This window comes from Vitis vinifera, chromosome 14, assembly GCF_030704535.1.
Source record: "Vitis vinifera cultivar Pinot Noir 40024 chromosome 14, ASM3070453v1".
Taxonomy (NCBI): Eukaryota; Viridiplantae; Streptophyta; class Magnoliopsida; order Vitales; family Vitaceae; genus Vitis; species Vitis vinifera.
Genome location: NC_081818.1, coordinates 8252619 through 8324707, shown reverse-complemented (window position 1 = coordinate 8324707; position 72089 = coordinate 8252619). Strand labels below are relative to the sequence as shown.

Genomic DNA, 72089 nt, shown 5'->3' with positions numbered 1-72089 from the left:
ATTGGAACATCAAAGGCTTAATGATCTTGTATACGTTCATTACAATTTGTAGCTAAAAAATCGGTCTATATAAATGTTTTCTTAGTTGTTTTGAATTTAAATTATTTCATTCACAATTATGAATAATTATTTGCTTTTCTTTTTTAGGTTTTATAATAAGAAAAGAACATATGATCCCACTGACTATGCATACATTGATGAGACCGATTTTTGGATAGTTGATGAGGATTAGCCAGTAGAGCTAGATGTTGAAAAATTGGAAAATCTTCTACATAAAGAATGGTCAATTCCCACAAATGAAATGGAAGGTTCAAGTTCTCACATTGGTTAGTAGCAATATTTAAACTTATAAAAGTTCAATAATTATAATTTTTTTCTTCAAAAATGATTTCTTATTGATATATATCACTACAAGAAATAGGATTTTTGGTGACGGTCCCCAACCGTCACCAAATCTTATATATCCGTGACCAAAACCTATTGTCGTGGTCTTTTGAAACAATGACCAAGCGTTACAGTATGAGGAATAGCTAAAGGTATTAGTCACAGTTTCCTAAGTGATCGTGACCATATGATTTCTTTTTTTGTGATGGCCATACAAAAACTATGATAAAAAAGTTAAGAATACTTTACTATTTATTAAGTTGATTAGTCACTGTTAGGTAATAAACCGTGACTATATGTTTAACCTGTAGTCATGGTCAAATAATAAACTGTGATTAAATGTACACTTATAGTCACGTGTAAAGTTATCAACCGTGACTATATGTAAGCTTATGGTCAAGTAAGTTATCGTGAGTAAATGTAAACTTATGGTCACGATCAATGCCCTAACTGTGACTAAATGTATGTCTATAGTTACAGTTAATAAAATGATTGTGACTAAATGTAATCTTATGGTCACGGTCAATGCCCTAACCGTGACTAAATGTATGTCTATAGTCACGATTAAAAAATGACTGTGACTAAATGTAATCTTATGGTCACGGTCCATGCCCTAACCGTGACTAAATGTATGTATATAGTCAAGGTTAAGAAAATGACTGTGACTAAATGTAATCTTATGGTCATGGTCAATGCTCTAACCGTGACTAAATGGATCGTATGGTCACGGTAATTAAGTGATCGTGACTAATCATTAGGTCTATTATGACAAAATGTACACTTATGGTCACGACTATTAACGATCATGATTGAAATTAATCATATGATAGCCGCCCTATCCCCAAATTTTGGTGACGGTTCATTATTGATCGTGACAAAAAGTACACTTATGGTCACAACTTTTTAATGGTCATGACTAAAATTTGTTATATTTAGACATTGGTTTTTTATAAATTCAAATTTCTCAAACCTGTTATAAACCCAAACAAACCCATTTTAGACCTGTATATGCAATTAAGCAATTAAAACAATTTCAATATATTACAATCAATTATTCCAAGCTAGTTAAAAACTTATATATCAATATAAGTCATTAAATAAAAAAATATAATATAACGAAAAAAAACCAAACAAACAAATAACAAAGAGATTCAAATTTTGTTTCACATTCTAACATAATATAACAAATCAACCAACCAAACATCACATAATAGTCATAGAAAGCAAAAAAAAAAAAGTTAGGAGAATCTATCATATAAATAAGTAGCATAATCTTCAAAAAAGTTAAGAGAATCTATTATATAAAGATGTAGCAAAATCTTCAAATTTCTACTGCTTTTGTTGAAATTGTTGCATCATTTACATCATTTGTTCTTGAATTTATGCTTGCATTTGTGCTTGCATTTTTCTTTGCATTTCCATCATTTTTTCTTCAAACTCTTCTTTCACTTCTTCTCGTGTCTTCCTTTGAACTTCTATCAACCTCTCTTCAAATGTTTCTTTCACATGTGAGAGTTCATCTTTCACAATTGAGAGTTCTTCAGTTGCAGTTGTAAACTTTTGTTCTGCAGCTATTAGCCTCTCTTGGTCATTTTCAAGTTGTGTTGAAAGAATAGCTCCTGATCGCCTTCTACTAGTAGAACCAAAGACTGAGGTAGGAGTAGGACCAAATCCATACCCTTGAACACGACCATGCCTCTCTAGACCCATGACTTGAGTATATATCTCATCTACATATGTAGATACTACAGATGTAGATGCTCCAAATGATGCAGAAGTAGAAGAAGATGTCCCCTCAGGTTGGAATAGTAATTGCTTAAATTGATCCTGGAATTATAAAAACCAAAAAAAAAAAAAAAATTGTTAGACTTTTAAAATAATTTAGTATGAGGCTATGATTGAAATACAAGTATATAAATTTATTTACTTCATTACCATAATCTTCTTAGAATGATCATCAATAGGCGTCCCATCTTTTCTTGTGTGTGTCAGGGCAAACATCTCAAATCTATTGGGCTCACTTCGATCCTTCTTCTTTTGTGCCTATTCTTACAAGTAAAACAATTGAGTTATTTATGATGAATTATTTATGTACAAACAAATTATATTAATAATAAATTTCCAACTTGTTCATATTGAATTTGAGCATAACTTTTTGATCCCGGCGTATGCTTTATCACTTGCTTTGCCCTATTTGCCTTGTTTTTTTCTAAGATATCCTACATTAATTAAAAAATAGCAAGTCACCTATATAGGTAATAGAAACATAATAAAAGTTATATACATGAAGTATTAGGTTAGATATAACTAATAAATATCATTTTATGTGAATATGAGTATCATAAGATACATTATCAAGAAAACATCATTATCTTTACCTTGGCCTCAAGTGTACCCCAAAAGTGGATGAGCCACCTCCAATCATCATCCGATAAGTGTGGAGGTCGATGACACAATCTCTCCTCATCTATATTATAAGGGTTATAATACTTGGCCTTCATTTTATTTCTATAGTTTCTAAACAAATTTCCACAACATTGAAGAATGTAGCTCTTATATGTTTCTTCTAGTTCATATTTTTCCTATATTGCATTAAAATGTCATGTATAAATAAGAAGTATCATTTTTAAACAATAACATTACAATTTAGATTGAATAGTAACTAGCATATACCAATACTAAGGCCTAAATCTTTTCTTTCACATATTCACTAACATGATTCCAATCTTGAACTTGGATGGGTACATTGTGTTGAGATCGCACCAATGTTCCCATATAGCTTGACAATCTTTCCTATTTTCCATTATAAACAACTTGCCCTCTGGTATTGAATCGTGTAGTTTTTTTTTCCCTCGGGTTTCATATTAAGTAAATCTAAGTTACGTGTTGGGCCACGTGTCCTCTTTTTGCTAGAGGATGAACCTATTAAGAGTAATAATGAAATTAAAAGAAACGTAATTTATTTATCTTATATAAAATTAAACATTAAAAACCTATCATTCAAGAAATTAAACATATGTAAACACATTTATCATATGTAAAGTTAAACATAATCTTCTTAATCATACCAACAATAGAAGGATCTGAAGAATCAGAAGGATCAGTACTACTAGGAGTAGTAATTGCAACAGGTTGTATGTCTAAGAGTTGTTGTAGATTGTCCAACTCATCTTCTTAAGACACTATTTGTACTCTTCCTCTTCGATGTGACATTTCCTACATAATAAAGTAAATTAGAAAAAGTAATACAAAATAAGTTACATAAATAATATGAAATAAATTACAATTTATATATCTGATAAGTATATATTTATGTATTTATCAGTATTATTAGCTACACATCATCTATATCATCATCATGAATGAATTCATTATCTCTTTCAACAATGTTTTCTTGTCGTGATAGTAGAACATCCATTTGGATAGTTTCTCATGCAATTTCATTTCTATCCCAATTGATTAAATCATTCTCGACCAACTCATGCACATCACGTTGACTATGAAGTGTTATAAGTTGTTGATATGGCTCTGGATCATTAGTAGATACTTTCTGATTCATATCATAAACCCCTCGAGTTTGTGTCTCTACAACGGTGTGCCAATTTTCCTATTGTACGTCCCATGCATTTGAAAATGGTTAACCCTCCACCATTTGTTATGTTATTTTCAATGACATAATTTCTTTTTTCAATGACATAATTTCTTTCTTCACTGTCATGCTTTGTTTCAACATCATGCAAATATCTTGAACAAAAGGTTGTACATTCTTCTGCTATGTACCCCTCTACAATAGAACCTTCTGAACGACTCTTATTACGGACATAATACTATACTGTACGTAAATACATGTCATTCCACAACATGATAGATTTGTTTCATGAACTATACGAAACCTAATATACATAAGATTAATTGAATGAGAACATACCGCTCAATAGGATACATCCATCAATATTGCACTGGTCTAGTGACCTTTGCCTCACTTGCAAGATGAATAGGTAAATGTACCATAACATCAAAGAATGATGGAGGAAATATTCTTTCTAATTTGCAAAGTGTGACTATTATGTCATTCTCAAGGTGCTCTAATTGATCAGACTTTAACACTTTAGAACACAACTGTTTGAAGAAACTACATAGCTCAACTATAACAGCACAAACATTCTTATGTAGAACTCCTCGAATTGCAAGTGGAAGGAGTTGTTGCATGAGAACATGACAATCATGAGACTTTAACCCAAATATCTTTTTTTCATTCACTTGTACACACCGGGAGATGTTAAAAGCATAACCATCTAAAACCTTTACTTCTTTAAAAAATTATAGAATTCCTTTTTTTCATTTGAAGTTAGTGAATAGCATGCAGCAGGCAATATAACCCTATTCCCTCTTTGTATGGGGTGAAGTTGATCTCTGATACCCATAGCTTGCAAGGCAAGACGACTATTGAAGTTATCTTTCAATTTACCATCAATACTCAATAAGGTGCCAACTATACTATCATGTATATTCTTTTCAATATGCATTACATCCAAATTGTGATGCAAAATGAGGGTTTTCCAATATGGCAATTGGAAAAAAATGCTTCTTTTTTTTCTAATTGTGCTCAAGTTCAACATGTTCTCTTTTTCTTTTGGCTGACATCTTATTTTTTTATGTCTTCCCTAAAGTAATATGTTCCATTCCATCTAATTGATGTAGAACATCTTCCCCAGACAATTGTTTAGGTGCTGCTCTATGCTCTTCATTTCCATCAAAGGACTTTTTATCACGTCGAAATCTATGATCAATCGGCAAAAATCGACGATGACCCATGTAACATCATTTCCGTCCGTTTTGTAATCAAAATGAAGAACAATCCTTATTACAAATAGGACAAACAAATTTCCCTTTAGTACTCCAACCTAAAAGATTTGCATATGCAGGAAAATCATTAATGGTCCATAATATAGCTGCACGTATACAATAATTACCAAACAGTTAAATATATTTTATTTTTAAAATATAGAAACTTCTATATGGAATGTATGAACTCTTATTAAGCAATATAAATTAATTTACCTTATGCGGTTAAAATTTTTAAATCGGAAAAAATAAATTTTTACCTATATTTTCCACTTTCTAGAAAATAATGCATTTAAATTTATATGGTAAAATTTTAAAAATTAAAAAAATTAGATGATGCTAGATTAATATTTTGATCAAAAATGATTTTTTTTGTGTGAATAAAAACACTATCCAAAATTATTTATAGTTAAATATTAATTTAGTTTTGGTAATATATGTTTCTAGTAGAAATATTATCTCAAAAACTCTAGATGCCAAAAAAATTCTTACCAAAATTATTTTTAAGAAAATCTCAAGAAAAAAAGCTGGATTTCACCAAATAATCTCATATTTGGAAAAAAAAAATAATAAAAAAATCTCCACTCTTTTGGAGCAAGAAATGTGTTTTATTTTATTTAATAATTTCTTAAAAAAATTTACACAAATATTTTTTTCTAAACTTAAAAAAAAAAAAAAAAAAGAGGATAAGTTAGAAAGAAAAGCAAAAATAAGGTTAGGTTATGTTTGGTACCTAGAAAATTTGAGAAAGAATGTGAAGGAAAGAAAATGGAGAGGAAAAATAAAATTAAAAAAAATTAAAAAAATAAAATAAAAATAAAATTTAAATTTAATAAATTATTTTTATATGTTTCTTCAAATATATAAATTTGAAATGAATTTTAATTATATTTGATTTTTTTTTTCTATAATGAAATTAAAAACGAGAAAATCATTTTTCTTAACAATTTTTATTTATAGTAATGATCCATGATATAATATAGCTAAAAATTCTCAAACCAGCTGCAATACATGGATTTAGAAAATGATTTATCTTTCCAATTCAGAAAATCAATATCATAGTATATTATTATTCAACCATTCAACCATGTTGATCACTCAAATGTATCAAATATTTCAATGGATGTAGCTAACTAATAACAATGCATCAAAACAAGTAAAAAGGACATCAAAACCTTAATCCATTAGAAAGTATAAAAAATTACCAGATACTTCACTGCACTATTAATCAAGTTATAATAGCAAAAGACCATATTTTTCCAATCCTCAATGCCAAATGAAAAGAACCTCCACCTTGAAACAATAGGAGAAAAATATTTCAAAAACAAAACAACAAAAATCAAAACCCCAAATGGAAATTGTAATTGAACAACATGACTGAAACTGGGAAAAAAAAACCCTAAAACACATGAAGTTTCTAAAATTTCACCTTGAAACAATCAAAATCAATCTAAAGTTGCTATGCTTTCATAAAAGATAATGACAATATGAAACAATGGTCCAAATTTCCTTTGAACCTAATTCAACCCTCAACTCATTAATTACCTAAATCTACCATTTTTTTTCCTATTTGATGAGCCAACAACATATTAGCAAAACACCGCACTCTAAAATCAATCACCTGAATTTCAAAACATCAAATACTGAAACAACCATTTGAATTATCTCTAAATTAGCTACCACCTCTACTCGAACTCAATTTGAGTACAACTTAATAATCACCTAAATTCACAATCGTTTCCATATTTGATTGCCCAAAAAACAACATGACAGCAAAACAATTCAGTAAGATCAGCACTACTTCAACACAACCTTCACCGAACCAGAAATCACAAAAGAGAAACAACATGGACCAATAAATAATAAGCAGATAAAAAAACCAGATCGATTAGGGTTCAGATCCGGATCGTACTTAGGTCGGTGAGAGTCATTACCTTAGGGTCGAGTCTCAAGCGTTGTAAACACAGTGCTGACTGTAGCGGCAGCTGTAGTCGACGGCGGCAACAACGACGACGGTGGCAGTGAGGTTCTCAAAGAGGTGGTCTGACAGTGGAAGCTTCAAATAGCGGGCAAAAGACGAGGGAGATTTTTGTTTCTTTTTTTCCTTTTTTTTTTCTCTCTTTTGTTGGCTTGTTTGTTAAGGAAAAGAGGACAAAAGATTAGGATTTTAAAAAATTAGGGTATCTTCTCCTCTTACCATTTCTCATATATATATATAAATTTAATTTGTATTTTAAAAAATAAATTATAAAAATTTATAATATATATATATGTATGTATGTATGTATGTATGTATAAAAACTAGGATTTAATATGAGAGAAACTTACCAATTCTTTATTTGTGGAAGATGCAGCGTAAGAAATATAGAGGCCCCTTGATTTTATGGTTGGATTTAGGGTTTTAGAAAACTAGGGTTTTTTTAAGAGGAAGAGAGGGCGATTTCAGGTTACTGAAAAGTTCGTAATTGGGAAATTTGAGGAAAAAATCATGATGGAAATAAAGAAAAAATAAAAATTTGTAAAAATTATTATGAATTTTCTATTTATTTATTTAAAATAATTATTTGTAAAAATAATTTATTTAATTTTAATTATATTTATTAACTATCATTTTGGGTTATATTAATTAAATAATTTATTTTATTTTAATTATATTTATTAAATATAAAAATAATTATATTTAATTTTAAAATAAAAATATACGTTGATATCTAGTGCACCATTCAAGGCAAATTTGTCATCTATATAACCCATCAATTAGTGGGAGAATAAATACATAAAATTTAAGCTCATGATTATACCATATAAAATTAAATTAATTATTTTTAAATTACAAAGATAATTGATGGCATAAAAGTCTAACAAAAAAATCTAATTGTTAAAAATATAAAAATTATTTAAGCTCATTTAATTATTTAAAAATTATTTAACTCATTTATTTAAAATCTAAAATTAATTTTGAAAGTTCAATGTTTTACTCAAAGCGTTATTTTAAAAAATTTATTAAGTTTTATCAAGTTTTTGAAGTTTTAAAATTTAAATTTTATTAAGTTTTTGAAGTTTTAAAATTATTAAGTTTAAAATTTAAAAATTTTATATTAGAAATTTATCAAGTTTTATATTTTAAAATTTTTATTTTAAATTTTTTTATCAAGTTTTAAATTTTTAAATTTTATAATTATATATGAGAAATTTATCAAGTTTTATCAAGCTTATCAAGTTTTAAAAGTTTAAAATTTTATATTATATTGGTTTCCTAATATAATAATCAACATTCAATCGTGATTGTCATGGGTTGACTTTTCAAATTCCCTTTAACTCTTTATTTACTTATATATTTACATTATATTGATTAACTGATTACATTTTCTTTCACTTATCTATTGATCTTAATTGTTAATAGTAAAATTTAGTTATCACTTTTATTAATACTTTAAATACAATAAAAATTATTTATCATATATAAAATCAAAATTATTTTTGAATTTGCTAACTCACTTGCATTTAAACTTTTTATCAAATAATATCAAATTAAACCATCATATTTTTAAACTAATATATTAAATTTTATTTTACTTCTTATCAAAACATTAATCATAACAAGAAAATTAAATAATTTTAACTAAAGAAAAATAGGTAACACACTAATTTGTTTATTAACTTAAAATAATAATAATACTAATAATAATATAACTTTAAACTTTTTATAATTAATAAGAACTATTATTAACTATTAATGATAATTTCTATGATATATAATATTTTCTAAAAAATTATAATAGGTACCCAAAAAAGTTTAAAATAAATAATAGACTTTGGTCACGATTGTGTGAACCCCGTGACCATAGGTTCAAAATATTTAAAATAAACCTCTATGCACTTGCTCACAATCAATGTGAAATTTGTGACTATAAGTTTCCATACGGTCACGGTCAATCAATGGCGTGACTAAAAGTTACAATATATATATATATATAGTGATGGTTTCACAAAAAACTGTGACTAAAACATCATTTGTTACACTTTTGTCACGAATGATAAAATTACCATGACTAAAATTATTAGCGCCAAAATTTCCCTTCCTAAATTTACTAAAATACCCTCTCATTAATGCTTTTGGTGACGGTTGGTAAAATCACCGTGACTAAACATGTTTTTTTCCACCCTAAATTTATTAACACATGTAGTCACAATTTTACCGCGGTCGTGACAAAATAATACCTTTGGTCATGATATTTGTGGCCGTGACTAAAGGTTCGTCATTAAAAACCTATTTTTTTTGTAGTGTATTCAATATTTTTGTAGATGATGAGGATGGTGGTGGCGTGGTTGTAGAAGGGCTTGATGTGGAGAACTTTGATTTTCCAAATGCTCATTTTCAATCTCCATATTCCAATTTCCAAAATGAATGAAGACATGAATTTTATATTTATTAGTATGAAAAAATCTTCATGGATCCTTAAACATTAACATGTTATATTTGGAGTAACTATTTAAGTGTTGTGGTTGGCATTTGTATTATCTATTATGGATAATGTGTTAAGTTAACAACTCTTTGATAATTTGGTCATTGTTGGTTTATTGCTTATATTTGGATTCAAGATAATAATGGTTTGATTATTTGATAAATATTGGGTTTATAGACATTATGAATGTATAACATCTTATATTGTGTTATAGATATGATATATGATGATTGATGATTTCTACAGGTAAAAATTTTTGTGAAAAAACTCAACAAACAAATAGATATTGTCAAAATTTAGATATAATTTATTATTTTTAATTTTTTAATTCTAATAATATATAAAATATATATTTATGATGTCAATGGTTTGACTACCGGTCTAACCAGTGAACCAGTAACTTTTTCTGGTTCAATGATCGATCTAGTTCTAAAAATATTGGAAAAAACATATTTTTCTTATGTCTCGATCCATAGCCAAAGCCCATGAGCATAGGGTGATAGGATATCAATAACGTTTATACATCAATTTGGAAAGGATTTGGGAAATCCAAATCTAGGTATGTATATTATGAACAACCTAGAACAATATAATTTTTTTAAAGAGACATATTCGAGTGTGCCTAGGGATCTTAAATGCATGTTCCCTATTGAATCATGATACTAACAATTGGTACCAAAGCTAGGTTAAAAAAATTATATTAGACCATTTTCTAGGGTATGCTAACTTTATTTTGCAAAGCTTTAAATTATCTCATGACTAAAGGGATGGATGTATGATTTTTATTTCCATGAATGAATATTTATTTTCCTCTTAGATTAGGTTGTGAGCTCTACTTAAAGAGCATAGGATTTTTTGGTTTTCCATGTAATTTTGTTTATTTTTTTTGTTTCATAGATGGTTGTAAGCTCCCTTAAAGGAGCACAATTTTTCACTTGTAAAAAAATCTTCTTGTTGTCATTCATCTATGATAACCTAATGTAAGAAAAATAAAGTTTTGAGGAAGCTCTTCAAGATCCATCAGTTGTTGATCATTCAAACATGTTCATGGTGGAGAAAGGAGGAACAATTTTTCATCAAAACTCGAAGCAAAAAACCATGGTAGTATGCAAGGAAATTGCATGCAATGCTCAAGTGCCCCTTGTGCAGCATTGGAGTGGCTCATTGAAACGCTTTGGATTAATCCATTGTTCAAACTTTAGATTAATTTTAGTTATCTTATTTGTCTAAAAAAGAAGAAAAAAAGAGGTTTGAAGGTTAAAAAAAGTTGAAAAACAATCTACCTAATATAATATACTTTTCTCTTTTAAAAAAAATAATATATATGACAAAAAAGGAATTATTTTGATTGCATTAGAACTCCTCAATGAAGTTAACTTGGGATTTATTTTTTATTATTATTATCTTGAAAGGTACAGATAGCTTGTTACAATAGAATGATAAAGATCAAAATAAAGTATAAGTGAAAAGTGTTTGTAAATGCTTTTATCAAAATGTTGAAGTACCTACCTATCAAACTCCTAATCTTTACAGTTGAAAGTACCTGCGAAATTTAGGTCATTGGATAAAGAATGAAACTAAAATATAAATAAATGATACTAAACTATAAAATAACTAGCACCAATCAATGATACCTTAATGCACATGAGACATGATACAATACGATTGATCACACTTTTGTATAGTATCGTTTTATTTTCAATAATTTATATAAACTATATTAATGTAGGTGTCCAAATTGCTTTTTAATGGTAAACATGCTCAAATAACTTACTATAACCAACTAAATAACCACCTTCAAAAGGTTATATAAGTGTCAAAACATTTTAAATAACTATCTTCAATTTTAGGTATCGTAATCCTTTGTCCCTCTCAATAAAACCACTTCTCATTACATCCATACAGATATTTGAAATAACTACCTTTAAGCACTCAAGAAGCTTCATAGGTTAGAAAATATATGAATGATAGATGTTATGTTTGGAACCATTTTCAAAAATGGTTTTTTGTTTATAAGAACAAAAAAAGTAGAAAAATATGTTTCGTTATTAATTGTTCACAAAATAGGTTTTTAAGAATTGTTATGAAAATAAGGTATTTTCTAGGTGTTTTTTGGGGTATGTTAAAAAATAATTGTATAAAAATAAAGATTGATTAAAATAAGTTATTATAAATAAAATTATTTTAAAAAATATTTAAAAATATAGGTTGAGAACATTCCAAAATTTTAAATAGACTTTTGCGGTAAAAAAACATTAAATTATCGTAAAAAAAACTATCTTTTAAGAACTATTAAAGAAAGTATTCCTAAATAGACCCTAAAACACTTTTAATTATAAGAGCGTTCTAATAATAAAAAATATGACGTTTGTTCTATAAAGATATTAAACAAAGAAATATCTAAATAAAAATAATTCTCTCTCATTTGATTTATTATAAAAATGTAATAGAAAATCTACAAACAAAATTAAATGTTATTAAAATTAATAAAAAATTCATATACTTTAATTTTTTTAATCTTTAGAAAAATAAAATTTTAAAAATATAAAAAGAATTTATTAACTTTAAATTTGTTTTTAAATTATTTATTTATTTATTTTTATATTCTCTCCATTTTCTTTTCCTTATATTTTCAATCAAATTATCTAATAATCAAACGTAACATTAGGTTTTTTTTTTTTAAAATTTTTATATTTCAATAGAACAACTTTCTACTCAATTGAACCAAAAGTTTGATTGGAAGATGATAGCTAAAGAAATACTGTTTGGTAGTTTGTAGTACGATCTTTCACTCAAAAGGGTATTTTCGTCATAAAAAAGCAATCAGACTAATCTACAATTCCAAGACTTTATAGGGACCTCACAGCAAATATAAGGAAAAATCAGCAAAATTGAAAACGATAGAGATATATATAACCACAAACACAAGCAAAATCGTTGGTCTGCCTTAGAGCTGTGTCCTGAAAACCTAGCTCACTCCCCTTCTCTGATTCTCCCATTTGCAGCCTTGCTCTTCTGGTATTGCTTCTTCTCATCAATACTTGAGTAAGTACGTTTCTTCTTACTGTGTGGGTGCTGTTAATTTGTTTAGGGTTTTGTTGATTTTGGTGCTTCAATCACTCTCTGCATTTCCCCCCGTTCTTTTTGATTCTCTTTCGATCTCTCTTGGTGACCTAGAACTGGGTTTTACCTGCTTTGGCTGTTGTGTGGATTTTTGTCCCCAAGAGGGGGGGGGGGGGGGGGGGGGGGTTTGTATCATGATCGAATGGGTTCGGTGAAATTGGTAACTAGGGTTTTGGGGTTTTTTTTTTGTTTTTTTTTAATTGAAGATTTAGTGTTGAATGCTTTATCATTTTTTTTTCTGCTTTTATATATATGTATTTTCTAGATGTATGGTTTTTTTTTTTTTTTTTGGTTTGCATGCATGTTCATTATCTTACTTACGTTTTTTCAATTTAGTTTAGTATCCTTTTTTGGTACTTAGTTTCTGACAAACGGTTTATGCTATGGTTTGGTGGTTTTGTCAAGATTTAGTTGAGATAATACTTTTTCCAAAAACAATAATTTTTGGCATTTCGTGGCTTATTTTTGTTAATACCCATGTTTTTAACTTTTACATATACCTGCAGCAAAAGAGTTATATTGAGATGGGAAATGTGAAGAACATTAGCTTTTTGATGTTGTATACGTGTAATTCTGATTAAGTACATTTTTTTACGTGTGTTATACATGTATAGGCCTTTATAAATAGATTATTCTTTAACTCATATTTCATCATTGTTGTTTGAACTTCATCTCTGGTTGTAATTCTAAGTTATGGTTGATCCTGGTCGATCATATTGAGATTATGACTCAGAGATGGAATTTTTGGGATATTGGGTTATGAAGAGTGCAAGGATATGGAATTAGGAATCGAAAGGCTGTTTTACATTGAAGTTATTCTCTAGTATATCTTTAAGTTCAGTTCAGTTTATATATCCGATGTTTTAAAAGGTTATTGAGGCTTACACCTCGAGGCATGTCTCAGGGTGAGGCTATGCAAATTACTTGTGAGGTTATAGCCTCAATATAGGGTAATTGAGGCTCATAACCTTGAAGCTATAGCCTCAAGGTTATTGGGGATTAAGCCTCAAATATTCAAAAGGTTTTTATGGGTTGAAGGCCTTAATGGGCTTTTTTTTATATATATATATTTATTTTATAGGAGGTTTAAGCCTCAATATTCAACGGTATTGATTTGTAAGTTTTCTCTTGGGATCAATATTAGGGTTAAACCTTTTCCAAGGCAAGGACTTAGTTGATTACTAATTAACCCTTTAAATGAAGAAGGAAACAAAGGAGATAGAGACTAAGAAATAATGAGTTGCTACCCACTATATTGGCTAAACTAATATCTAATTAATTTCATATGATTGATGGATAAGGAAGAATACCACTATAATTGGTGGATGAAGAAGATAAATGAGTTGACATTAATCCCTATTGGGGGGATAATGAATCAATTGGATATGATTATCATTCTTCAAAGGATCCTATCGGTGATACTGATGATAGTCATGAAGATTATTTGATGAAATCATAAGGGAGTTAGAGGTTAACATGAGAAAGAGGAACTGACTTAGAAAGTGTTAACAATGCCAAATAATTATTTTGGTTATTATGAATTGTATGGTTTTTTTATTAGTAAATTTTCATGTAATTTTATTGGCACTTTTATGTTTTTTTGAGATTTTTTATTGTTTTTAAGTTGATGCTTATGCCTTGTCCTGCCTTGAGGCTTATGTGTGCTTCCTTGAGCAAAATGCCTCAAAATTGCCTTTAGGCTTTTAAAAAATGGTCTATAACCGATAAATGTAAAATATGAAGATGGCATTTTCCTTCTATAGTGTCTTCCTATTTGTTTGTTTGTTTGTTTGTTTGCTTGTTTGTTTAATAGGCAAGTATTCATTATATTAACAGCGCCTAACAAAAGGGCGCACTAAAGCAACATGGTGTAATGTCTTCTTCCCTTCTAGCTAGCATATGGTCATACAAGGTTCTTATTGTTAATGTTTGTACCAAAAACCATCTAAAGTTTGGAGGTTAGCTCTGCTTTGCTTGTTAAGGTGCATTTAGAAGGGTGCAATAGAAGAATTTTGAAGACCTTGAAAGCTTTAATCAGTCATTGGAAAAGCCTTTTTTGAATTTGTTGTTTGGTTGGTCCAAATGTTGTGTGGGTTTGAGGTTTATTTATTTATTTTTGATAAGAAACAACAAAGTATATATTAATTAAGGAGTAGGTTTGAGGATATTTCCTTGTTTGGGTTTGTTGATTGCATGGGGAGGGCCTAGGTTGGATATGTGTTTTCATCTACATCTTCCTTTTTTCTTGTTATTATTGTTGCACCCTTTGTATATCTCCTATGTGCATGGAGTGTGCCCCCCTTTTTGATATCCTCTATTTCCAAATTATTCATTTAAGTATAAAAATAAAAGTTGTCTTTATTAGGTGAGCAGGAGTTTCTTAGTGACCTATGTATCCATTGTTCCTTTGTTAGAATTGCTGACTATATGTCAGGATTAATTTTCTCTAGCTTGTGTTAGTGGAGAATTTGATTAAAAATTGGATTTGTGTGTCTTTTGCTACTTAGGTTTGATATTTCTAAATGAATTTAGTGACTATATAAGTGACCTTTAGGTTCTGGTTTTGGGGTTGTTGATGGTTGTCTTAGAGGGTAGATGTTCATTTCCTGGTAAGGAAGAGTGTTTCAGGCAGTAGTGGGGTGTTTTCAGGTAGGACTCGTGCAAGCGTTTCTTAAGTCTGGTTTCTTAGTAGTTCTAGGGCTTTGGGGTGATGTCTTTTGTTTTGGATGTTGGTTTGTTGTCTCTCTTTCCCTTTGCTTGTATTTGGTTGCTACTTGCATACTCTGTGTGTACTTTGTGTGCCTTTTTCAAGCGCTTTTAATATATTTGCCTTGTTTACCTATAAGAAAAGAAAAAAGAAAAAAAAGAGAATATATAAGGATGGCTATATATGCTGCTTTACATTTTCCTTTGATCTTTTATTTTATCTAGGCTTGACAATTCTTGACATGATTGAATGGCACGAGTTGAAAATGACACAAATTTAGCTTGTTTTTGTTAAAATATATTTGTTTATGTCATAATCATGTCAATTATAATACCCATTTATTAAATGGGTCATGTTTAGGTTTGGGGGTTCAATTGTTTTGACCTGTTTAATTAATCATGTTGTATTGGAATGATAAAGTAAACCTTTATATGACCCATTTATTGTCTTGTCTTGTTTACATGATTATGGCTGTACTTAGATGCAATTTGTTTAACTAATATGATCTTTTATATTTTTAGAATTTGAAAAATCAACCATTGTTATTACTAAATTACATTGATTTTTTTATGGTTTGAATAAATTCATTGACAAAAAGTTTAAATTGCACTCTATATGTGTAGGCTATTAAAAATGTTATTCGTAGTTGAGTGAAATGCCATTTTCAAATTCATGTGAAAGGATTCTGACCTGACTATTAAGTGTGTTGTGTTCAGATTGAGCATATTTTAAAATACTCATAGTATGAGGTGAATTCAACGTGAGCAAAACCTTTTGCCACCCCTAATTTTATCATAAAAGACTTTTTTAGTTTTTCCTATTTCTCACAAAATAAAATTTTAAACTTGGTTGGAGCTTTGGTTACTCTGCCAATGGGTTAAGTCCTTGGGAATCTGAAATCAAATATTGTCTTTGGATTACTTTAATACTTTGAAACTGGATTTATTTTTGGAACATCTTTGTTAGGTGCTGTTTATAATATCTTTTGTGGGCCTATCCAAAGACTCTTGATAAGTCTAGGGGCATGTGAAACCATTAAGACATTTATAGGTAACAAGACTAAGGTTGATACTAGCTGCTTAATGAATCAAACCTATTGTGCTTTAGTGTTGTTGTATGTGTACACTTAGCAGACAGTTATGTGTAGTATGTTAGCTTTCAGTTAGATATGTTCTTTTAAATAGATGCATAATTCAGCTCTAACAACAGTGCCATGCCAAACCATTACCTTGAGCCCTCTGTACAAGGTTCATTTTGAGAATTGCCCCATTTGGTGTTGATAGCTTATTGTTTTTGTTGTTGTTATCATTATTATTTGCTAAAATGGTATGAAAGAGAGCCAATCAAGATTTGGATTATATGATGTGGTGGAAATGACATTTTTTTCCTTAATTTTTTTACTTTGTGATATTTGGTTTCTTTGGGGATGCAAAATCGCAAAACCTTTGGCGTTTGATGTGTATACTCTAATCTGGTGGAATAGATTATAAGAAATATAGCCCATCCAATGGGAAAAAAAATTGTAGAAAGGATAAAGAAGTGTTTTCCTTTGGTATGAGCTGTTGCATATTTGGTCTTTTGTAACATAAGGTCTCTCTTTATTGGTAGAGAACTGTCTATAATATTCTGTGCACTGACATATGGTTTCAAACTGCTCAATGTAGTTCTTTAGCTTGAATCCTGTTAGAAGAGAAAAACTTACATAGTGTCCCATGCAGATCAGATACTTTGGATAGGACTGAAAATGTGCTTGTTGATTTAAAATTTGTATGTTATCAGGTTGCATTCTGTTTCTGCAGAATCTGACAGTTGGTTCAAAGTGTTTTAGTTTTGTGGAGTTTTGTTCAGTGTTTTGTCCTTGCTATCCAGTTGTTGGTCATATTATAATTCTGTCACTTTTGAGAATGATACTTTTTTTGTAAGTCTCTATATGCTGCCTTAGAGTCGGGGAGTTCAATTCCTTTTCCGATAGGTGTTATTTTATTTTATTTTTTTTATTTTTATATATTGATAAATAAATCAAGAGAATGATGAGGGATCCTCCCCACAAAATACTAGATCTGATCAGAATATGACTTAAAACTCCTCTACTATACAAGGAAACCTATTAAAAAAATTAGTTTAATTATGGGTATATATCAAGACTGAACAAAGCTCTTCTCATTGTTATTCACCCTTTTTGAATTGCAAACCAAAGACCAATTAAGTTGAATAAAATTGAGAGGAATGCCTTTAAATATAGTAGTAGAAGAACCCATAAGGAGGAATATAAGTGATGTAAATCTCACAATGTCTCTAACGTCTTCTACTTTTCCTAAAAAATCCTAGTGTTTCTCCCTCACCACACGATCCAAGGCAAAGTGAGGCAAGCGATTTGCCAAAGGGTCTTGCTTCTAATGGAGCTCCCTAATCCTCTAAAAGAGGTGGACAACATGTCACAAATGCTCTTGGGTGGAACCTAGTCCATCTTGGCTAGACTTAATAACTTGTGCCATATCCCCAGATTTACTAGGCAACGTAGAAAAAGATGATCAATCGACTCTCCACACCCTATGCATAAGATGCACAAATCAAGGCTAAAGGATTTGTAAGGTCTTCTCAACTATAGCATGTCATTGGTGTTTGCCTTCTTGTGAGCCACTAACCATGCAAAAGCCTTGACCTTTAATGAGACTTCCGATTTCCATACAAATCCGGTTAAAAGACAAAGGACTTGGAATTGATAAATTGGACAACACTAAAAAGATTATTGAGAATAAAACTAAAGAGGAAAGAGACCAAGCCCTTGTATCTAGGATAGAAGGAGACAAGTGCACTAGGGTGAGTGAAGACATAAGTCTTTCAAGGCTCTCAATTTCCAAATATGTGAGGTTGCGGTGAAAGTTCATGTTCCAAGATAAAGAAGAAGAGTTGCCTAGGATTGTTGAGATGGTGAGGTTCTTGAAGTGATAACTCTATAAAGATCTGCAAATTGTGAACATAAAGGTTGGTTTCCCCACCACAAATTCCCAAAAGCGAATTCTTTCCTCATCGCCCACCACAAAACATATATGTGGAGAAAAATCTTGGAAAACTTATGCAATGGCCTGCCAAGGACACTGATGTGACCATTTGACTAAAATGTTGACATACCATTCATCTAAAGCAAGTTTCTTTGTGTGAGAAGCTTGCTAGGGAAAAAAGCATTGACTTTAGATCAACTTTTGACTAGTAGAAGCTTTTTATGTAAAGTCAAGAAAAATCCATTGATCACATTCTTTTTCACTATGCCAGGACAAGGGTTGGCAGTTGCTCTTTTTGTTGTTTGCAGTTCCTTAGTATCTACGATTTGTAGGAAGTAGACATAACAAGGTTTAGAGAGCTGCTCCTTTGTACACTTTTTGGACAATTTGGAAATGAAGGAATTGAAGGTCTTTGAAAATGAGGGGCAATCTGACCATGTTTTGAAAAGTTTTTTGTACATGGTGTAAGTCTTAATGCTTTTAATTGATTTTGTTGATTGGTTGGGTTCTTGTTAAGGGAGGGAATAGCTTTTTCTGTTCTCTCTTTAGGCTGTGCCTTTAGTGCTTGTATATGTCTTGTGTGCCTTGGTGCACTTTTTTTTTTTTTTTGGCACTTGTTTATAAAATTTATTATTTTCTTATAAAAAATAATTGTCACTTTTGATGAGAATATAGTTCTGTATCATACTGACCTTTGCTTCTACAATATGCTCTGGGTTGATGGGAAAAAGATTAACTTGGTATTGAATGCAGTCAAGGTTTTTTTTTATTTTTTATTATTATTATTATTATTATTATTTTGTTTCCCTTTTTATTTATATTTTGGATTTGTCTGCTGGTTCACATCATATGGATTCTCAACTTGGGTGTTAATTCTGCTATTCACTTAAATCATAGAAGTCCTAAGTCAATGTATACTTTTTTGATGGGTTAACAATGAAGAATTTTTTAGAAATCGAAGTAATTCAAGCCGCCTATGGATCCATCAGTTTCCTTGACAGTGGTCTTGTTTACTTGATTGTAGAAATGATAAGACAAGGGAAAACAAAAAGGGAAGCAAGAAAATTAGTTCATTTTCTTTTCTGTCTATACATAAATAGTGGTGAAAAAATTAAGATGGGAAAATATGCATGCTCTTTAATAAAGTTGCTTCTTCCTTCTTGTCGACAAACATCCAACTGAAGTTCTCTCCAAATGTCTCCATTCTGCGGTGGAATCTTATTTCTGTTGTGCACTCACTTTTGTTCTTTGCTTTCCTCATTCAACAAATGGAAAGAGATTTCTAAAAAAATTCCTTTTCTTTGCTTGTTTCTTGTTGGGATTGATATTTTCTTGAAATGTGAATAGCATTGATGTCATAATTGCTTTCAATCATTGCCTCTGATGGTTAGCAAGCCATGTGATAGTGCATAGATAGTTTTTCTTGGCTCAGCCAAGGACTGGTTTTCTGGTTGTCTTTCCCTAAGTGATTTTCTGTTGGGATATCATGGCATCATTTCTATCTGATGAAAAAACTGACGGCCTCTTGTCATAAATCATAACAATAGTACGATTTTAGTTAAAATAATAATATTAATTTTTTTTTGTATTGACTAGTATTGCATGTGCTTTTTAGTTGATATGACTAATAGTTTCAATTGCTTCATATCATCCAGTACGGCGGTTATGGCTGAAGTTGAGGAAAATTTTGGTGAACCTGACATGGATCAACTGCCTGAGGATTCGCAGCCTCAACAAAAACGAGGACGTGATGATGATTCAGCAATTGGAGGTGGTGAGAAGAGGTGGCCTGGATGGCCTGGAGAGAGTGTTTTCCGGATGTTGGTTCCTGCACAAAAGGTTGGCAGTATCATAGGACGCAAAGGAGAGTTCATTAAGAAAATTGTTGAGGAGACTAGAGCTCGCATTAAGATTCTTGATGGTCCTCCAGGGACAGCAGAAAGAGCTGTAAGTTAGTTTTTTACTCTCACTTCAGCTTCTACACTATGGATGCACTGAAAGGGCAGTACTGGTTAATTTTCACTTTTCATTGGTTATTTGGTTGAGCCACCATGATGGGTCTTTTTGTACATCAGATTGCTACTTTACCAAGTGTTTACATGGTGCTTCTCCTTTTTTACTGTCTTCAAATTACAGTTTAGGCCAGATAGTGCAATTTCTGGGAAGATCATTTCAATTTCTTCTTACTTTGCTACTTTCTTAACCAAAATTTACATAAGAAAGCAAATAAGATATCAACTTCGATTGGATTTCATTGTTTGTTAATTTTTGAAATTTTGTAACACTCACTTTCTCTAGATCCCCATGTGATCCTTATTTCTTTATTGATTGATAATTTCAGCTTCATGGTGATGTCAGGATGTAAAGATAACTGTGTTCATGATGAGCTAGGAAGCTTCTTAAACTTTAACTAGAATGTCCTTAATTATAAATTTACTTGAAAGCTTGATAAAAGAGGAATTAAAGAAATATCATTTACAAGTAAACTTATAGGCATTATAACCGAAGTAAACAATAGTAGTCCATTGCATAGCAAAACTGAGGCCTGATATAAACAAGTGTGTCTTGCATGGTTGGGTTTATAAGGTTCTATAATCAGGTCATATTTCTTTATTACCCTTTACTCATTTGCTATAGCCAAAGAATGGAGGAAAGGGATCATAGGTTAGTTATAATCAACAGAGGTTACATCAACAAACTCAAAAGTGTTGATTTGTCCAACCAATCAATCTTTTCAATTGACAGAATTTTAGCTCCTTTTTCTGTCTGAAATTTTAGGAATTCATTTATACATACTTGGAGAGGAGGCATGATATATCTGTTAAACACGAAGAGGACGGAAACCCTTCTATGCCAAGCTTAAGTAATTCCTTATATAGGCACATGTTGTCACTTGGTTCCGTTGCTACTTTGTAAAGTTTAAAGTCTATGATTGTTGAGCATGAAAATAGTCGAAGAGAAATAAGAAGAGATGGGATTGGGTACAAACATGTATTAAGACATGATTAATACCCGACATGTATTATGCTTAAGAATATTCAATAAGAAAAAAAAAAAAAAACAAAAAGAAAAGGAACGCCAATACAAGCAACACATAAAATGAGTAAAGGTCCCTTTTATTGAAATAACAAGAATGAATCTGTGCAGGTTCTGTCCGCAAATTTTAAGGCACAAATCAATCATCTTTATGATCCAAAATTTGAAGAATCAAAGATCCAGATTGCAGGGATCATCATTGAGCATTAGAAGTGCTGAAAAGTTGTTCTGAATAAACACAGACACATCTTGTACGATCATCCGTATCAAGAAGCTCTGCGTTCTATCGGGTAACTTCAGAACTTAGATGATTGATGTCTTGCCGCGCATTATGAAGAACATAAAAGAATCTCATTTGTTAAAAGCAACATTAAATCAGTAGTATTATAACTAACATCATTTGTTACAAGAAAATGATCCCTCTTGAATGCGAAACATATAATATTGGAAAAGTAAAATTCTGTTCTATTTCTAGTTTAGAGAAAATAGAAAATCCTTAATCCCTTGAGAGATGTCATAACTTAAAATAAAAAAATTATCTTTGGAAAATTTTGAAAGACGAAAGAGGAAATGTATGCCTTGTTCTTTGCTTGTAGATGATGAATTTGTCAACTCTCAATTCAGTCGCATTACTCATGCTTTATCCTAAGATTTAGTTGAATTCTTATTTTATGGTTGCAAATTGTTTAAGTAGGATTTTAGCATATGTTTTGGATTAATTGCCTTTGGAATTATTTAACAACTACTAATGCTACTTCCATAGCCTCAAACTTCTTCATGTCTTATTCTTTTGAATTTCTTTCATTGAAGAAAAGGAAAAAGTTCCTTAAAATCCTTGTTGGTCATAGAGAAATTGGTATTGAAGATTTGGGTCAAATGATAGAGGATGTGATATCCCTTAAAATTCGGTGCAGAGTAGAATTTGAGGATATTTTGCCACAGGAAAAATTGTTTGGCTACGAAAGTCTAGGGTGAAATGATATAGTCATAAATGGTAGAATATGGGAAACGTCATTTTTGATTGGCAAAATGTGGAAAGAGTTTGTCTATCCAACCGAATGAAGGTTGTTCTATAGATGATTAGGTCTTGATTGTTAGGGAAATTAAGAAGTTTTTCTCTTGTTGTAACAAGGGTGTTAATTTAGGCTTTGGTTTTGGATCAGTTTCCAGATCTCTAAGGAGAGTAGTGGTAGGTGATCAGAAAGGCCTTTTGTGAAATGGCTTCATGGCCCCGGTCATTTTTCATGATCTATTTTTCAAAGCTGTCAGGTAAGCTTTAAGGAAAGATATTTTAAAAGTCTTCATTGGATTTCATGCTGATGGGGGTGATTAAGTTTACCTTCATTGGCTTTCTTCCCTAAGAGATCCTATTTGGTTAAGTTTTTTTATACCTATTTGCCTGGTTACTACCTTCACAAAGTTATTATCAAGGTCCTTTTGGATGACTTGAGTTTCTTAGATAAATGATATCTCTAGATTAAGGGGCTTCCTTTAAATGTCTGGTTTAAGGGAAGAGTGGTTGCTTTGTGAAGTGGGTTCTAAGAAAGCTGACAAGCATGTTGACTTTGATTTCCTAGATCATTTCCTGAGTAGGGAAATCTTTGTGTTTTGAGGTATCAGTGACCAGAGTCACCTATCCTTGGCAAGCTACTCAGTTTTGCTTAATAGGAAAGCTGAGGAGTTGTAAATGCTTCAAGAGGACATAGGAGATTCTTTGCCCTCTTTGCTGTTCATGGTGGTGACAATGGATATCCTTAGTAGAATGATCATAAGTCCAGACACTTTTCAAGCCTAGTGGAAGGTTCTGAAGTAAGGCTATACTAGGTTTTCCCATCCTAGTTTGTGGGTCAATACTGTCTTTTTCTCCTCCACTAAGGAAGACAAGTCGTATGATCTCAAATTTATACCAATTGTCATTGGTGAGGTATCAAGTTTTAGAATCAACACTCATAAGGATACTTTATGTGGAGTCATCGCTCATCAATATCACACTTTGCTATTTGGATTTCTTGAACACGGAAATGGATTTTCTGTAGCCAAGTCTGTGTAGCTGGGATATATTGTTTCAGTTTGGTGGCTGTAAATTTGATTTGGAAGTCCTATCTTTTTTACTGAATATTTAGTGTTCAATATGGTTCTGATTTTTGATTGACAAGACTTGTCAAATGATTTGTGGCCAACTTCCATGAACTTCAAAGCTGTGTTGTTGCCTCATATTTGCAAGAGAAGATTTGTATCTACTTGTTGTACTACATGAACCATATTGCCCATGAATCTGAATGAAAGGATTTATTCATGCAATGCCTGTGCTGACTGCTGATATTGTGGTTTGTTTCTTTTTGAACAGGTAATGGTATCTGCAAAGGAGGAGCCTGATTCTTCTCTTCCACCGGCCATGGATGGCCTTCTGAAGGTTCATAAACGAATTGTTGATGGGTTAGAAGGTGATTCTTCTCACATGCCCCCAGGAGGGAAGGTTTCAACACGTCTGCTCGTGGCAGCTTCACAAGCAGGAAGCCTAATCGGTAAACAAGGAGGAACAGTAAAATCCATTCAAGAGGCATCTAATTGTATTGTCAGAGTTCTTGGAGCAGGTGTTGTTCATTACATTTTATTTCTTATGCTATTGTTCCATTTTGCTAGTTGAGTAAACATTCTATTGTCATCTTTCTCATTGGTGCTTTCTTTTTGAGTTGAAATTTTAGCTATAATTTTGCACCGTTGTGACTATTACTAATAAAGACGTAATGAAAAATTTACTTAAGCATTTAACCTTTAATGTAATATGGTTTTTGAAAAACTCACATTGTGTTTATTGAGGTGCATATTCATTCAAATCTGATTGTTCTTGTATGTGGCGCTTTTAAAAACTTGTTCATTTTTTCACAATTAAAAATTGCTTGTCTCTGAATTCAAGCATTTTTTTCCTGACATTTGATTTAACCTTGCTAAAATTAGAAATTGAGAGTTGCTTTTGAATAAGCATATCGTAGTTCCACATAACCAATGCACTGTTTACCTTAAGTTTGATTGAAAACCAATGTACCATTTACCCCTTTGGTAACTTTCTGAATTCTATTGAAATATTCCTGTCTTAACAATTCTTTATCATTAATACCTTTTTTTTTTTTAAATCCAGAATCTGTAGAAGAGTCTTAATTTTCGTATCATTTTAAGCTAAAAAATCTTGCTTTAACAAACTTGTACAATCATTTTGCCAGAATAGATTCATTTCTTAAATCTTGTGCTTTTGTTACTTCTGCTTGTAGCTGCAGTATAATTTGCATAGGTCTTAACTCCAATTTTAAAATGAATTGTTGCAGAAGACCTACCCATTTTTGCACTCCAAGATGATAGGGTTGTTGAAGTAGTAGGGGAACCCATTGGAGTGCATAAAGCAGTGGAGCTAATTGCATCTCACCTCAGGAAATTTTTAGTTGACCGCAGTGTAATTCCATTATTTGAAATGCAAGTAAGTCTGCTCTTTTCTTAAATGTTGCAGTGAATCATTAGAACCTACGTTTAACATTTAAATAAACAATATCTTTCTACTAAATTTTTATAACTTTTCTCTCAGATGCAAATGTCGAATCCTCCGATTGAGCACATGCCTCCCCACCAGCCCTGGGGTCCACCTCAAGGTCTTCCTCCAAATGCTAGTGGAGGCCCTGGTTTTGGACCTAATCCTCCATACATGCCCCCTCCAAGGCAACTTGACAGTTATTATCCCCCTCCTGAATTACCCCCTCCAGTGGAAAAACAGCCTCATCAGGGTATATCTGCATACGGCAGAGAAGTGCCAATGGGTGGTCATGCACCATCAAGCGCCCAACCTGCACCATCAATGATCACACAGGTCATTTTCCTGTTTCGTTTTTGGTGGTTTATTTTAATTTTTTGTTTACTTTTTAATTTTTTATTTATTAAATCATTTAGAGTACTAGGGAAAAAATGTAATTGGAAATGGAGACTACGATATCTGATTGATGGTTGATGAAACAGTTCAAAATTTACAGTAATTAAAGATGTCATGTGGCATTAGTAATTAGAAAATTGGAAATAAGGAAACATAAATTGATGTGCTTTATAAATGTCAATATTGTATGGGCCAATCTATAATTCAAACAATGATATATTTGCTGTGAATGATTCTGAAGTTTTTAAGTTATGAAATTATCTGAGCATATTGTCATGGACTTAGTCCTTTCCTAAGCTCATGTGTGGCACTTAGGCAACTCATCTCGCTTGAAGTTGCTAAGTCAGCCTTTCCCTCGTACTTAGTTAGCCAAGCTAAGTTAGACACGATTTGGAAGCTAAGAGAACTGTAGGCAATACTTAAAGAATAGGAAGCTTTATTGCTCTCAAAGGATGCTTACAAGTGCTTGGAAGCTCACTTGCTTGGTTGGTTAGGTTCTTAGGGTGGTGCCTTGGCCAAATGAAGTCCTCATCTATTTATAGGCACCAATGGAACTCTCTGGAACCCACAAAAGTTTCGCCCCTATTCTAGAATTCTCTAGTAGACTCTATACAAAAGTTATGTGCAAGTATTTACAAGGCATGTCTGGAAGTCTCTAGAACATCCCATAGGCTTCCCTTGTCTTCCACCCTTGATGTAGAGAAGTGTGGGTATCTCTAGCATTTTCTAGAACCTTCCACACTCTTCCCACCAATGGTTAAGTGTAGGTGGTTCTAGGAGTCTTCAGAAGCTTTCTGCCCTCCCTCTATATAAGCTTATGGGGAGGGTCATTTGAGTAGGTTGTGACAATATGGTGTTGATAGAACTTGTGTACTCTGGTCTTCTTCATGTTTTATTTGAGATACTCTTGGTTGCAATTGTCTTATGGTGCCCTTGGGCTGGAGTAGTGCTCAGCTCATGATGTTGTCATGTTATGTGAAGCCCAATGGCATTGGTTTGCTGATTATATCCTGGGGTTATGTGGTGGACTGAGGCGCCAAGAGGGAGTGATCCTACACAACATTAAGGAATACTTTGGGTATTTTCCTTTAGCTAGTTATTGGAAGGGTGTAGATAGCTGTCAGAGAACTACTGCATTATGTTCTGTTCTCTTTCTGCCTTGAGCATGGTAGAGTTGGTGTAATTCATGAATAGATCTCAAGCTGGATTGAGTTTACTTACTCCCCCAATTTCCTGAGGGGTTGCATGAGAGTATAGTTGAGACATTGAGCTACCAGTCCGTGATTGGCCTAAACTTTCTATTGGGCTTGAAACTTGAGTTCATCTCAGCCAGTCTGAATAGCCCCAGATTTGTTGTGCGAATTTTGGTTGAACAAGCAGTTTTTGCTCACTCTCACTTCCTGAGTCCTGTTCCTTCTAAAAAGTGTTTGAACTCTGAAATAATCTCATTTTTTGCAGGTAACACAACAAATGCAGATTCCTCTGTCTTATGCTGATGCCGTTATTGGAACAGCTGGTGCAAGTATAAGTTACATTAGGCGTGCTAGTGGGGCAACTGTTACCATACAGGAAACAAGGGGTGTTCCTGGGGAAATGACTGTTGAGATTAATGGAACTGCTTCCCAAGTCCAAGCAGCTCAGCAACTGATACAGGCACTCTTCCTCCCTGTTTTTGATACCAAGTTGTTGGTTTGTCTTTGCTAATATTGCAGTTTCCATTTGCATAATGACATTGCTTAACATTAGATCATTGTTTCTGATGTCTCCTTGTATGTGATGTTTGGGTGCGTGTGGGAGTAGGTATGGTGGGACCGACTTTAGTACTAGAATTAAAGAATTAAAGATTTTTTTTTAATAGGATATATATTATTGAAATGTTAAGTGTGGTCAGCAATTCAGACAGTTGGGCTTCATTCTTTTCCATTTAGCTTCATCATTGATTTTTACTGATAATATAGAATTGTTTAATTATTGTTTTATTGGGATCTTACTCAACCAAAAATATTGATTTTTCCATTAAAATTTTGTTTATTCTTTGTCAATGCTTCATTATGCACATCTAATCAACTTGGACTTGTCTGCTTATAATGATTGTTTGTGTTGCAGAATTTTATGGCTGAAGCTGCTGCACCAGCACAGGCCCAAGCTGGTGGATCTGCTGACCAAGGCTATAATTCTTATGCAGCTCATGGTTCGATGTATGCATCTCCTGCATCCAACCCAGCACATGCAAGCCACACTGGAGGCTATGGTCCGGTGTATGGAGCAAACTATGGTTATTAAGCAGGATACTTACCAATTTGGTTTGTCATTGTTGAAGTCATGTGTTTTCATCATTCAACTTAAATAGTTAAAAACACCAAATAATCCCATCTTGAAAACACTCTGTATCTGTACTTGGCTTTCTGTCTGGCTCCAAGAACAAATGTCAGTGTTAGATTTGATCGTGTGCATTAGTTTAGCTATAGGAACAGAACTTCTTTCTTTGAGATATCTCCATCTAGTATTTTGTACCTTGCTTTACATTTTTCTGAATCGGTTATCTTTTTCCATTTGATATCGTTTCCAAGTAAATATTGTAGTCAATAGCTTAAGAGAATCATACTAATGAAACAGATGTTAAGATTATATTCAGTGGGATGTGAAAGGCATGTGCTCATGCAGATGAAAAGGTCATTTTTCAGTGTTAAGATTTTCTAAATTAGCGATCTTGGTGACTAGGAAGTGATCCCTGAGTACTGACTAGTCGACAAAGTAGCCTGTGCCAGGTTGGGTTTGATTAGTTTATGTTCTTAGTGACTAGGAAGTGATTCCCTGAGTATTTGAAAAAGCAGCCTGTACCAGGTTGGGCTTTGATTAGTTTATGATCTTAGTGGCTAGGAAGTGATTCCTTAAGTACTGAGTGGTTGAAACAGTAGTTTGTACCAGGTTGGGTCCTGGTTTGATTAGGCTAGGTCTTATGTCTGAGGAACTACCTCGCGAGTGCAAGATTCCCAGGGATGAAAAGTCTGATGAGACTTTTTGTTGCGCGTTGCAACCACCCATGGTCATCTTTCTTTCTAAACAGCTGCATACTTGTGCAACTCGTTATTTTATTACCACTGCTGGAAATTATAGACCAGCCTTAACTCAATCATCAGTTTTATAACATGATTAATGAGAAGAGAATTCTTCCAGTGATATCTCTCTGTAGATGTTTTGCAAATCTCCCAAAAGTCAAGTAAACGCGGAAGTTGATGAGTGTTCATTCATGATGGGAATGGCATTGTTTTGACCCACTCTGTTATCCACATGGATATTAATTATCCTACTGACCATGTCTCCACTGCCTCCATGTGGCGTTGTCTACGCCTCTGACTCCTCTGCATGCGTTGGGTCGGTGATGAAAGGTGTGATCTCATTCGAAGCCATCATTATTTTTATTTTATTTTGTAATTCCAGCCGTCTTTTTTTTTTCCCCCTCATACCTGTTCAAGCAATCAACCATAAGTTACTCGCAGGAGAATAAGAACTAATTAAACAAGTATTTGTGTAATCAAGGAGAAAAGATATTCCATCCACTCTATCACAGTGGAGATGGCTCCTTTTACCAGACGTTCAACAACTACCACTCCACAAATAGTGTGAATCCCATCTTGACAGCCATATTATCTACTCACTACCACTTTCCCAAAAGGTGGAAATAATTGGGGCTATAAAGAAAGACTGATAAGGAGGCAGCCAAATCCAGATTCGGATTATTCAGTGAAGGTCTTTAGATATTTGGTCAAATATGTGGTGCTCCAACAAGATGGCCCTCCCATTTTATATGTTTTTAATAACCTATGAGGGGACATAGAGGGTCCATGGCTATCGGCTTTTAACAAAGACCGCTCTTCCAGTCTTCCTCCACCCCACTTTTGGACAAGAGCTTCGTCTGTTCTTTGGGAAAAGAATTGATTCTTTTGTACTTATGCTGCTCAAAACACCCTTATCCACCAAAATGATAATTTTGCTTGATTGGTCTTGTTATAACTTATACGTACGTAATGGTATTTGGTTAGAGTAAGTAGTGTTCAAAAATCACCCATCATATGAAGAAGGTTGCATTATCAGTCTTCTACTAATAATTTTCAACGTTTCCTCAACTGGACAAAACTTGAAAAGTCAGTGTGGGTACTCTTAAGTTCAAATCATATGCTGAGGCTAGAGATGACGGTGGATTCCACGCTCAACGTAAAAGAAGATGAGGTAGATGAAGCGTTAAAAGCAGCCACACTCGACTGAAATATCAGAGACATAGAAGGGAAGTAGCTATTACAACTCTACGTTAAGGAGGGTTGTTGACATATTATTTCAGCATGGGCCCCAGCCTTGAGATAGGAAGAATCATATAATCATGTGCACCTTAAATTTTTTTTTTTTGAGATGTTTGACTTGACTTATCACTTACAAAAACTAATCCTATAAATTTACACTTAAAATAGTTATATTCATCAAAATTCTAAAATTACCCTTTCCTCCTACCTACCATGAAATATTTTTATTTTTCTAATTGATTAATTAACCTCATAGGATGATCTAATTATTCAATTAAATCAATCCAAAGACCTTATTCACTATCCTTTATGCAAATTCACATAATTACCAAAACACTTTTGCATAAAAGTGAACCTAGTGTCAATCCTACCCTTATAAACTATGCCATCAATGTATATGACCAGGAAAACAATGAGGAACCGAGGGTTTGAACCATGGACCTTTAGATCATGTTTAGGTTATCACCACTTTGTTATTAATGATAATAATCGTGATCAACGAAAGAAAGATTCTAAGAAAACCTCGACTGCAACTGTTGCCGAAATAAAAACAGAGGCTAATGTTGCTGAGAAAGCCTTTATATTGGTAGCAGCTACAGATTATGGTGGTAAGTTTTTAAATACTTCTACACCTGTTATTAATAGTGCATGGATAATTGATTCTGGCACTACAAATCATATGACTTTTGATTCTAAACAAGTTTCACTCCTTAGACTTTCCTCACAAAAAAATTGTTTCCATAGCCAATGGTAACACAACCCCAGTCATTGGGGAAGGATCCTTAACTCTTACTGATACTTTGAATTTGGATTATGTTTTAGTTGTTCCATTTTTAGATTACAATCTTTTGTTAGTTTCTCAAATCACTGCAGCCTTATCTTGTATTGTCATTTTTTGGCCTGATTTTGTGTTATTAAAGACATCCAAACAAGACAGATGATTGGTTGTGGTATTAAGCGGTGAAAACTCTATTACTTGGACTTGCAGTCAAAGGATTCAAATAAGTTGCAACAAGCCTTGATGGCAGATGGATCTGAGGGGGAGAAGAAAAAGTCTGAAATTTGGTTGTGGCATCGACGTCTGGGACATGCTTCCTTTGGTTATTTAAAAAAATTGTTTCCTAGTTTGTTTGCAAAGAGTGATATTTCTGGTTTTCGTTGCGATATTTGTGAAATGACTAAAAGCCATCGTGCTTCATTTCCATTAATTTTGAATAAAAGTCCGCTTCCTTTTATGGTTATATATTCTGATGTTTGGGGCCCATCCAAAGTCCCAACTTTGAGTGGCTCATGTTGGTTTGTTATTTTTATTGATGATTGTACCAGAATGACCTGGTTATGCTTGATGAAGACCAAAGATGAAGTGAACTTGTTGTTTAAAAAATTTCATAAAATGATTGAAACTCATAAAATGCAAAGGTTCGGGTTCTGTGTAGCGATAATGGTGGAGAATATCAAAGTTCTGATCTTCAAAAGTATTTGGAAGGACATGACATCATTCATCAGACTACTTGTTCCAATACACCCCAACAAAATGGAGTCACTGAACGGAAAAATTGGCACTTGTTAGAGGTTGTTCGTGCTTTCTTGATAGCAGCAAAAATACTGATATCTTATTGGGGAGAAGCAATCACATCTGCCGCATACTTGATCAATCGGGTACCTTCCAGCTCAATTGACTTCCAAACACCTCTCCAAGCTCTTACTAATGCAGTAGTTGCCCCAACTGTCACAAATCTACCTCCTCGTATTTTTGGTTGCGTGGCATTTGTGCATCTACACAAACACCAATGCACCAAGTTAACTTCCCGTGCATTGCAATGTGTGTTTGTTGGATATGCATTGAACAAAAAGGGATATTGATGTTACCATCCTCCAACTCGACGAATGTTTATTACAATGGATGTGGTGTTTCATGAAGATTCGATGTATTTTTCATCTGAGTCTAAACTTTAGGGGGAGTACCATAAGGAAATTCAGACTCTCAATTATGATTATCATATCTCTAAGGATGATGAATCTGGACAATTTGAACTAGTGAACCAGGAAGCGGGTAAATTGGATATGAGTGGTACAACTCTAGAACCAAGTAGAATGACCACCCAAAAGCTGAAAAAGTGATAGAAGAGGGAAGAGACAATACAATTGAACCATCTGAACAATTTGGGTTTGAAGATGCCTTTATTGAAATACCAAACCAATTTTCGTCTGCTGAGGGTGTTCTTAATTTAGAACCTAATCCATTCATGAAACGGTTACCACACCATCATAATAGAGGTATTCCTAAACCCACATATGAACCTGAATTGTCTACCAAAGTCAAATATCCCATGAGCAACTATGTGTCTAACCATCGTTTGTCTAAATCAAATAAGTCATTTGTAAATCAATTATCTACTGTAGCTATTACTAACAGTGTGCAAGAAGCCTTAGCTGATCCAAGGTGGAAAGCAGCCATGAATGAAGAGATGAAATCATTGCAGAAGAATGAAACATGGGAACTCGTAGAATGTCTACCAGGAAAGAAGCCAGTTGGGTGTCGTTGGATCTATACTATGAAGTACAAGGCAGATGGTAGTATTCAACAATTTAAAGCAAGACTGGTAGCAAAAGGGTACACTTAAACTTATGGAATTGACTACACAGAGACATTTGCACCTATAGCTAAGATCAACACAATTCGAGTATTATTGTCTTTAGCTGTAAACCTAGATTGGCCATTACAACAGTTCGATGTGAAAAATGCCTTTCTGCATGGCGAGTTATTTGAAGAAATATATATGGATCTTCCACCAGGATGCATGGTGTTAGAAAAGTAATGTCAGAAGGTGTGCAAATTGAAGAAGTCATTGTATGGGTTGAAGCAATCCTCGAGAGCATGGTTTGGAAGGTTCACAAAGTCAATGAGAGCTTTTGGCTATCATCAAAGTAACTCAGATCACACTTTGTTCCTGAAAAAACAACATGGTAAGATTACGACACTCATCATATATGTGGATGACATGGTAGTTATAGGAAATGATCCTGAAGAAAGAAAAGCTCTACAGAATTCTCTATCTAGAGAATTCTAAATGAAAGATCTAGGTCATCTGAAATACTTTCTTGGGATTGAAGTTTCTCGATCAAGTGAAGGAATTTTTCTGTCTCAAAGAAAGTATGCCTTAGATCTTTTACAGAATATTGGAATGTCGGGATGTCAACCTATTAATACACCAATAGAAGAAGGTCTGAAATTGTGTGTTGAGCCTAATCAAGTATCAACCGATAAGGGAAGATACCAAAGACTTGTGGGGAGATTAATGTACTTAGCTCATACAAGACTAGATCTTGCTTATGCATTGAGTGTAGTGAGTCAATACATGCATAATCCTGGAGAGCAACATATGAATGCAGTCATGCATATTTTGAGGTATTTGAAGGATGCTCCTGGGAAGGGAATTTTGTTCGGTAAAAATGTTGATCATCAGAGTATAGAAGTATATATTAATGCTAATTGGGCCGGTGTAGTGGATGATAGGCGATCTACATCTGGTTACTTTACCTTTGTAGGTGGTAATCTTGTGACATGGAAAAGTAAGAAGCAGAATGTCGTCGCTCGTTCAAGTGCAGAAGCAGAATTTAGAGGTATGACTCTAGGACTTTGTGAGGCATTACGACTAAGAATCCTCTTATAGGATTTAGGTTACCTATCTAGGCAACCAATCCGATTGTTTTGTGACAATAATGCCGCATGTGACATTGTTCATAATCCAGTACAACATGATCGTATAAAGCATGTCGAGGTGGATAGATTCTTCATTAAGGAAAAGTTGGATGATAAGATTGTGGAATTGCCTAAGATTCGATCAAAAGATCAATTGGCCGATATCCTCACCAAAGCTGTCTCAAGTCAAGTGTTCTCAAAATTTTTAGACAAGTTGGGCATGTGTGACATCTATGCACCAACTTGAGGGGGAGTGTTGGGATATTAGGAATGCTTTCCTTATATCATTATTTCCTTATATCATTCAGTGTTGAGATATTATGAATGTTTAAATATTAGGAAAGTTGAGATATTAGGATATTAGTTGTTTTTTCCTTATATCATTATTTCCTTGTATCATTCTTTCCCATTCTTAGAATGGTGATTACCCTTTATATATACTCTGTACATGAACGAATGAAAGAATGAATGAAAAAACTACCATTTATCAATTTGAAGATCAATTTCATCTTGATCATACCCGATGTCATTTACAACCACATTTGAAGATTCTTGGATAACTTTAGAGCTTTGTTTATAAAGCCCCTATAGGCTTTACTTTTATTGGAATACCCTAGGAAAATACCTAAATTAGACTTAGAATTGAATTTGCCTAGGTTTTCACCACTTTGAGTAAATAACACTCACTATCAAATGTCCTAAAGTACTTAAGGCTAGGTTTTCTCCTAGTCCACAATTCATAAGATGTCTTCTTTATTCTAGGCCTAAGAAAAACCTTATTGGTAGTGTAATAAGCAGTATTAATGACTTCAACCCAAAAATGTATAGGGGTATTGTGCATGTGAAACATGGCTCTTACCAATTCTTGAAGAACTCTATTTTTTCTTTCAACCACTCCATTCTGTTGGGAGTTCTAGGGGTTGAGTTTTCATGTTTAATTCCATTTGAGTCATAAAAGAAATCAATATCTACATTATCAAATTCTCTCTCCCTATCACTCCTAATCCTAACAATTTGATGGCCTATTTCCACCTAAATTCTAGTGCATAAAGACTTCAAGTGCTCAATGGTTTTAGATTTTTCCTTAAGAAAACCTACAAAGGAATAGCTAGAAAAATCATCAACCACAACTAGTACACATCTTTCCCACCTTTACTCTCAATGCACATGGGACCCATAAGATCCATATGGAGAAGGTCTAAAGGCTTAGTGGTACTAATCCCTTGAATCTTTTTTATGTATGGTTTTGACTTGTTTATCTTTCATGCACTCACCACAAAGGGATTTAGGTTGACCATTCAACTTGGGGATACCTTTAACAAGGTCTTTGTTAGCTATGTGGATCAAGTCTCTATAGTTCATGTGACCTAGCCTCCTATGCCACAATTTGGTGACATCAAGCTTAGCTCTACTACAAACTAAGGAGGTTTTGGTACTAAGATTAATTGCATAGAAATTATCCACTATTTTATGCCCTATGAAAAAGATTTCTCTCTTTTCATTCATTACTTCACACATATTTTAGGATAAATTAACCTTAAAGTTGCTATCACAAATCTGGCTAATACTGAGGAGATTAGCTTTGAGTATCTCAACATAAAGGACTCTATCTAGCTTTGGGCAACTAAGGATAGAAATACTACCCTTACCTCTGACATGGGATACACTGCCATCCCCAAGGGTGATGCTTCTTCCATTAAAATCCTTAAGAGGGATAAAAAATGACTTATTACCTGTCATGTGCTTAGAGAATCCATTATCGAGTTACCATGCACTAGGAGTTTTAGCCTTAAGGGCAGTCAAAACAACTTGACAATTAGATCTATCTTTTCTTACCCATACTTATTTTACTTTAGGTGGTGGCTTAGAGGAGCTTTGCTGAGTCTTAGACTTTTGATTATTTTTCTTCATTTTCCCATTGTTTAAAATATTGTTTTTTAGAGAATTAAACTCATTCACTAGCCTATTTAGTTGAGACTCATATCTCTCATGAAATTTTGTGTAACACCTATGATGAGTATGTCTAAACTTCTTACAATGTGTGCAAAGTGAATTAGAAGGTGTCGCTTCCTAGGGTTTTATTCTTTACGTTTTACAAAAACAATATCTCCACTAATAGGAGTTTCAGTCTTGTTAATATACTTTAAACCTCTCTTATCATAGTGGGTTTTGAATTTATTAAAAATTTAATTGAAAACTTTAGTCCTAAGGTGAAAATTTTCATTGTAAAAGAAAAGAATTTTATTTTCTCAATTTCTTGGGTGAGAACATTGTTTCTCTTAAGAAGAGAATGATGTTTAGACTCAAGAAATTGATTTTTCTCAAGATAATTAGTTCTTTTTTCATTAAGCAATTCAATTTTAGCTTTATGAGCATCAAGAATATCATGATTCTTCAAATATTTTTAATTAGATTTTGATACTCGACAACAAGGTTATCAAGGAAAGTAGCATTTTGTTCATTAGTATATTCACATTCACATTCACCATCACTATCACCATCATACACAAAATCAACAAATGCAACAAAATCCCAATAATCATTTTGTTCATACCTTGCATCTTCAAAAGTTGTGGAGTCACTCTCTTTAGAATCAATGTCACTCCAAGAGGCTTGCATTGATTTTTTAATTTCCTTGGGGCTAAGACAGTTAGTAGTAAAATGTTCCAAACCTCCACAATTAAAACATTATATCTTTTTACCCTTGGAGATTCTTTTATCATTTTCTTTAGAAGATCTATTAGTTCATTTCCCCTTTCTAGATTTTTTATTTTTATTAGATTTTCTATTTATTCTCTTGGTTTGCTTAATTCATTTTGCTATATGAGCAAGTTCATCCTAGTTAAATCATTAGGATTTTTAGTTTTTTTTCCCTCATTCTTAAAGGCCTTGAAAGTAGATTCTTTTGGCTTTTGAGAATTAGGAAGGGTCATCTCATAGGTTTAAATGGAACTAACAAGTTCATCAATTCTCATCAAATCAATGTCTTTCCTTTCCTTTATTGCACTGACTTGAGGCCTAAATTTTTTTGGTAAAGACCTTAGTATTTTTCTTACCACTTTATAATCAAGGATTGGTTCTCCAAGATTAAAAGAAGAATGACAATGTCACTCAATTCAGAATAAAATGAAATAGAAGTTCCAATTCTCTTGCATTATAATACTTTCAAATTTACAAGTGAGCATTTGTAACTTAGACACTTTCACAACAGAAATGCCTTCATGAGTGACATGGAAATATCCTAGGCTTCCTTAGCATGAGTACAATTGACTATTTTATGAAACTCATAAGGACTTTCCCCATTAAAAATGCTAAAGAGAGCTCGAGCATTGGCCTAACTTCCATCATTATCTAATTTATCCCATTCTTGTTGGGGTTTTAACTTACTAGTTGATTTCCCATTCACTTCAAGTTTCAATGGGGGTCCCCATCCATATTCCACTAAATTCCAAACCCTTTCAATTTGCATTTTTAGAAAAAATTTTGTTTAGGATTTCCATTGCATAGTCACTCTCATCAAAGTAAGGTGGACTACTTAGAGGAGCCCTAGCTCTTGCTTGTTCCATACTGGACTTGTAGGATCAATAAAAATTTGATTTTTATCCTGCTCTGATACCAATTGAAAAATCTATATCCAGTAGGGTAACACCCAAATGAGGGTAAATTAGTGAATTTAAAAATAAATAAATAAATAGGAAGTTGAATTTTTAACCCAATTTTAACTTGTGAGATATCATAGATAACCATTATAATCAAAATAATCAAAATAATCAAAATGAACAAATAAGTAGGCAATGGACGTAGGAATTTTTGTGTGGAAAACTTGCACACTAACTTTGGAGATAAAAAATCATGGGGTCCATGACTTCAAATCTAAATCTTCTATATGAGATCAAGTTACACAAAATTATCTAACTACTTTACCTTAAAGACTTACTCTCTAGAACCTACAAATTGATCCATGTTCATGACATAACAGTCTCCAATTGCTCCAGTGAATGCATCTTAACCTCGTTGAAGGGATGCAAATCTTCCAACAACCCAAAGATTCAAACCTTGAATCCTTATTTGAGAGATTGGGAATGGTATGACAAGTTTGATTACTCTTAATAAGTGGCCAACACTAAAAGGGTTATAGATGGATTTATATAGGCCTCCAAGCCCTAGGGGATTGGTATAGTGAAGTTTCCAAACTCAATTTGCATGAATTATCCAAAAATATTCTACCATATTTTCGTAGATTTGGGATGAGCACTCGAGCGCACTTACCTACCACTTGAGTGCCTTGATCACTTAAGTGCTGGATAAGTGTTTGAGTAGTCCCAATGCTTGAGCATTGTTTCCACCACTCGAGCATCCCTTGCATTTTCAAAATATTAAATAAAACATTTTTAATTCAATAAAAAATATACCGATCCACTTAACCCTTTTAAACACCTAACTTGCCACAAGTAAAACTTTTTTAGATTTACATATGATTTTCCAGTTGATCGAACAACAACCTTGAATCTTCAATAGAAAGTAAGTCACTATCTAAAAAGATTCTTAAGCCAGAAATTAAAAGGAACAAAATTGCTAACTTATGATGAAGACTCATTGTCCTAACATATACAATTAATCGATAGATTCAACACCAACCTTTCAAGGTACATGGTAGTAGATATCTTAGGACTTATGAAATCAGAAATAAAACCAAGCTCCAAAAGTGAAAGTATTTAGCAAAAACATTGGAGATAAGAAAGAAAGAAAATTACTCAATTCTCTTATTATTTTAAAAACAACATTTCTGAATTGGGAGGTTTGGTGGCAAGTTTCCACGGGGAGGTGTCACAAAATTCATTGAAGCTTTGTGTAAGCATTTGCATCGATGGCCACACCGTAAAAGAGCCAAAATGCCCACACTTTTAAGTAATAAACAAAACAAATATGGATGACAGCCAAAATGCCCACACTAGGCGAGAAACAAAACAAAAATGGATGACTTTTGACTCGTCTACAATCATAAACCCTTCATAAAACTAATATATATTGAAGTGATAATAATGATAATTTATGAAACAAAATTATTTATATGTACTATAAAAATTTTGTGATGATATGAGCTTTTTTTAATGCAGTAGGTGAGAGGTGAAATTATTGTTGAGCAAGCTCTGTATACCATTTGATGTGGACTGGTCTATTCTTTTAGTAATACATATGTAGACTGAAAAGAAGGAGATTCCTAGCAAGCATCCCCATGGATTCTGATTTCCCTTGTCAAAACATGGATACTGATCTTTACATAGCTGCTAAGACTGGGGATACGGACTACTTGCAGAAGCCACATGGCCCCCAGAGTATTCGCTGCCAAGCCACATCCCAGAAACGCAATGCTCTTCACATTGCTGCTAATTTCAAGCGCATAGGCTTTGCTAAAGCTCTTGTTGAGAAGTTTCCAGAGCTTCTGACTAGTGCTGACTTCAAAGGCGACACTCCGCTGCATATCGCCTCGAGAACTGGCTGTAGTGACATTGTTGTGTGCTTTCTTAAAAGTAAAAAGGCCGAGCAAGCACTGGAAATGAAGAATGAGAGGGCTGATACGGCACTGCATGTGGCTGTGAGGAATGGTCATCTTGAGGTGGTGAAACCGTTGGTTCAAGAAAATTCTATGTTGTTGGACCTGGTTAATAATCATAAAGAGTCCCCCTTGTATTTGGCTGTGGAAAGGGGGTTTTTCAAGATTGCTAACTTTCTGTTGGAAGAAAAAAGTTCTGTTTGTTCCTGTGAGGGCACGAAAGGGATGACCGCTTTACATGCAGCTGTGATTCGTACCCATAAAGGTCCAAATCTTTCTATGCATAAAAGTTTATGTTCATGCTTGCTTTTGTATACTTAAAAGATTTCTTCGATTCTTCCTAATTAACTTGTAGGTCCTGAGCTGGGTAAACCCATACCCGAGCTGTCTGTAAATGGACTTGGACTGCATCTACGAGGAGTATGGTTTCCAGGAACACAATCCAATGTTGGTTAGTAGGAGTATATCTGAAATCTTCATTTCTAATGTTAATTTATTTTACTTTTTCAAGTTTAATTTGGGCATGCAAAGGGCGTCCAGTGATAATTCTTGTGACAAAAAAAAAAAAAAAAACAAGTCTTCAGGCATTTGGGTGTTGACTTTCTAAGACCCAAGTTTTACCACCATGCCTGGAGAGAAAAATGAGGAAGAAACTGAAGAAAAGAAATTAAGTAGATGAAAAATATCACCTTTCATTATTTCCTTGTTTGGTATGAAGTTTAAAAAATTATTTCAACAAATATTTCTTCTGAATATGGACCACTTTTGGGAAAAGACTTTGCTTTAATTTTCTTTCTTTCCTTTTCCTTTTTTCAATCCCTTATGCAAGATGAACAAACTAAAAGGCAAGCCTTTGTTTTTTTGGCCTTTTTTGTTATTTTTATGGGGATATCACTGATTTTAGTTTGTTATATCATGCTGCAGGCCAAGAAGTTCCAGAATTATCTCTAGAAAAACTTCGCCGTGTGGTTACTAACTTTTTCTTTAGGGTACGAGGACACTTCAAAGGAAAACAATTGAATGATGAAATTGGTAAATTCCTCTGCTTTAATAAGACTCCTTTTGTCCCTTTTTTAAAGTTAATTAAGCTAAAGTAAGAAGATCCTGTGCCCTTTTCATTCTTGTTTACTAAGAAGTTGGATTTTTTCCTTTTTCCTTTTTACTGCAAAAAGCTTATGAGTGGAGAGTTCTCTCCATTCTCACCCTATTTGAACACCCATTCCTATATAAGAAAAAAGAAAGGACCTTCAACCCATACAACTGATTAAGCCATGTGTTTATTTATCAAGATGTATGAGGATTTTCCTTTTTTTTGGAAATGAAGGGGATCATTATTGAGGACATTTTTAAGCTTCAAATATGGGGGAAAGGGTGTTTTGGTCGCCTTTTCCATTTCTCTTGACAGATTTTTGGTGAGGTATGAAATGCTATTTAAGTAGATTCTTCCACTTCTTTTTAAGATTTCTAACCTTCTTCTCCCAATGTATAGATATTATGGAAGTACTATTTGAAATGAAGAAGGATGTGATAAAAAAGGCAGATGAATTTGGGTGGACCCCTCTTCACTATGCTGCCCACTTGGGTCACCTCGAAGCAACTGAGAAGTTACTGAAGTATGACAAATCTGTTGCTGGCTTATTGGATGTAGAACACAGTTGTGCTCTCCACATTGCAGCCAAAGAGGGCCACACTAATGTAATGGAACAGATTATCACATGTCTTCCAGATGTTTATGATTTGATTGACAACAAAGGGCGCACAATTCTTCATGTTGCAGCTCAATATGGAAACGCTAGAGTCGTTAAGTATATCCTGAAGAAGCCAAACTTGGAAAGTATCATAAATGAGCCAGATAAGGAAGGTAACACACCACTTCATCTAGCTGCCATTTATGGACATTACGGGGTTGTGATTATGTTGGCTGCAGACGATAGAGTGGACAAAAGGGCAATGAACAACGAGTATTTGAAGACTATTGACATTGTCCAGTCAAATATGGATATTGGAGAAATAATCAAGGTACGTTACTGTAAAGTTTGAGACAAATTTTAATTAGACATGGTGAGGCTTCTCATATCTCTCTGAAGATATTTGATGCAGAAAGATCATGTTGAATGATTATAGCCATTCAATCTGTTAAGCGATTACTTAAAACAGAGGAAAAAAAAAAAAGTATCTGAAATGGATGGCTAATATTATTCAATGTGTTTGATGTCCTCTTTAAGAGCTAGCCACTAGATTTTGTTCAATGGTTGATTCAAAGTTTTTCCCTTAGCTTTGCTTTACAAGTTCATTCTAATTCCTTTCAAATTACTGCCAGTATTGGATCATGAGGAAGTTGGAGCATGCTGGTGGTCGACAAAGTTTACACCGGTTGGTCATTAGAGAAAAGGCATATATGCAAAATGGTGACAATGAAGGATACCAGGAAAATGCAAATATGTGGACTGATAACAATGGACATCAAAAGACCAGTGATGGCATATATCGTAGTGCTAGCGAGACCAGTACTCAGAGCAGTGATGGCGCGTCTCGTACTGCTAGCAATATGAGTATACTTCTTGATAGGAACAGAGAAATCATGAAAGAAAAGCAACTTCGATCTCATCGTCTCAAGGACATTTCCAACACCCATTTATTGGTCGCGACGCTCATAGCAACTGTCACTTTTGCAGCAGGCTTTACTCTACCTGGTGGGTACAATGATGAAGGCCCCGACAAAGGTAAAGCAGTTCTCTCAACAAAGATAGCCTTCAAGGCCTTCTTGTTGTCAGATGGTATAGCTTTCTATTGCTCAACTGCAGCAGTGTTTCTCCACTTTTTTGCTTCACTGGAACGAAGCTATCATCTGCTTCTACGTTTCATAAAATTTTCAGCCATACTCACATACGTTTCCATCCTAGGAATGGTGATAGCATTTACTTCTGGCATTTATTTGGTGCTACCCAGTTCCTCAGAGCTTTCAACCTCTGCATTTGTGCTTGGGTGTCTGTTCCTGACCTTTTACATCTTTGGGGTTCTGTAGAAGTGGCTTTGTAGGATTCACCTCTGAGTTATCTACTCTTCTGTCTTAATGAATTCAGTCTGTTAAAAAGACATGTAAAATAATATTGATGTATGGGAATTTGATTTGTGCATGGCTTGTTAATTTGGAAGAGGGGTGTGGGTGATTTATGCATGGCTTGTTTCTTCTGTAACTTCAACAGTTTGTACTGAAGTAGATTAGTCATATTTCCAGAATAACCAAAGACTACCTTGAACTTGATTAGGGGACTTCATTGAACGATCTATATGAATTTCGTGAATTTTGAATCGGTTACGAGCCAATATGAAGAGGTTTTAGGGAAAAGACTACCAAGCCATGGATCACCCTGATATGATACAGTGGAGAATCACAAGGTTAGACCCTCGTAGGAGGCTAGGATGCTTTTTCATTCCATCAGTAGATAGAGAAAAATATATACCAATTCTAATATCTACAAAAAAATCTATTGTAATTAATTGCACTCAATCCTTTGATTTGTTAATTATGTATCTAATAGTATATCCAAAGTCACTACAACAAAAAAGGAGATAATGACGGTTGTTTCAATGACTTTTTAAAAAAAAATTTCATTATCTTTAATTAATATGATAAATAATGACTTTGCAATTTAAATATCTATTTTATGAAGTCAATTCTTTGACAAAATCATCCTATCCTTTCCCTTATATGTAAATATTAAAAAGCAAATTGCTATTAATTTTATTTTCCCACTCGTTCTCAAATTAAATATCTACTTTGTGAAAGAGACCATAACTCTTTTAAATAGTCATCTTTATAAAGATGATTCTTTCAAAACGTCATCCTATTCTTTTGCTATTGATTTTATTTCCCCTCAAAGACTTGCTCCTTAACTCTTCTAAATAGTCATTTTTATAAAAATGATTCTTTGAAAAAGTCATCTTACTCTTCCATACGTATGTATGTATATGTATGTATATGTGTGTATCTTCCATACGTATCTAAATAGTCATATATATATATATATGTGTGTGTGTGTGTGTTAGGAAGTGTTCACATGCGATGCAGGTGAGGTAATATGAAAACAAATCCAATAAAAAAAATTGAATATGTGAATTTATTCTTTTAAAATCCTTGTATGAAACTAAGAAGAGATTCAAAGTCAAATAATCAAACTAGACATAAAAAAAGGAAAAAAAAATGATTGGGTTGAAATATAAATAGAAAGGAAAAAGGACTGCGATGAAATATAAATAATGTTACATTTTTCCATTCCAAAAATCTTAGATGGTAAAATTCTTTTTAAAATCAATTTTTCTAAGTTAGGCAAAATAAATGTCACCTTAGCAATGATATGTACCAAATTTTATTTAAACCCGTTATCTATTGTTAATTTAAATTCATTGCAATTTAGGGACAACAAAATGTAACTTTTACTTGTCCTAATTTTATGAAAAGTAGATGAATATTAAAAAAAAAAAATTGGATTATTTATTCAAACATACTTTTTATTTTTATGTTTTCCTTGTCAATTTCCTTTAATTTTATCAATTTATTTACATAAGGAAAAACTATATGTTTCTGGAATGTAATACAAAGTCATAACAACAAGAACCATGAGCAAATAAAAAGACAAATATCTTAGTAAGAATAAAAATTGTTTTTGATCTCTCAAATATACTTGATATTTCATTCTCAAATTGTTAAATGTAGTTATTTTTAATTCATTTTAGTATAGTGGTTGGTATTTAAAAAAAACAAACAAACAAAAATTATGAGAAAATTCTAGTTATCCCAAAGTGAAGATCCAACTAAACTAAAAATGAAAAAAAAAAAAAAAATCTTGAAAAACACTTACCTCAACTTCAATTAAAATAAGGAACTTTACTTTTCCTATTATAAGATTTAAGTTGTGAATATTGGTTAAAGATAAAATTTAAAAGAAACAAAATAAGACAAATTAAAAGAATGTGTAAAAATACTAAATTTATAGCATAAATAAGAATCTCTAATTCCTATAGACATTGGATTATAAAATAAGGAACTGTAGTTTCCAATTATTATAGATATTGGATTATAAAACAAAAAACTATATTGTCCAATTCCTATGCATATTATTGGACATTGAATTATAAAATAAGGAAATGCATTTAGCTCTAGAATGGTAATTTATATTAAAAAAAATATGGATTTTATTTTTTAGAGAGTTCTAATTATTCTAAAATTAAGATCCAATAAGACAAAAAATGAAGAAAAACATACTCTAGAAACATTTACCCAAATTTCAATTGAAACAATTAACTTTATTTTTTTTATTAAAAGATTTAACTTGTGAATACTTGTCTAAAAATAATAAAAATTAAAAGTATTTACAAAAATACTAAATTTATATAATAAGTAGCAAACTTCAATTCTAATAAACATTGAATTATAAAATAAAGAATTAAAATTCATTACAAAAAAAATGTATACTTGAAAACTAAATTTAGTTACCTCTCAAATTTACCAATTACCTTAAATTTCAATTTTCTTCCAACTCACATCCAACAAACTCCTCAAAGAATTGAGTATTGTTTTAAAAAGGTCAAAATCATAAAAATAAAATTCAACAAAGTAATCAAATTATTCTCATAAGTAACACAAACATTTAAGTAAAATCATTCAGAACACTAAATAAAAACTCACCAAATAGTACTTCATTCAAATTGGGAGTGCCAATTTACAAAAACTTCTTAATTCTCTTCAAAGAGGAAAAGGTTATGAGAAATTTAAAAAGTTTTCAAACTTTAGAAATGAAAAGTGAAACTGTCATCATAAGAAATTTGAAGAGTGAAGGGGTAATTCTTAATTGTTGGTTAGATAATGTATTAATTATAATATTTTATAATGTTATAGGGTGATTTTAAAGGGAATAATTAATAGATTTTGGTAACATTAAATATTAATAAATTTTGTGATTGATATTAATGGATGAATACGTTTTGTAACATTAAATATTAATAGGTTGTAATTAAAACTTCTTTTAGAATTATAATGTACAAGAAAGTTCTAGATTCAATTAAGCTAAAAATGAAAAAGGAAAAAAACCTTAAGAAATAAGACTAATTTCAATTTAAAACTACTAACTTCATTTTCTTTTCAGTAAAACCTTTAAGTTCTAAATACTTATAAAAAAATATAATTAGAAAAATTAAAAGTATTTACAAAAATACTAAATTTCTAGAGTAAGTAACAAATTTTGATCCCAATAAAAAAAAAAAATCAGGATTCATTAAAAAAAAAAGGTATACTCTAATACTAAATTGGATTACCTCTCAAATGTACCAAACACCTTGAATTCTAATATTTCCCTAATAAACATGTAAGCAAAATCATCAAAAACACTAATGGCAACAACAGTTGATCTAATTGTGTTCACAAAAAACCCAATGAGTGCTAAAATAATAAATAAATAACATTCACAACGAACAAAAATGCAATGAATTAAAAATATGGGAAATGATAAAAATCAAAATGTTAAAATCCAATAACCCAAATGATTAATAACACGAGATAGAATCACAATAAATTAGAACACAAATAATTGATATACATAGATACCATCAATGCGATAAATTACTTAGATAAGAGTTGTAAATTCATTAAAAAAAAATATTTATCAGAGATTTATTTGACCAATTCTCTAAAACTATTTGGATTTAAATCACAGTCAACATCTTCAATTGTCAACTCCACAAACACAATTCATTCTCTTTAAACAAATAGGGGATAAACAACAATCTCCTTTCACCAATAAGCATGTTATGATTCATTAGTTTCCAAAATACAAAAGGAAAACATATCTGAATGTAGAGTATCACCACTATCCAAACCAACCCTCCATATTGCTTTTATGAAACACAATAACAGTTTATTCATTCAAACTAAATTAACAGAGGAAAAGAAATTCATAGAAAATGTGCCTTCAGTATGGGTTCCAAGTAAGAATTGACAACAATTTCACCAAAAATTATGACAACAAACGTGTCACCCCTATGAATGTGAAAATACAACCACGCCTCCCGAAACCACCACACAAACTGTTTGTTCTTTTCATGAACACCTTCTTTGCCACCATTGTCATTCTTAGCTTTCCCCAAAACATTACATTTCATTGAAACTCTCTCTTGTCCCTAACATAACACTTTCATCAATCCAAACCTTCCAGAACCATGACCATAACTCTAGACATAGTCTTGAATCGACTGCCATTTGTGGCGAAGAGGAATATTAAGATGGCAATTTTGCAAAGAAAAATCTAAAAGCTTGAAGAAGAAGCTGTTGTGACCATGGAGAGGAGAAAATGATAGAAAAGGCTTATGTGGGCATTGAAAATATGGGGCTTAGGCACATCATCAAGAGTCAAAGAATATTATAGGTTCTAAAGAGAATAAAATGTATAATGTCATTTGATACTAATAGATTATGATAATAGAATACATTTTGTAACATTAAATATTAATATATTGTTATTAATAAATTGATGAGAAGTATTTTTAGAATTAAAAGGAGTTGTCAGATATTTTTGGAATGAAAAAATTGACAAACACCTCACATTTTTAATAGTAGTATATATTTAAAAAAGAAGAAGTTATCAATCTTATTTTCCCACCAAAGATGTGTTCCCAAACCTCCTCCTATTGAAGATGTGCTCTCAAACCTTCCCCTATTAAAGATGTGCTCTCAAACCTTCCCGTATTGAAGATGTGCTCTCAAACCTTCCCCCAAGATGTGTGCTCTTAAACCTCCTGAGATTAAACCATAGTGGCAACCTTATCATTTTACTTAGAGGAACTTATGTTGAAAGAAATAGGTGATCAATATCTTTCTTTCTTGATATATATTTTAAATGCTTTTTTTTTTCTTTAATTTTTATTTTTATTCATTAGTTTCCATTTTTCGTTTATGAGAATATGAAAACAAAAAAAAAAACCAATTTCTTTCAAAATTAATTTTCAAAACTCCAATTCTTAAATTTAATTTTTAAAACTCCGATTTTCAATTAATTTTCAAAACCCCAATTTCTTTCAAAATTAATTTTCAAAACTCCAATTCTTAAAACTAACTTTCAAAACTCCAATTCTCAATTAATTTTCAAAACTCCAATTTCTTTCAAATTTAATTTCCAAAATTCCAATTCTTAAATTTAATTTTCCAAAATTCTAATTTTTAAATTTAATTTTCAAAACTCCAATTTTCAAATAATTTTTCAAAATTACAATTTTCAATGCTTGAGTGATCATAGCACATTGAGGATTTTGATGCAACGATTTTCTTTGCTTAATTGTTATATCCCTTTGCGACATTGGCATGCTGATGATATTGATCGATCTTGCTCTTGCCTTGATTATCCTACTCACTTTGACATGTATGTTCACTTTGCTGCATCTCTTATTTGTCTTAGTGTTGATTATCTTTCTTGTATGTTATCTTGATTATATTTGAGCATGCTATCCTTGTTGCTAGTCATTGTGATTGTCATATTTTCGTTTGGCTTGTGTATGGACATGGATGATATATTTGCGCTCTGCTTGATTGCTTGTTGCATAACTAATCTTCTCCTATGTGATTGTATGTTGCTTGTCTGTGTGGATCGCACATCTATCCCCTTACCTCCAACCCTTTGGTTTCGGTCATTTCCTTCATTTCGGTTCTTATATTTGCAAGTGTGAGGCCTTGTGTGTACTTGTTTCTATGACCGAGCTAGTGGTTAGGAGTAAGGTATAGTGATGGGCTATATTGATGTTTAGGAGCATTCTTGAGGAGGCCGACACATTGATTGGAGTCTGATCTTTGAAGACCTGAATAGCCTAGAGCTGGTTTCATGGATATTTGTGTGACTAATGTGTTTCTTTTTCTACTTTATCTTCATAGGTTTTTCGGATGCACCTGCACCACTCACTATGCACTTTAGTTGACTACTGAGTGCTGAGAGTTGTGAGAGCTTTCACTATAGCAAAACCCCTTACGATGTCGAGGTAGTGCATGTGTAGAGGTGATGACCACCTTGCATGGAAGCGCCTCGTCTTTTCAAAGGCGTGCAGAGGGTTGCATACTGTTGAAGGGTATGATCGCTTCTGCTAGGGATCCTTTAAAGTCCATCTTTTTTTTTTTTTAGAGCCACCTTGACCTTATAGGTTGAGCCTTCGATTATTCGATCAGAATTTCCTTTCCTACACGTGGGTGCATCTATGGGCCTTCAGAGCCGGGTCAGTAGTGATAAATTTAGTTACCTTCATAGTAGTCTCTTATATATTTGCTCAGAATTAGATATAAGTTTGAATACTTCCAGGTTACCTTCCTGCATAGTTGATAGACACTCCTTGTAGAGTTTCCCTTACACAATATCTTATCTAGTATTTCCACTATTGTAGGTGTATTGATACGTTTGATCTGGGTTTAACTTCTTAGATCAGAGTTAAAGGTAGATTGATCAGAGTATCAGACCAGTTAGATCAGATAGATATGGATTCGTAGGTGGTTACATTTGATCAGTTCGTTGCTGCTATGGCTTCGATCCAGGAGGCCATAACTAGTCTTGATCAAAGGATGGATGGGTAGCAAACCCAAAAGGTTCCAGTTTAGGAGAGTGTGCAGTATGATCCCACTATTCTGCCACCTCTCCCACTTGGTCAGATAGTTTCACAACCTATATCATTTACTTTATAGAGTCAGACTGAGGTTGCCTTGCCTCCTGTCATAGTGCCTACCCCGATCTCAGAGGACCCACATGCTCGTATGGATAGACTTGAGTAGAGGATGAGACAGATGAAGACTTCAGATGGAGCTATTACTTAGGAGGATTTTAATGGAGCACCAGTGGCCAGTTTATCGACAAAGTTTAGGATGTCTAAGATTGAGAAATACACGGACATTGGCTTTCCTTGCATCCATTTGAGGCTTTACAGTACGGTTATGAGGGCCCATGGATTGGATGAGGCCCAGATGGTTATGTTTTTTCCTATATCCCTGAGTGGTGTGGCACAACGTTGGTTTGCTTCATTGGATGTATCACGCCGCCGAACTTGGGATGATTTGGCCCAGAAGTTCTTGAGACAGTTTGCATTTAACATTGTCATTGATGTTTCGATGAGAGAGTTAGAGGCTTTGAGATAGAGGCTAGATGAGTCGATCACCTCATTTATCTCTCGCTAAAGAGAGAAGATTTCACAGGTTATTGATCATCCTTCGGAGAATGATCAGATTAGTATGATCATGAGGAGCTTGCAGCCTTGATTTGCTAGGCACTTGATGGGATTTTCTCATACGGATTTTGGATCTTTGGTACATGATTTATATGGTATAGAGGAGGACATAACTAGAGGATTATGGTCGAGTCTTCCCCTACTGACTCTTAGGGAAAGCAGCCTTTAGGAGGACAAAGATTAGAAGATGTGAGTGCTATCAGTTCAACAGGGTTGAGACCTCCTAGACGCTATCAGACAGTTGGGCAGCCTTCTGGATTCTACTACCCACCACCACCTCATGTTCAGTATAGGCCACCTATTTCCTCCAAACCTATGACTCCTACTTATCTACATCTGGTCTCACAACCTGTTTTTGCTGCACATGTCATAGAGAGACCTCCTACTTTATACCCTCAGCCACGAGCCCCACAGACTATTATTTCTTTTGTACAAAGGTCGACACAACAGTTCTCCCAACTAGGTATGCCTTTGAGCCGAGCTTTCTAAAAGCTCATGGAGGGTGGTTTGTTGACTCAGTTAGCTCCTCGGCATATACCTCAACTCATGCCACCTCGCTTCAGGATGGATTTACATTGTTCTTACCATCAGGGTCTAGGGCATGACACGGACCATTGCACTACTTTGAGGCACGCCATCGAGGACTTGATAGATCAGGGTTTGGTTCATTGGGTTAGCCAAGTGTAACCACTAACCCTCTGCTAGCTTATACTTCACATGCAGTCTCTCTGCTAGCCAACGGTATACATTTCATGGATTTCACTAAGCCATATGATCATATCCACATGCTGAGTTGGGATGAGTCAGTGCTAGAGCCTATAGTAGTAGATGGGATTTATGAGGTAGGTAGAATGACCTTGGGCCCATGGATGCCCACACTATTCAGGTTGGTTCTCGATGTGACATCAGTATAGTTGACTATAGTCGAGCCATTGATTTTTCCATGTTATAGTGTTCAGACTTCGTTTGTTTTGATTCCAGACGTTGATGAGGTACATACTCCATATGTTGATGATGTTCATACTCCAGATATACAATATGTTATTCACAGAGGTAGGGTAGTATGACAGCAACCCTTCACAACCGCTAGACCCTTGGAGGGTGCAGCCTCTCATGAGAAGGTCAGGAGAGATGATGATGATATTCTGATATAGTTGTAGAGTACCCAGACTTGTATATCTATTTGGAGCTTATTGGCATCTTCTAGCACTCATAAAGATGCATTGATTTGAGCCTTGAGTTAGATTAGAGTCGAGACTACCACTATTCTCGAGGGGTTGATTCACATTATGACAGTTGGCAGAGCCACTTGCATTATATTTTTAGATGATGATTTGCCACCCGAGGGTTCAGACCATACATGTCCTCTATACATCTCAGTTGGTTTTTCAGGCCACCAAGTCCCATATGTCATTTTGGACGATGGCCCAACCCTGAACGTCTGTCCCTTAGCTTATGTCATTGCCCTCGGCTATGCGTCCTCAAACTTTGGTCCCTCTACTCAGAAATTCAGAGCATATGATAGCATTAAGAGGAAGGTCATGGGCACTTTGGAGATCGAGCTATTGATAGGTCCGACTACATTTCCTACTCTATTCCAGGTTTTGAGGATTTCTACATCTTTTAACCTACTATTGGCCGACCTTGGATTCATAGAGCTGGGGCCATTCCTTCTTCCCTTCATCAGAAGGTGAAGTTCATTCATGATGGCCAAGTCATCACGGTGTGGTCTATTGGAGATATGTTTGCTTCTTCCAAGCCAGTGCTTCAGATTAGTCACAATGAGGATGATTTGTTTTTTACTGGGTTCATATTTGATGAGGTGTAAACTCTGGAGATTGAGGATTTTTGTAGGGACTTTGTGGCTATGTCATTTGATTAGCATGGTAGTACAGTGGTGCTTGACATGATGAGGAGCATGTCTTTTCTGCCGAGCATGGGATTAGGGCGATGTCAGCATGAGCCCAATGAGCTTATAACTATCGTTGATCGTGATGTACCATTTGGATTTGAGTTTATTCCTACTGAGGCCGATTATTGATATATGGTGTGATTGCGCAAGGAGAGAGTGAGAGCCCGATTGACTCACACACCATTTGACTATCCTATTTGCTCATACAACATGAGCTTGGCGGACTACTTTGTGAGGGCACCGGAGCCATAGACGCATTCAAGTGGGATTATTGATGGATTCAACACTGTTGAGGAGGCTGAGCTTCAGCGTCTTGTCCATTAGCTACGGTTGAGTGATGGAGCTCCTGGCACTTCTGCTTCTACATTAGCCACCCCATCATCTCCAGATCATATGAGCCTCATGACACTCTATTTCTAGGATGAGGTCGACGAGCATGGGACATTTGCTGAGATTAGGGACATGGTGGATGGAGTTGTTCCACACGACAGGTACATTGATGAGATGCTCGCGATGAGTATGAGTCAGATTGATGGGATAGTCCAACCTGAGTTTGCTTCTCCATTTGATCTATTTGGGGTGTCCGCCATCGAGGTTGCTGAGGAGATCCAGATTGCTCCTGCTCTGGAGTTTTCAAAGGATGATATAGTTGATGATGATGTATTTGTGGGTGTTAATAGCCCAGTCATGGTAGAGTCCAAACATGTGGACCCACCACTTTCTTTTGATGTACTGTCGGGTTTGTCTCCCATTCTGATGATGTACTGACTCTTTCTTCATATATGGATATGAGTCTTTTTGAGTATTTGCCTATTTATTGTGATAACACTTTATCTGCACCTCATTCACCCACATCACAAATATTTGATATAGATGATGAGATTGTACATCACGATTCAGATGCAGACTCTTCTTTTGCTTCTGATTTGAGTCCTAGTGATCAGAGAGTTTCACCTACCACAAGAGACGTTGAGATTGTTGATTTTGGTACAACAGACTAGCCTAGGGAGCTGAGGATTGGATTGGATTTGTTTACAGATGAGAGTGGTGGCCTTGTCCAGTTACTCATATCATATTTGGATGTCTTTGCATGGTCTTATGAGGACATGTCTGACCTTGATCCATCCATAGTCCAACATCACTTGCAGAGTCTTATGAGGACATATCTAGCCTTGATCTATCCATAGTCTAGCATTACTTGCCACTACTGCCCCTTGCTAGACCGATTAAGCAGAAGTTGAGGTGATTGCATCCTCGTTGGAGTCTGCATGTGAAAGAAAAAATTCAGAAGCAGCTTAGTGTGGGATTTTTATCAGTGGTTGAGTATCCTGAGTGGTTGGCCAATGTCGTCCCCGTTCCCAAAAAGGATGGCAAGGTGAGAGTCTGCGTTGATTTCTGAGATCTCAACAAGGTCAATCCCAAGGATGATTTTTCTCTCCCACACATTGACATGCTAGTTGATAGTACAACAGGTCATTCGATGTTGTCCTTTATGGATGGATTTTTTGGGTACAGTCAGATTATGATGGCTCTAAAGGACATGGAGAAGACATCTTTGATTACTGAGTGGGGTACTTACTGCTACAAAGTTATGCCATTTGGGTTGAAGAATGCAGGAACTACTTATCAAAGAGCAACGACTATCCTTTTCCATGACATGATGCATTGGGATGTCGAGGTCTATGTAGATGACATAATAGTGAAATCTCAAGATAGAGTAGATCACCTAACAGCCTTAAAGAGATTCTTTGATATGATCAGACAGTTCAGATTAGGACTGAATCCTAAGAAGTGCACTTTTGGAGTGACTTCTAGGATACATGGTCAGTGAGAGAGGCATAGAAATAGATCCAGATAAAATCAGAGCCATCCTTGACATGCCTGCGCCGAGGACTGAGAGAGAGATCAAAGGTTTTTTAGGTAGACTCCAGTACATCAGTAGATTCATCGCCAGATTGACAGATATTTGCAAGCCCATTTTTTTACTCTTGAGGAAGAGTCGACCTCCTGTTTGGGATGATGAGTGTCAGCGTGCATTTGAGAGGATCATGGAGTACTTGTTTTCGCCTCTAGTCTTGGTGCCTCCTACACCAGGTTGTCCCTTATTCCTATACTTGTCAGTCTCAGATATAGCCTTGGGATGCATGTTAGCTCAGCTCAATGATTCTAGAAATGAGCGAGCTATTTATTATTTGAGTAAGAGGATGCTTGATTATGAGACAAGATATGTCATGATTGAACGTTTCTGTTTGGCGTTGGTTTGAGCTACTAAGAGATTGAGACATTACATGACGGAGTATTCAGTGCACTTGATATCTTGTCTAGATTCTTTGAGATATTTGTTTGACAGGCTTGCTTTGATTGATCGACTCATGAGATGGTTGGTACTCCTGATTGAGTTCGATATTCATTATGTCACTCAAAAGTCTATCAGATGGAGCATTGTTGTAGATCACTTAGCCTCATTACTAGTTTTTATGATGGTAGAGCTATTGATGATGACTTTCTAGATGAGGATATCGCTGCAGTGACTACTTCGTCAGGTTGGCGCATGTACTTTGATGTTGCGGCCAACCATTTTGGATACGGGATAGGTGTTCTACTGATATCCCATCACGATGACCACATTCCTAGATTTGTTCGTTTGGCATTCTCTGGTCGACACCTTGCCATGAACAATATTGTTGAGTATGAGTGTAGACCCTTAATTTTGTCTCTTTAGCACATGCCTTTAAGTTCATTTCCAAGGCTCTACAGTAGTTCCTTGGTGACCCATAGCTACTCATACTACTTACTTTTTCTGAGCCACCTCGGAGACTTTGGTTGAGGGATTGCCTAACCCCTTATTATGATCCTTGGTAGTCTTGATTTAGACTTAGGCTCACTTAGACTTAGGCCCACTTAGGCACCCTAGACCCATTTAGATACATTTGGCCCATTAGGCACCACCTTAGGCCAATTTAGATGCACTTAGCACCTTCTAGCTTGCACACATTCACCCTAGGTTACTTAGACAGTCTTTCAAAATAGGTCACTTAGACACTTCTTTTGGCATAGTTCTCTTAGGCATGATCTTGATTTTGGTTACTTATTTTTCGGGATAAGATGAGTGTTGTTTGACTTTTTATTGCATGAATGAATTTTATGATTTTTAATGGTTTTGAGTTTGACATTTAAATTATTATAATCTGTTGCATTAATTTAATTTCTTGATTTTTCCTAATTGCATACGTCTAATATTTATTTTTATACTTTTATCAATTTATTTGTTTATTTACCTACTTATTTATTTATTCTTTAATCCCATAAATTGATATCTTGGATTTTGTGGCTATGTGATTTGAGATTTTATTTTATTTCGTTATATTTCATTTTGATCATAATTCCCATTTCTTATTTCAATTTTATTTTTAATTTTTGCATGAGACTTGGAGCCATGAATGAGAGAAGATCACGGCCAAATAAAGAGACTTGGAAAGAATCCTGTAAAAAAAAGGAAGGAAGATATCACCATGCAAGGATGGTAAGTGGCCAGCACGCATGTGAAAGATCTGGACAGTCCACATATTGAAGGATCCCTATGGGTGCAAGATGGGAGCAGAGAAAGATGATCAGATTTTTGAAAGGATACACGAGATTGTTAAGGGGAAAGATGACCAAATTTTGGAAGGGAGTATGATGGGATTCTTGAAAGAGAGATGCACCAGATTTTTGAAGAGGGATGCACCAGCTTTTTGAATGGAGCGGACACAGATTCTGATCAGGATAAAGGTGCAATTGCACCATTGGGAAGACGACCACCAACCAGCCGCACCATTTTTGATACATTTTCAGGGCGCATTGAAGAGAGGAAAGGAAAACTGATAGCAACATTGGCATCCCGATTCCTGAACCTCCATGATTGGTCCACCTCCAATTTGCACATCAATTCTTCATCCACATGCTGCCATAAGCAAAGCGGCTGCATGCTTGAAAGAGTTGGACACAACACGCACTCCGCATGAGAGAACACAGTCCATGAATGAGGAGAAGTGGACATGCAGTCCACCATTAGTGCACAATACGCATATAGTGGGCTGTGAGGAGATTCTTTTTGTTTTTTTTTAGAAAGAAAAGTCAACATGGTAAGGATTTGATTACTTACCAAGGAGGACACACGACTGCATCCTATAGAATCTCTAAGTGAGTCACCACATATGCACTTTCCATATATCCGCGGAGATTAAAACAAAGAAACAGAGTATTCCATGGAAGGAGAGGCTGCCGTTTGGGGGGAGATCAGGAGGCGTTTTGAAGCGTGAGAGGCTGCTGTTTGAAGTGAACGGATGAGGGATTTTTTAGAGCCTTTGAGGATGCCGTTTGGGAAGAGATTAGTAGGCGTTTTGAAGGGATCATAGGCTGCTGTCCGCACAAAGATCAGTCCGCATTTTCAGAGCGTGAGGAGTTGTTGTTTGAGATGATCCGAAGAGAGAGTTTTGAGAGCATGCGAGAGGCTATTTCAAGGGATATAAAAGAGAGAGTTTAGAGAGTGTGAGAGGGGCTGTTTTGAAGGGATTAGTGCAAGGAGATTTGAGAGCAAAGAGGTGGCTGTTTGAACTCACTGACGGAACCATCTGGACAGCAGCCCATCCATCCATGCATATTTGAAAACGATGAATCCTCCAATTCCCGTCATTGTCAACTACACAACCAGGCCATATTTTATTCTCTTCTAGCCACTAGAGTGCTGCAGATTATAAAAAATAAAATAAAATTCTGACCTAGAATACATAAAAGAACTTGGTTCGGGTACTTATGGAATTGTATCTTATGGAAAGAGGAAGATGGCCGCCACATAAGCCACGCATTAAGAGATGATTTCCTGAAACACGCAAAGAAAGGCACGCATCCAAGAGCGGTCTTCCTACAATAGATTCAGCAATATGCATTCTTGAAGGCAAGTTTCTTTTTCTTTTTTTAAATTTTATTTTAGTTTAATTTTAATTTATTTCGTTAGTTTAGATGTTTTTTTATAATTAGTTTAATTAATTCTACATGATAAAGTTCTTATTTTTTTCATTTCAATTTACTTTAGTGCTGATTTTTCTTTTAGTTTAGATGTGTTTGTGAGTTTCTAACTTTTTGGTTTAATCAATTTTATGTGAAAAAAATCATGTTTCTTTTAGTCTACCTTGGTTAAATTTAACTCATCTATTTAGTTTAGGTATTTTTTATAATATTAGCTTATTAAAAAAATTAATTTTATGACTGAAAATTCACATTTGCCTTGACTTAATTTCATCCATTTTAACAAGTCTAGATGCGTTTGTGTGTTTGATTGATCATGTGCTAATTCTTGATTGTTATTTTTAATTGATGTGTTTCTCGAAAATAGTCATTAATTCTTGGTGGGTATATCCACTACAAGAAAAATGGGAAACAATGACGTTTTTTAAGCGTCAAGAAAGGTAACAGATGACGCTTCTCTAAAGCGTCCTCTTCGCCTCTGTCATTGTATGTCTTAGGCAACAATGACACTTTCAGGAAGCGTCATCTTTGATAAAATAAAGGTTTTGTTTTTAGCTGAAAGATGACTTTTCAAAACTCTAAATCCGATCTTCACCGTTCAAATTTAAGATTAATGACTTATGAACCTCTCCTTCAAATTTCAGCTCAATCAGACCATGAAAAAAGCGGCATCGGACATTTGATGAAATCTGGGCATGATGTAAAAAACCACTATTTTTCTCTCTTCTCCTCTTTCTCTCTAATGACTGTCCGAAACTCCAAATCCGATCTTCACCGTTCATATTGAAGATACATGAGCCACGAACCTCTCCTTCAAATTTCAACTCGATCGGACCACGGACGAAGCGGGATCAGACATTTGATGAAATCTAGGCATGATGAGAAAAACCTACGTTTTTCTCTCTTCTCCTCTTTCTCTCTAATGACTGTCCAAAACTCCAAATCCGATCTCCACCGTTCATATTGAAGATACATGAGCCACGAACCTCTCCTTAAAATTTCAACTCGATCGGACCACGGACGAAGCGGGATCGGACATTTGATGAAATCTGGGCATGATGAGAAAACCTACGTTTTTCTCTCTTCTCCTCTTTCTTTCTAATGACTTTCCGAAACTCCAAATCCGATCTTCATCGTTCAGATTGAAGATAAATGAGTCACGAAACTCTCCTCCAAATTTCAGCTCGATCGGACCACGGACGAAGTGGGATCAAACCTTTGATGAAATCTGGGCATGATGAGAAAAACTTGCATTTTTCTCTCTTCTCTTCTTTCTCATTAAAAACGGTGGCTCTCTCCCTTCTTTCTTGTCTTCCAAAAGTTAGGGTTTTCAATGGAGACTTTATAACAAATTCTAAAATACCATGCATGTCCTTTTTCAATATATTAAAATAGTATTCTTTATTTCATCTTCCAATAATAATTTTTATATATTGAACTCATAATGAATTTATATTGTTTAATTATTTGATATTTTAGGTTGATGTCGGTTTAATTTGAATATTGATATTTAAAAAAAAAACTAATTTAATAGAATGAGCTTAATTCCCATAAATATTAGAAAGTTTTTATAAATATTCTTATTGCATTTAGTTTTATTGTGAGTCTAATCATCATTAAATTAATTTAAATATTAATTTATTTCATTTTAGTTAAATAATTTCAAATTTATATTCATTAACTATAAAACATTCTCAAATAAAAGGGTTAAACCCAATAAATGTGGCCCAAGGCTCGAACAAGTGCTCAAAATAGGCCACTTTTTTGTGGTCCACAAATAAATTAACAAATTATTTTTAAATGAAATATAAGATAATTTCTAATTTAATAAAAATGAAAAATAGTTTATGAAAATAGATTGTATTGATACAAACTATAAAAAAATTAATATCAAACAATAAAAAAATAATTTATTAGGATTTTATTTTATTTATATCCAATTTTTTTTAAAAAAACCTTAATCTAGCAACTTTATGTCATTAATATTAATGTCAATTTACCATAATTAATTTATAGAATAAAATTCTAATATCAAAATTTGTATAAGTTAACTTAAAACAAAAATTTTAAAAGTCAATACAACTATGACACTTCTCAGGAACGTCATTACATACCCATCAAATAATGATGCTTATAATAAGTGTCAAGGTAAATAATAAAACTATGACGCTTCTTATAAGCGTCATTATATACACGATTATAAGGAAAAAGATGACATCAAATAATGACACTTATAATAAGTATCAAGATAAATAATACAACTATGACACTTCTTATAAGCGTCATTGTATACCCTCAATAATGACGCTTTTAGAAAGCGTCATAAAATAAAGCGTCATTAATTTCAATTTTTGTAGTAGTGATCGTTAGCTTATATGATCTAAGTTCGAATAGTTTATTGCTTTGGTAGTCTATGGTAAAATTTACTTTTCGGAGGCCATTGGAAAATAGTGAAGATTGACCTCCATTCCCACCACTTCAATTTTCTCAATTGTCAAAAACTCTACTTTGCGATTTTAATAACTTTTGTTTTGCTTGGTATTTTGTTCTTTATGTCTTGTCGTTTTCAAATTAATTTCTTTTATTTTGAAATCCAACACTTTTCTTAAAAGATCCCTTTAAAAATCTATTTTAAAAGAATTCATTTAGAGTCCTTAGAAAAAAAAAATTTCATTTTCTTAAAATTTGCAACCATATTTCGATCGGTTTGCATCCTTCTCAATTTTCAACAAAAATTTTGGTTTTAAACAAAATGCGAATCAAAGCTTGTGGTCCCAAATAAATGGGACAATTTTAGGCTAAATTCATGTATATTAATTTGGGGAATTGGTGAAACCCCTACATAAGAAAATCTTTTTCAAAATTTATTTTTTGCTACCACCTTGCTATTTATTGTAATCATATTTACATTTTTCTTTTTGGGAATTGTATGCAAGATATGTATGATAATTAATTATTCCGAATTCTGATAATTTTTGCTAATTAATTAGATAAGCATGCTAGGATTTATTATTCATTATTTATTATTTATTATCTAACCCCCATGTCCTGAGGAAGCGCATTAGGAGTTATATATGCTATCCAGGTACGTTCCCAAAATTTCATGAATATGCATGTCATTGTCCTTGTTTGATGCCATACTTGATTGTCTCAATGCTTGTTTGATCATCCTTGATAAAATGCATGTCGTGTGTCATACTTCTGAATTAACCATTGATGTTTTATGATAGCGCTTAAGAAGTGGTTCAGGTACACACTCTAACTCTCCTTTATTGTGATTGATCTCCTTATTTAGCATGCTACTTTCTAAAATCACCTAGCTTACTTAGGTATCTACAATTAATCAATTAATTGCCCCATTTCCCCAATTTAGTCAGTAAAGACCTCTTTAAGGCTTAGAGGGGTGCTATCTCCTAGAGGTACCTTCCCAATAAGTAACCTAATCCCCGGACCTAGACTTAGGTTTCTCAAAGACATGATTTTTCCAAAACTATGGAGTCACTTTTTAGGGTTTTTCTTTCTTGTTTTATTTTCCCTTTAAAATAAAAATAAAATAGGTGGCGACTCCAACTTTTCTAAAATTAATTTTTCACAAATAGAATGTGAGTCTCGCCGATCGAGTGGGGACGCACGTGAAAAATGCGGGTCCACAATGAGGCTTGTATCTTGGGATTAGAGACAACTCTTAAGCTCGAGATTAGACAGATGGAGGTGTTTAGTGACTCCAATCTGGTATTGAGATAGATTCAAGGCCATTGGAAGACTAAAGATGTGAAACTTAAGCCTTACCATGCATACTTAGAGCTGGTGGTTGGAAAATTTGATGATTTGAGTTATACTCATCTGCCTAGAGCGCAAAACCAGTTTGTTGATACCTTAGCTACTCTAGCTTCCATGATTGATATTCTCGCTGATACCATTGTTCGCCCTTTACTGATTGAGTCGAGATCAGTTCCTACCTATTGTTGCTTGATTGATGAGGCAGAGTTGGAAGATGGTTTGCCTTGGTGCCATGACATATATCAGTTTTTGAGACTTGACATATATCTTGAGGTCGCCACAACCAAGGATAAGAGAGCATTGAAACAGTTAGCTACCCGGTTTGTGATCTGTGGGGAGACATTGTACAAACGATCAGTTGATGGGATGTTACTATTGTGCTTTCACCACGCCTCTACCGATTGAGTGATGAGAGAGGTTCATGTGGGAGTTTGTGGACCACATATGGGAGAACATATATTAGCTTGTAAGGTCATGAAGACCGACTATTTTTGGTTGACTATGGAGACAAATTATTGCCAGTTTGTTTAAAGATGTCGAGAGTGCTAGATTCATAGAGACCTTATCTACATACCCCTTTTAGAGTTACATGCACTGAATTCACCATGACCATTTTCAATATGGGGTATAAACATTATTGGGAAGATTTCGCCAAAGTCTTCCAGTAGTCATGAGTTCATCTTGGTCATCATTGATTACTTTACCAAGTGGATGGAGGCTGCTTCATATGCGAGATTGAAATCATTTGGGGTCGCTAGTTTCATCAGATCACACATTATTTGTCGCTATGAAGTCCCTCATGAGTTGATTTCGAGCAGAGAAGTACATTTTAGAGCAGATGTTGACACTTTATTACAGAGATACGGTATCCAGCATCATAGATCGTCTGCATACAGGCCGCAGACTAACGAAGTGGTAGAGGATGCGAATAAGAATATTAAGAGGATCTTGCAGAGGATGATTGAGACTTCTCGAGATTGGTTAGAGAAGCTTTTGTTTGCATTGTGGGCTTATCAAACTTATTTTTGCACCTCTATAGGAGCCACACCTTAATGAATATTGCTTGATCTTTGTCTTGCTCTTTGATATGCATGCGATAAATTTTGTACTTGAGCTAACCTTTTTTCCATGATAGTGCACTATTATTTGCTACTAAGGTACGCTCTCACTCCTACTTCATTTATTTATTCATTCTCATGCTCGATTTGTTTTATTATTCGATCATTTTATTGGTATCCATTGATTTCTGAGAAAACAAAGGCTATGCTTAGTTAAGAAAAACACCTAAAATAGGGGGTGAATTGGGTTTTTTAAATCTTTTCAATCACAACAAATTTAAACAAAATATGAGCAAAGTAAAGATATAGAGTTTAGAGAATTCAAACTTGGGTTTATAGTGGTTCGACACTTCCTTGCCTACGTCCACTCTCCTCAACCTTCTAACCGAGTGAAGGTTCCACTAACATGAAACTTCAACCAAGCTTCTAATCTTCTTACACTTGGAATCCGGCTCCAATGGGCTCTTACACAACCTCTTCAAGATTCAACCCTCTTGAAGGCTTTAACACTCGGATTGTTACAAGATATAATCACTCAACCTAGCTTAAAGATGGCTCAAATACAAGATAAAGCTAGGATGACAAACAAGAGTGCACTAAAGGATATGCAAGTGGTAATTTAATGCACTATGAAAGAAATAAGAGCTTTTTGATCAAGAACAGGTAGGTGGGCTTTGAATGCAAGTGTTCTCTTGTCAATAAATGAAGTGGAGCTCTCAATTTATAGGTTTTTAAGCTTGGGAGTCAAAAACAGCAAAAGGCAACCTCGTCCGGTCGAGCTAGGGGTCGACCGGTTCACTAGCCGTTGGAGCATTTAATGCATGACAGGTTACCGTTGCCTCAACCGGACCTCGACCGGTCTTCGACTGGACCTCGACCGATAAGGGAATCACCTCGACCGGGAAGAGAAGGCTACTGGGAGAGAGATAAGGTTTTTGACCTTCCTCGACCGGTCCTCGATCGGACGACCTCAACCGGTCAACCGATTCCTTAATCGGTTGACCGGTTGGCCATAGCCTCGACCGGTTGAGCCTTTTTGGCCCCGAAAAACCTATTTTTTGATTCTTTTTTTTTTTTCTAACACTTAGGCAAGGTCTTTAGGTAAATTATTAAGCCAATTTTGAAACATTTTGCCTAAGGTAAATTAGTTAAAAACTCAGGTTTTAATGAAATCGACATTTTAAAGAATAAACCGAGTTTTCTAAGGTGTATGAAACGTATGAAAATCCTAAGTGCACTCATGCATTCATCTTACATTAGTTTCCTATGATCACAAGTCTTCCAAGCGTCTCGATCTTTTATCCATTTGGTTCTTTGATGAATTTTCGAGTTTATACCTGAGATTCTTAAACATTTAAACCAATTAGTCACTTAACCATGGTTTGTTACCATCAAAACCCGATTAGGAGAACCCTTGGGCTAAAAATTTCCTTGTCAATTTCCACATTTGCTTCACCTTATTTAGTAGAGACCCATTTTTAGGGGTTTGGAGGGGTGTTATGGTCCTTACCATACCTTCCCAATAAGTAACTTGACCCCCAAACCCAAGTTTGGTTTTCCATAGACTGTCTTTTCCAAATAAGGAGTCACACTTAGAGTTTTCTTTCTTATTTTGTTTTCCCTTAAAAATAAAATAAAAATAAGTGGTGACTCCAAATCTTTTCTAAAAATCAAAATTTCACCAAACAAATAAAAACAACGAGTTTCGTCATCGAGTGGAACGCATGTGCAGAAGTGCGGGGTCCACAATCTTATATTATCATTTTTTTAATTATTATTATTCTTATTTCTCTATGTTCTCTTATTGTATTTAAAAGCAAGTGAAGAGAACGTTCATTTTTTTTTTTTGAACTATTTCTAGAGAACAATTGCTAAACAATGCTATTAAATTTTAGAAGTCATTTTTTTTTAGAAAAATAGAAAGCTATTTTTAAATCACGTCGTAAAACAAGCTCTAAGCTCCTAAAAACTAAGACAATCTTCAATCTCTAACAAAAATGACACTTTTTTTTTATCGATACTCTATGTTTTAGAACGAAAATCTTTATTATTATAGAAATCATAGCCAAGAAAAAACAAAGAGAGGATAGTTATGGTGTATGGTATCTAGATGTCATCCTTTAAAGACTAACACATTTGACTATTTATGTATTGAACAAAGTATTCTTATACCCAAAATTGTGAATTTAATAGAGAAGTTTTTCTAAAAAGACCGAATTTAGATTAAATTGATTAAGACAAATCTATGATAACAACTCTGGAGTTTTCAAAATTTAGCTTCAAATTCATAAGAAGAGAAGGAGAGAGAGAGAGAGAGAGTAAATCATAGATCTAGGGTTTAGGACCAAAGTCAATGTGGGATCAAATTGAATTTTAAGACATTTATACTCTTTTCACATGATTCACTAAAATAAATAATATAGATTGGTTAATTGAGGTTTATATTTATACATTCGTACCACTCATCTATCTTGTACAATCAATTTTCAATTCAATCATGATAGTATATCAAATTATGTTAACTAGTGATCAAATGGTTTTAGAAGTATCACTAGGATCTTAGTCTAACCATAATTTCATAGATGATCTCATTCTAATAAGGTAAACATGAAAACCTAATGATCAATTAATCTGACATTACTTTTCTTATGCTCTTTGTCCAAATCTTCCATGTATCTTCATGCTACATCTCCAAAATTAAAGATCTTAATCTCTTATATTGAGATTTCACACCCAAATTCCATAAGAAAAAAAATGGGATATTAATAAAAAGAAAGAAACAAAAGTCTAGAAAGTGTGACTACAAACAAAATTGTAAAAATGTTATCTTTGTAACCTTGAAAAAAAAATGAAAATATAAATATCTTAACCCTAAAAAGGCACTTGGCCTAATCTCATTGGCCACCATAGCAAACGTATAACTTAATTAGTTGAAATTACATCAAAATTGCCTAAAATCTAGATTTTGATACCAAATTAACCAAAGTGTGAAATTTTGATTTGGCATATGCAGTAAATTTTGGAAAAACTGATTTCAACAAGATGAAATCAAAATTTCAATATGGAAACCAGTTTTAACTTTTAACCTAAGATTGGAATTTCGATTTCAGCCTCCTCTAAATCACTTTTATGATGTGAGACTCCATTAATATGACAATTCTCATTCACAAATTGGTTTTAACATTGATTAAATCAACTTTTGAAATCGATTTTGGCTTCTCCAAATCACTTTTAGCTACTCCTAAACCAATTTAGAATGCCTTTGTAGTTTTCTTTTGCCTTTTCGCTTTTATTATTTATTTATTTATTTATTTATTTATTTATTTACATTAGCAAGCACTAGGGCTAATCTTGTTGCATCTTTGCTCCTCCATTCCATCCCAAATGCTAGAATTACATCAAGTTGCTTACATTTCCTCCCTTCTTATGCTTTTATACTAAAAAAAAAAAGATGGCGTATTAGTTCTCAAAGCATGCATTAACATAAATTCAAGTTAAAGATAGTGATTTGTCCCTTATCTCATGTTCAAAACACAAATATTAGTATCTTTAAGGGGGTGTTTGGTACATGGGAATAGGAAGTGGGAATAGACATCTCATTCTTTTTTTCTCTTATTCCTATGTTTGGATAAATGTTAAGATGATGGAAACGGAATAAAAAATTATTCCGGCAGAAATCAAATTCAACTTATAAGTCGGATTTGCATTCATAAAAAATAGGTGGTATTCTGATTCATTAAATCAATTTGATAATATAAAATAACCTAAATTACTATTTTACCCTCTTATCTCGTTCTTCAAACCCGATGTTTATCTTCTTTGTAAAGGTAGAAATCCATTTATTGTTCACTTCTTATCTTCTTTGCAAAGCTAGAAACCCACTCATCATCCAATTCTCTACAACAAGTGATTTTTCCAAATTGAATTAATTAAACCTTCCAGATGTTTATCTTCTTTGTAAAGGTAGAAATCCATTTATCGTCCACTTCTTATCTTCTTTGCAAAGCTAGAAACCCATTCATCATCCAATTCTCTACAACAAGTGATTCTTCCAAATTGAATTAATTAAACCTTCCACTATATTTAAAAAAAAAAATCAATTTCTAATTTATAGGGTTTTGGATGTTCATTTTGATTGTTGGGTCTAGGATTCGTCATTGTTTGCTGCAACTAAGTTCTAAAAACTCCCTTCTACATCTCCGATCAGGTTTACCTTATTTTTTTTTTTTCTTCTACTTCTTTATATGTGTTTCTTCCTCTTTATAAATCGATTATTATTTATTTATTTTTATTAATTTGTGTTTGGAATCTTGTATTTGATGTTTCTTTATATTGTATTAATGAAAACTGGAGAGAAAAATTGAAATGGTTGGAAAAAGATTTTTCGATTTCACGTCTTTGCAATATTTAAAATTTTTAATGGTTAGGATAATGTCATTCTAAAATTAAACGGATGTTTCAATTTGATAATAGTTTTAAGTATAATCTGGTACTGCTGTTGAGAAGTCGGAGTAGATAACTTTCTTTTCCACAGAGGACCACCCCCCATATTCACAAAACCCCAACCTTGACCCTGGTGGGATTTGACTCAGGCCTCTGGTATAGCTACTAATTGTAGCATAATTCCTTTATCAACTTAGACTGTCTTCCTGCTATGTTTAAATTGAGTAAATCATGGGGTTGTCATTCCGGTAATACGAAGTCTTCTTACCACACCCACCCCACCACCCAGTTCTGCTCTCCGTGACTGTGATAATTAGAATTCTTTATTTTATTTAAGAACCTACGGGAATTCTTTTATCTCTCGTGTCACACAAATCACCTCGTAGATCATTAATATGAAAGTTGCAATTCAAGAACTATAATATTAGACAGGTAGAAAGAATGCATAGATTATGGTGAAAAATGTTTGAAATGAAATTAACCTGCTGTCAAGCACCCACTAGCCAACCTTGGTTTAAAGTTTATATGGTAATTTTTGCAGAGCTAATTTAAGTCCATATCGTTTTAATGACAATGGGTTTCTTTCACTTTCCCCGGGTTGCAATTTATCATTACACAATAGGATGATTGTCCATACCATCGGCTCTGCCGTAGTTTCTTATTTGTATTGCCCATACCACCTTTTTCCCTTTTTATTGGCTTAAAGTGTAAGGGGAAATGATTATGTACTCAAACAGTCACATCCACAAGCAATGGCAGTTGTTGAAAATTTTGAGGCAAAACATCTTAGAAAGAAGGAAAAAAATAGAAAGAAAAATGAAAGGAAAAGAGAAGTTTCTTTTAAAGCTTATTTTTCATTTCTCAGGTAAAGTGTAAATAATTTGAAAATATATAATTTTATTTTATTTTTCTTTTATACAAAAAAATAAAAATAAAAATTTGAAATTGGCATTTAAAGTTAGGTGGTGTTTATTTTTTTACATAATTCTAAATAGAACATTAATATTTAATAATATTAAATATTATGGTGTTTTCTTCCTTTATGATTAGGACTCTTGCATAGCCATGGACCTCATTGAGATGGAAAGAAAAGAACAACTTATCCTGATTCTATATATTATAGTGAACATACTTAATATGCTTACTGCACTTTGTACGACTACAAGGAAACATTATCAGAGGCGAACATTGATGTAAAGACCTGCAAATAGAGAATTTTTGCGAGTTGAAAATCTTAATCGATTGATTCATGGGAGTGATGTAGCATGTATGGAGCAACTTAGGATGGATAGACATACTTTCACCACGTTATGTTCTATGCTTCGTACTATTGGTAAACTAAAGGATTCAAAATATATTGATGTAGAAGAAATGGTTGCATTATTCTTACATATTCTTGCACATCATGTAAAGAATCGAGTTATAAAATTTCGATTCTTAAGGTCTGGAGAAACTATTAGTAGACATTTCAATGCAGTATTGAATGCAGTCATTCGCCTACAAGGAGTATTACTCAAAAAACCGGAACCAGTCTCTAAGAACTCCACAGATGAGAGATGGAAATGGTTTAAGGTATATAAATTATAAAATTAAGTTTATATAGGTTTAATTATTTCATATTATAGTAATACTAATGTTTTTATTTAAATAGAATTGTCTAGGAGCTTTAGATGGAACTTACATTAAAGTGAATGTACGTGAGGGAGACAAACCTAGATATCGAACAAGGAAGAATGAAATTGCAACAAATGTCTTAGGAGTTTGTTCTCAAGACATGCAATTTATTTATGTATTGCCAGGTTGGGAGGGATCAACCTCTGATTCTCGAGTGCTTCGAGATGCAGTTAGTAGGAGAAATGGACTGACAGTTCCACATGGTAAATATATGGTTTTTATAAACAATTGATTTCTTTTTAATATATGATATATTTTTTAAAATATGTTTTGGAATATTCATTTTAGGTTATTACTATCTTGTTGATGCTGGCTATACAAATGGAAAAGGGTTTCTTGCCCCATATAGAGGGCAAAGATATCATCTCAATGATTGGAGAGATGGACACATGCCAACAACCCATGAAGAGTTTTTCAACATGAAGCATTCTGCAGCAAGAAATGTTATCGAGAGATGTTTTGGTTTGCTTAAACTACGTTGGGCTATACTTAGGAGCCCTTGTTTCTATCCAATAAAGACACAATGCAAAATCATTCTTGCTTGTTGTCTTATTCATAATCTCATTAAAAGAGAGATGCCTGTGGATCCATTGGAACAAGAGTTGGATGTGCAAGACCACCAAGTTGTAGGTGAACCAATAACTATAATTGAACCATCGGATCAATGGAGCGCTTGGCGAAGAAATTTAGCAATTCAAATGTTTAATGAATGGAGGACATTATAGTATGTTGTTTATTTTAGGAGAAAAATTATGTTTGATGTTTTAGACTTATCATTTGCAAATTTTGAATGGTTTGTATGGATTATTATGTGATGAACTAGTTTGAATTGAATTTGATAATGTTTTTCTATTGTTGAATTTGAGATATAATTAGACATGTGTTTATTATAATTGTCTTCATATTATATTTTTTCTTAAAATATAGTTATATAATTTGATATTTTTGAAACATAGGATGGATTCTACATCAAGTGGTCAAATAAGAGGGCGTGGAAGAAACAAACGAGTGTGGATTCCTGGTGAGGATGAAAAATTGGTTGAGTGTCTTGTTGAGTTGTGTGTTTCAGGGAAGGTAAAATGTGACAATGGGTTTAAACCAGGAGCATTTTTACAAGTGGAGAAGATGTTAGAGGAAAAGCTTCCAAATAGTGGACTTAAAGCAAGTCCACATATTGAATCGCGTGTGAAGACTTTAAAAAAACAATTCAATGCCATAATGGATATGTTAACCCATGGTAGCGGGTTTTCTTGGGACAATGAAAAGAAAATGGTTTTATGTGATCAAGATGTATTTGAAGGTTGGGTAAAGGTAAATATATTTACAATACTTCCTATCTTGTATTTTTATTCCACAACATCTTGTTAATGTAATTTGATACATTGGTATATTCTTTTGCTTTCAATATATTATGTATTTTATATGAATTACATTTTAATGCATGATATATTCTTTCTTTTTTAGTATCTACCATTGCTGCTTTTAGGAAAATAATTAGGAGTTATAGTTGGAAGTGATCATAAAAATTCAAATAGACCCTATTCTATAATTCATTTCATCAAGGAAAGACATGATATATATTCTTAATCATTTATCTTGTCTTTAAACCAATGTGGCATGAGATTAATATTTCTTTAAGTTAGTAACTTTTATTTTAAAGGTGCTAATTATTTTTTGTTTATTTTACAGGGGCATAAAGATGCTAATGGTTTGAGACTCAAGCCATTTCCACATTTTGATGATCTAAGTCTTGTTTTTGGTAAAGATCGTGCTAATGGAAAAGGAGCAATGTCAGCTGCTGATATTTTGGAAGAGTTAGATCAAGTTGAAGCAAGCAATGGCATTGGAGTTGATGACTTAGAAGCTGAAGTTGATGCCTCTCATACTAATACAGTTGCATCCACTCCAAGTAGAATGGAATGTTCATCACAATCTCGTAGGAAAAGAGCAAGGAATGATGACACAACTTTAATTAATGTGATGACAAGAACATGCAATGCATTAGAGAGCCTTGTTGGTAACTTCAACCAACAGACGGAAAAGGAAAATAGAGTGGTTGGTGAGTTGGAGAAACTTCCTAATCTTAATAGGTTGGACATATTGAAGTTAAGTCAAATTATTATGAGTGACCCAATGAAAGTCAAACTTTTGTTCAATTTAGATGAAGATCTCAAGGTTGAATGGGCGAAACAACTTCTTCAAACCCCATAAATCTCCATGTTGCATCCTTGTTGATTTATTGTCTTTAGGTTGGATTGATAGAAATTTTAGGTTGGATTTTGTTTCATCACTTTCCTAGGAACTTTTTTATTGATTTGATGGCTTAATTTTGGAGGATATACTAGTTATAGATTTTAGTAGATATGGTACTTATATTGAGAACTAGAATGAAGTTTGTGTTTTTTTATTTCCTTTTTTGCAAATAAGAAATAAGTATTTGGTAGCTTTGACAATTTATATGTTCTTATATTTTTTTTCTCCTTTTTTTTCTTAGTAAAATATAATTCTATAGTTTTTTTTGCATGACAAATTATTTAAAATTTTGAGGAAAAAAAAAACAAATATTTAACTACTTAAGCATGACAAATTATTCAAATTTTTAATAAAAATAATAATTGAATATTTGTGCATTAGGGTTATACGATTTTTTATGGTTAATTTTTTATTTATCGAGTATATATATTTTTTAGTCTTATTATTTAATAACAAAAAACCTCTCAAATTTTATTTTATTTTTAAATAAAAGTAAAAATAAAAAATATTTTAAATTATATGAAAGGATATTATTGTAAATTTATATATTTTTATTTCCATTCCTATTATTATCAAACATTGGAATGGAAACAAATAATCATTCTAATCTTGCATTCCTAAGTTCATCCAAATGCTAGAAATGGAATCATCAAATTCATTCCATTCCACTAAGAAATAGGAAAGGAAACAAAATATTCATTTCCATTCCCTATTCCAACGTACCAAACACCCCCTAAGTGTCAAGATTTAGGCAAGAAAAACTCCCCCTTTACTTAAACATAAAGAAGCAAGTCGATCCATGTAAAATAATTTTGTCTAAAATATCAAAATTATTGGAGCAAAAAAATTATGAAGCCCCAAACATTAACGTTATTGGAGCATTGATTTTAGGTTTGCTTCTATTTTGATTGCTACCCTAGTCAAGTAGTAGAATGAAGTACATCCATGCATGTATGATAAACTTATTCAAAATATTAAACTTGTTGGAGCAAAAATATTACATAGCCTCAAATATCAATGATTTTGGGGAATTTATTTTAGGATTGGTCCTATTGTGATTCGATCTTTAATAATCTCCCAATAATAAGGTATATGAGATATGTAAAGCAAAGAAAAATTGCCCCAAGGCACTCAAGTTAGTCATCGGAGCAATTTACCCTTCAATTTTTTAATCTCATTATTTCTATAACTAAAAACTTGTAAAAGATGAAGAAGGTAAAACATAATAATGTTGCTCATGGGAAGGTGCATTTGTATTTTAACTAAATTTGATATTATTTGTGTTAGTGATCTAGACTAATTAGTTTAAGTTAACAATTTTATTCCAAATATTTTTTTTACTCAACTCTACGTATGCATTGGCCTTGAAGATATGTGATCATTTTTTATTTATTCACATGATTGTTCAGGTAAGTAGGGTTATCTTGTTACAATATAATGACATGCATAAGGTGTAAAGTGGACTTAGATTCAAAATGGGCTTGAAGCTAAATTAGAAAAGCTAAAATTAACAAGGAGCGCTCGAGTGCCCACAAAATGGGCTTAAGCGGTCTTGATGTTATGCATAAATATCCTATATTTGTCAGCTTTTCAAATCTTTTTTAGTTAGTTTCTTGCCATCATACATTGCTCAACTTTGTACTTTCATACATCATCATACCCTACAATTTATTGTTATTATCTTTTGCATATTCCTGATACTCCAAAAGCTCATATCTTGTTTGAAGTTGCTCATGGTGGTTGATCACATCTCTTAAACTTTTAAGGTATTCACTAAGGAATATATGGGTTTTGCATCATGAACATGAAAGCAAGTGTAAGTACTGACCTGTGTAAGATGCTTGAAGGAAGGTAGTATTTCATCTAGGTAAGATTATGTATTTATTCTATCAAAATTAGTGAATTTGCTCTACGATCAATTGACCCATGAATTTTTCATCGTCAAGTTTTTTTTATAGATTCTATAGATGATTTTCCATGTACATCACATGTCAAGTGTAAGATTATTCTTTGCTTTATTTATTAATTACATATATTGATTAAATTAAGAATTAATAAAAATATTTAAAACTTCAATTTGAGGGTTGTCAGCAGAGGATCGCCTATTCACTCTCCTCTAAGTAGTTTCATAAACCAATATCAAAACATTCAATATGGTCTTGTCTTTATTAAGTACAAGTTAGTATGCTTTGGGTGCCTTCAAATATTCACCATAATTTTTATAAAAATAATTCTAAAATATAATTTTTGTTGTAAAACAAGGATAAATGCAACACAAATAAAGTAGTAGAGATAAAATATATCTTACTTTAACAATATATATAATGGGAAGAAGGAATCAGAGAAGAGAGTTGAGAAAATTGAGAGAATGAAAGAAAGAGAGAGAGAGAATGAGAGGAAGAGAATTTCTTTCTTTTTTTTGGGATGCTGCTTACATGGGGTGTAAAAAGCCTTTTATAGGCTTCATAATATGAACTCCCATGACTCATCTTAAAGATGAGTAAATGGAGTTCATAAATGACCATCAATGTGGTCATTCACCACTTTATTTACAACAATTTTCATAAAGTTAAACATAATAATAGTATTTATTTCTATTTCTACTTATTTCGATATTCAAAATTAGCGGTTTAAAGCTATGGTAAATAATCTCTTGCTTCTGGAACATTGTTATAGGATA

The 72089-nt window shown here is 33.4% G+C and overlaps 3 protein-coding genes across 3 annotated transcripts; all 3 read left to right on the top strand.

The window, feature by feature from the left end:
• Window positions 1-12603: 12603 nt before the first annotated feature.
• LOC100242733 (flowering locus K homology domain) lies at window positions 12604-28036 on the top strand. The gene is made up of 7 exons (XM_010661820.3): window positions 12604-12740; window positions 20183-20474; window positions 23911-24157; window positions 24887-25035; window positions 25141-25419; window positions 26938-27132; window positions 27586-28036. Exons 2-7 carry the CDS (start codon window positions 20193-20195, stop codon window positions 27760-27762), a joined length of 1329 nt encoding a protein of 442 aa, XP_010660122.1. The 5' UTR covers window positions 12604-12740; window positions 20183-20192; the 3' UTR covers window positions 27763-28036.
• A 10530-nt stretch (window positions 28037-38566) lies between these two features.
• Window positions 38567-42212, top strand: LOC104881467 (ankyrin repeat-containing protein ITN1). The gene is made up of 5 exons (XM_010661822.3): window positions 38567-39299; window positions 39390-39485; window positions 39959-40066; window positions 40524-41053; window positions 41355-42212. Exons 1-5 carry the CDS (start codon window positions 38717-38719, stop codon window positions 42057-42059), a joined length of 2022 nt encoding a protein of 673 aa, XP_010660124.1. The 5' UTR covers window positions 38567-38716; the 3' UTR covers window positions 42060-42212.
• A 25901-nt stretch (window positions 42213-68113) lies between these two features.
• Window positions 68114-69511, top strand: LOC132255055 (uncharacterized protein At2g29880-like). Its single transcript, XM_059742684.1, has 2 exons — window positions 68114-68467; window positions 68846-69511. The coding sequence occupies exons 1-2, from the start codon at window positions 68114-68116 to the stop codon at window positions 69365-69367; spliced, it is 876 nt and encodes a 291-aa protein (XP_059598667.1). The 3' UTR covers window positions 69368-69511.
• The last annotated feature ends 2578 nt before the right edge of the window (window positions 69512-72089 follow it).

Bases quoted from the DNA above. Each gene is read 5' to 3' on its own strand.
- LOC100242733 (XM_010661820.3), top strand. From the start codon at position 20,193: ATGGCTGAAGTTGAGGAAAATTTTGGTGAACCTGACATGGATCAACTG. The intron at 24,158-24,886 runs GTGTTGTTCATT...GAATTGTTGCAG, and splicing joins TGTCAGAGTTCTTGGAGCAG to AAGACCTACCCATTTTTGCA. The intron at 25,036-25,140 runs GTAAGTCTGCTC...CTTTTCTCTCAG, and splicing joins TTCCATTATTTGAAATGCAA to ATGCAAATGTCGAATCCTCC.
- LOC104881467 (XM_010661822.3), top strand. From the start codon at position 38,717: ATGGATTCTGATTTCCCTTGTCAAAACATGGATACTGATCTTTACATA. The intron at 39,300-39,389 runs GTCCAAATCTTT...ATTAACTTGTAG, and splicing joins TGTGATTCGTACCCATAAAG to GTCCTGAGCTGGGTAAACCC. The intron at 40,067-40,523 runs GTAAATTCCTCT...CCCAATGTATAG, and splicing joins ACAATTGAATGATGAAATTG to ATATTATGGAAGTACTATTT.
- LOC132255055 (XM_059742684.1), top strand. From the start codon at position 68,114: ATGGATTCTACATCAAGTGGTCAAATAAGAGGGCGTGGAAGAAACAAA. The intron at 68,468-68,845 runs GTAAATATATTT...TTTATTTTACAG, and splicing joins TATTTGAAGGTTGGGTAAAG to GGGCATAAAGATGCTAATGG.